Source organism: Manacus vitellinus, unplaced genomic scaffold (assembly GCF_001715985.3).
Source record: "Manacus vitellinus isolate BGI_N305 unplaced genomic scaffold, ASM171598v3 scaffold_16_pilon, whole genome shotgun sequence".
NCBI classification, from domain to species: domain Eukaryota; kingdom Metazoa; phylum Chordata; class Aves; order Passeriformes; family Pipridae; genus Manacus; species Manacus vitellinus.
The window spans coordinates 13,404,052-13,474,801 of record NW_021939189.1 but is presented as its reverse complement, the minus strand read 5'-3'; the positions used below and the strand labels follow the sequence as shown (position 1 = coordinate 13,474,801).

Below are 70,750 nucleotides of genomic sequence, written 5' to 3'. Positions count from 1 at the left end.
TCCTTTAAAAAAAATAATTTTTAACTTTGGAGATGATGCAGTCTGTTCATAACACAGAGAATTTTAATTTTGTTTTATTTATGTTCTCTAAGATAAATGCCAAACACATTCTGCATAAACGTGATGGATTTTGATGCTCAGATCGGTTTTTAAAGCTACGATTAATGCATTTTAAATACTGTTCTCTGCTGTTTTTCAGTTTTTCCATCTCAGGCCAGCAGTGAGGAATCCAGTAGTGACGAGACCAGCAGCCAGTCCAGCCCGGCCGTGCGGAAGCGCCGCCCTCGGAAGCGGTTGGTGTCCAGCGCCGAGGCCGAGGGCGCATCCCCGGCTGAGCCGGAGGCTGAGCCCCCCAGGGAGGAGCAGCCCCAGCGCCAGTTCAGCAGTGGCCTTAACAGGTGCATCGTCCTGGCCTTGGTGATTGCCATCAGCATGGGCTTTGGGCACTTCTATGGTGAGTTCGTAGCAAACAAAATACACAGAATCAACAGGTTGCATTTTATTGGGGCTCTGATAGCTTTTCTCGTTCTCTGCTAACAAGCTAAACCTAAAAATGAGAGAAAGCAGCTGTTAATGAACCGGTAATACAGGGAGGTCCTTCAGTGGTGCAGCTGTGTTTAATTCAAACTACTTCAAAATTAAAGTAACTAAATAGAAGTTACATCTTGCTTGCCCTTCCAGATAGAAATTTCTTGTTGTTCTCATAATGCAGTGTGTACCCTTCATTTTCCACGTATTTTCTTTTTGAATAAATTTGTGGTAGTGCTTACCATTCCTAACAGCATTCAGAGAGTCATTTCAGGCTTTTGTCCCATATGTGCTTGTCTGGTAAATGTAAGAGCAAGTCACATTTTTCACAGGAGTTCGTAGTATCGATATTTTTCTCTGAGAAAAATGTGCTGTGTTTGTCCTTGCAATTCCAGAGTCATTTAGGGAATCCAGCATAGCAGCAATTTTTCGTTGTTCAGTGGCTTGCCTAAAGTTAAACACTACATAAATTGTTACTCCATGTAACAAAGCAGCAGAACTCATTCCATATGCCAATCTACCTAGTGCATTCCTGATTTTCTGAGATGCATGTGTTATGATAAAAGTGAGAGAGGACATGGCATTCAGTTGGAGGCTGGGAATATGATTCTCATTGGATTTGGTTTTGACTGATTTTTAGGGATCTAAGTTTTGACAGTTATTTTGAGATTTTTACTAATTTTCACTTGACCAATTTTTTTATTCTTAGGTAAACCTGAAGGTAAGAGCCATGAATGACTATTTGGGATGCTGTGCTTGCATTCAGATTAACTATTAAATTGTATGTATGTGTACACACACACCCATATATGTATGCATATTTACATTAAAAAAAATAAAATGATAAATCAGGTCTCAAGAATTGCTAGTATATGTGAGATTATAGGAATGACTAGTCCAGTAATGTAAAACACTTTTTATGTAGCAGTTGCAGCAGGTAGTAGTAATTAGTGCAAAAACTGATTGATTGATGTGTGTTGGCATGTTGGAAGCATAGAGGATCACAATGACTAGACCAGTCTGTGGTAGTGCTTGGTGGTGGTAACTTGAGATTTCAGTTCTGTTAATCACTTCACACTGTATTTAAATTAGTGTTAATGATAAATACTATCCTGTTAAAGAACTTTGGATGGATGAGAAGTACATTTTGAACATGAACTTGGGGGTCATATCTTTATTAAGGAATTCACTTGTTCATTAATTGAATCTGTACTTCAGAACAAAAGTTGTCATCACTGATGACAGTGATTGCAGCATTTTCAGCAGAAAGAAAGTAACTGTGTGGCTTTAGTTTTTGCTTCAAGTTAAAGTTCTCCATGATTATGTGATAATTGATCTTTCTACCACTAGAAAGGAAATCACATCCTACTTTCCATCTTCCTGTGCTTCAGGTTTTTTCTAAACACAGACTTGCAAAGAGAAATCCATCTCCCTAGAGATGGATCCATCTCCCTACTTTGCATTTTCATGATTTGGCTTGGAATGAATGTTTTCCTCATCAGTCTCATAATGTTAGGGTGATTGTCATGGAAGAGGGTTGGAAAGGGTTACTTTTTATGAAATTGCTTCTCTTTTTTTGGATTGATATCAGGATAGTGTTTTCCCTTTAGCTCAAGATCTAGGACCCCTTTAAGACTTTGAGATGTAGAAAACAACTAGGATTAGATCTTAATCAGTAACTTTATCCTAATCAGTATTAAACTGAGTTAACTGGCTTTATCATGCTCTAGGAAAGAGGTCTGAAAGAGGGCAAGCTTTCCAGGTAAAGCTACAGTTAAGTAGGAAGTCCTTGCCAGAAAAATGTCTCCTTATGGACATTAAGATATTAAATATTTTTCTTTCACCAGAATCTGCAAAGGGGACTATGGCTCTAATGCAAGGGATTTGGATAGATTACTTAAAGAATCTGAAGGATACTGTGACTCAGAGTACCAGCTGGAAACACAAACCAATTACTGAGGAATGGCACCTCATTATGTTCATTTTCAGTGTTGCTAAATGTCATTTTTGCTTACTGTATCTAAATTATGATTTTTGATAAGGGAAGAAAAAGAGCTTTAAGTGTTTTTCTGTAATTCAGGTTCCTCTTAGCATGAACCCTTTACACTAAATGATGATTTTTCAGATGCAGTCTTCAGATTGTTAGGATCAATGGAATTCTTCAAAAGTATCTGTCAAACATAAAAATTAAAACCAAAGTTACTGTCAGTATTTTTAAATTAACCTGTGCAAGGATATATGCTTCCAAAAAGTATTTGCTAGGACTCTGCAAACTTAAAATCATTTCTGCAAAAACATTGCTTCCCCTTAGCTGAATTAAACTATTGAAGTTCAACTTGGTTTATATACCACTGTCTGTTCTTAAGGTCACACTTGACAGTAGGTTAAATTAAAATTAAGAGAGCACAACATGCTTCAGTGTAATAGTATTTATAGTATTTCTTCTGTTTAACAATACATCTCCCCCTGCCTTTAAATACAGAGATGGAACTCTGCACATGCTGCATTGGTTTTGAATGAAATACTTAAAATTGCTCTTGCCTTCTGCTCTAGACTCAATTCATGAGACTCTTAAAAGCAAATAAATAAAAACTGCATCAGTGTGAGGATTTAGGGAACACATGCATAGGTGGGGAAGTACCAGTCAAGAAGTTGTCCTTGACAGAAAAAAAAGTGGTGTCTAGTACAGCAAAGACATTTTTTTCTGAGAATCAGTGTCTCAGCCTTTGTCTGACAAGTGAAAACCAGGATATTTGCTTACTCTTGAGCCTTTGCTCATGGATAAGGATGACAGGGCAGGGCCTACAGTACTTGTTGCTTTGTGAGCAGTGTGCCATAGTTGTGTTTCTGCATGAAAGTTTAAATACTGTGCTAATACTGTCTTATTCATGTAAGTTTACTTAACAGTCAGTTGTTGTTCTGAAGTGAATAATGCATGGATCAGTGGTCTTCCTTTTATCCTGGTTGACTTGCATGTTACTAAAAAAATTACAAAGAAGTCACACATATTCTTTCCTGCACAACTTTTGTTGTTTTGGATCTAGCTTGTTTCTGTGTAATGTTCCAAAATTCCTTTATTTGTCATCAAATAAAAAACAGTGTAGTAATTAATTTTTGGATCTGAGAAATTGTTTATTATTGGAAGAAACAGTTGGTATGTAACAATGTGGTTTTATAATCTTTATTTTGTTACAGCTAAACAGTTACTAGTAAGTACTGGGCAGAAATTTGCAGAGAGAATGAAGAGGATGTTTAGGTTCCTCTGTTCCTCTGACTACTTACTCTGAGTCAGTCTATCAAAGGAAAGTTTTTTATCTTTGTAGGTACAGTTCAGATCCAGAAACGGCAGCAGCTGGTGACAAAGACACGTGAATTCAAAGATATGAAAGATGACCTTTACCAGTGCCAACAAGAGCAAGGAGATCAAGTGCACCACAAAGTGGGGGTAGGTTTGAGCTTAGCTTGAAGTCATTGCATTATTCTGTCATTATGTCTGTATTTTACACAGTGAAATTAATTCATCACACAAATCCATTAAATTTTTGTCTTTAGTAAATTCTTTCTGAGAACATAGTTTTTCTTTCTCTTGAATTCTTGAAAGAGATTTATGTTGATCAAATTTGTTTAAACATACTGTGTTTTATGTAGTCTAGGAGTTATCTGGACACAGGGACTGTCTCTTTTCCTGGGACAGAATACCAGATTGTCATTAATAAAGACAGCAGAAGTAGAACATGCTGCTAAAAACCTGTTATAGGCTGAACCTACAGGTTTTGTGAATTTGCTTTCTAAATTATCAATGATTATTAATTTTTTAAATACTTTACTTGTACTTTTGGTTTTTTTACTGTTACCTCAGTCACAGAGAAGATTAGAGAGTGCTTTGTGTATGTGTGTTATTTTTTTTTTTTTTTTTTTTTTTTAGTTTTCTTTTATGTGGCTGTAAACAGCATTTATACATAATTCAGTATGTTCTAGAGCTTGTCACTGGTGCCAACAGACTGGGGAGATCCTTTTGTGTTAAAATATAGTTACATGAACATGTATTTTCAGCCACTAATTTGGTTCAAAATCAGTGCATGAAGTTCTGCCCCAATTGTTGAATGCCCATACTTCTAATTTATTTGGATTTGTAATCTGTAAATGCAGTTTGCTGAACATAAATCAGCAGCAAACATGCACATCTTGAATTCCTTTTAGGATGTTACAGTTCATGTACCCAGCTGACTATCCTTCAGCCAGTTAAACCACTACAAGCAAGGGGTGATGACCTCTGGTTGGAAGAGGGAGTCTCTCACATGGTCTTTGTTGCCAAGAAAGTGTTTGTGTGATAAACAAACTGAGCTGAGGTAAACAAACCAGCTCTATTTTTGCATCCTGCTGTGATATGTTTGACTGCATCCAAAATGACAAGTAAACTCTGTTTGGGCTACCATGGTTTTTCATCTTTCTAGCTACAATTGTAACAATTCTCACTGTAGTATTTTTTCTTTTTTTTCTTTTTTGTTTCTTGTAGTCACTCAAGGGAGCTCTTGCCACATGTTTGACCTTTAATGAGGTGGAGAAGAAATCCTTTGATTCTCAAAAAAAAAGCCTTGCTGCAGAAAATCAGCACTTAAGAGAATCTCTAGAGAAGGAAGAAAAAGCTTTGGCCTCACTTCAGGAAGAATTAAGGAAGCTAAGACAACAAATTAGAAACTTAGAAGATAAAGGCACTAGCACTGAATCTATTGTAATGGAAAATCAGAAACTAAGGGAACATTTGGAAGAGGAAAAGCAAAGAAACAACAATTTTCTCAGGCAAAAGGAAACACTCTTTGCAGAGGCACAGATGTTAAGGCGAGAACTGGACAAAGAACGTCATGTTACAGAAGCTCTGAAAAAAGAACTGGAACAGTTAAGTTCTCGTCAAACACCTGACAGTGCTAGTGATGATGATGATGATGATGATACATTAAGAGAAAATCAGGAAATAGAAACTCTACGAGGAAGACTAATAGAACTAGAGAAAAAGCTGAACTTCGAGCAACAACGCTCTGATTTGTGGGAGAAGCTGTATGTTGAAGCAAAAGACCAAACTGAAAAACAAGAAATTTTTAATGAAAATGGACAAAAGAAAGGTGCTAAAGGGCAAAGTAAGAGTAGAAAGAAATCAAAGGAGACATTTTTTGGTTCGGTTAAAGAAACTTTTGATGCTATGAAAAATTCCACGAAAGAGTTTGTAAGACACCATAAAGAAAAGATTAAGCAGGCTAAAGAAGCAGTGAAAGAAAACTTGAAAAAATTCACTGATTCTGTAAAGTCTACATTCAGACACTTCAAAGACAGCACAAAAAACATCTTTGATGAAAAGAAGTCATCAAATGATAAAAGATACGAGGCACACAAGAAAGCTCGAACTTTTTACCGAGACCATAACTCCTACGAGAATCAGAAGCACACACATTACAGGGGACCCAACATGCCAAAAGATTTCAAAAGTGGAAGAAAACATCATTTTACAACATTTGAAAAAGATGCAGATTCCCAGAAATGTCTCAGTGATGACGTGTGTAATAGAAAACACCACTTTGTCCCCAAGGGCTGCTCTGGTATTTTTGAATGTGCTCATCAGGAATTCATCGGTCTCTTTAACAGAGTATCGGATCCTATCAGGGTGGATGAATTTAACCGGCTAATGAAGAAGTATTTGCAACAAGTTGTACATAACTTTCATCACTGGAGAGAACTAGAAAATTTCATCAATAAGTTTTTTCATAATGGGTTATTTATACATGACCAGATGCTGTTCACTGATTTTGTCAATGATGTCAAGGATTACCTGGAAGATATGAAGGAATACCAGAGTAATAATGAGAAGGTTTTTGAGGATTTGGACAAATACGTCTACAGATACTACTTTCATTATGATAATTCACCCCAGTATGGACCCAGGTGTGTTTCTGTGTTTCCTGAACTTGATAACACAATGAATTAGTTTTTGTAAAGACAAGCAGTCTCCTTGTTCTAATAGATGCTCTTCAGGAGGGTAGATAGATAGACATAGACACTACAAGACTTTCTGAAGGACTTGGTGGAAATACTTAATTGTGTTACATAAAGTGGATCTGTAGTACCTTACATATAAATTTTGTGTGTGTAAATAGCACAACTTAATATTTCTGCTGGGTTCTTTAGAAAACAGTGTAACTGTCAGTAGGATTTCCTTAGACTGAACAGCTCTCATTGCCTGCCTGATGGAATGAATAACTGTCTTGGAGGGAGCATTAACTAGGACTTTATTGTTGTCCTTCCCTGAATGAGGTTTTTGAATATATTTGAGCAGTCTGAGTCCTGTTCTGACAGGTATATTCCCTGTTGGCTTTTCAGGAATTTCACTACTCTTGTAGCTTAGTCTGTAGGCCCAGAGCAGAGTTCATCACATAGCAGGCTTTAGTCCAGGTCCTGACCCTGACTAACTTTTGTTCAGACTTGCTTACAAAGGTCCTTGGCATGAATGTTTCCTGTGTTAACTTTCCTGTATCTAAAGGTATTCTCAGGGCTTCTACAGGGCACTTGTGGTGTGCAGCTGATACATGTGGTGGACTGTTAGTCCTGCAGACACTTTGGTGAAAGCAGGTTTAGCAAGCAGCCTTAGTATACTGTGTGGAACTTGTCTTTTCTGGACTACTTATTAAAAGCCACATAAAATATATACTTACCATTTGTCTTACAAAATTGGCTATATAGACCCTTGTGCTAGTGTTTATTCTGATCAGGTAAGAACAAATGCAATGTATAAACTCATTTATAATACATGAGAAGTTGTCCTTGTAGCCATAACAGAACCTTTTGTTCTGTTGGTATTTAGTGCAGAGTGTATTTACTGTTTAGATCAAGGTGCAGTTCTTCAGTCAGGTTTCTCTTTTGTGCTTGTATTGCTTATTAATTCATGCATTTCATTGCAGTTGGAAGTCTGAATTATTAAATACTTTGGGGGTTCTAAATATTATGTGAGGTAGTACTTTCTCCTGTAGAAAGCTGAACCATGAGGATGATAATCCTATTATCAGCTACCAAGTAGCCTTTTTAATATGTAGTTTTGGCAAATGCATATTTGTTATGTTTTTATTTACAGTCCAAATACATATTCCTAATTTATTATTAAAAAGAACTTTAATTTTTAATTAAATACTTAGTTTTTGAGAATTTATTTTAGTTTGCAGAAAAACAATTGCAAATTCGTTTACTGATAGTATTATACAAAAGTTTGTGTGATGAAAATATTCTTAATTTAACTTTGCAGAAGGCTAGAAACAGTAGTCATATGGTAACAGCCTGTAGGGTAATGGGACTGTTTGCATAAAAAAACTGCAACAGAGGAGCAGCAGTGTTTTGCCAGTGCTCTCTCCCTCTGTATAAATGTACTTACTGTACATGAAAACCTCTGAAGTGTCCATCTTTACTCAAAGCATCCTTTCCTAAGTGCCTGTAAAGTTTTCATTATTTCTGTAGAGCAGAGTGTAAGAGAGTAACTGAAAAGTAGATTGAGACCTCACAAGCCATCACAGTAGGAATAATCAAATAGGTGTTTACCTGGCTTTATTCTAAAAAGGTCTTTGGGCAACCAACTGCAGAGCATTTTTATTTTTAGAAAGCATTTCTTTTATGTATACTGCTTTATTGGTGATTTAAACAAACAAATTCCTCACACATGCTGCTTACAGGAGAAAGGACTGCTTAGTACTGATTTTGTTTTCAGTCAACCTCTGCATGTTAAAAGCTGCTCTTGGCAATGTAATTGTGTTTCAAAATGCTTTTAGATAGATGCTTTCATAAGAGTAGTAATAAGCTTTTGTTTACTCCTTGCAGTCGACCTAAAAGACCTTCTTTTACACAAACTGAAAATTCCAGACATGAAAAACAAGCTCAGAAGTACCATCACCGTAATAAAAGAGAAGGTAAATGGCATAAACATGGTCGCACTAATGGAAGACACATGGCAAACCTTGAAATAGAATTGGGGCAACTACCCTTTGATCCAAAATATTGAGTAATTTATTGTAAAAATAAGATTAGAATTCACATCCTCTCTGGAAACTAATCGTTTTTCAACAAAGCAGCAAGATGCAAGTTTTTTTTTCTGAATAATTTGATTTTTACACATTTTTGTTAACAGGCAGAAGTCAAGCTTTCTAATTTGCATATTCTGTACCGTTGCTTTAACTGTTCTTTGGAAGTGATGATAGTTGGGGTGCCAGCAGTATTGTTGCAGAAGCTAGGCATGCAATGACTTGTGTATGAAAAATATGCTTAATTGCATTCCAGTAGCGTAGATGATGCTTGAACCATGCATAATGTACCAACTATTAACTCCAATGTTTGATATACTAACTTCATCTCATCCTTCAAAAAATAAGTCTACATTGTGGTAATGTATTTGTTAGTGTTTGTAACCTTATATTTGCTTCCTGTCTTCGGGGGGTGGTTCCAGAGCCTATTGAATTGTGAAGAATTTGCTGTGCTGCATTCTAATCAGCTTGCTGATTTAAACACTTGAAATGTCTTGCATATCTGCATATTGTAGAAGAAAAATAAAGAGACATTGTGGGTAAAAGTCTTTATTTATAAAACAAACTTAGCATAGCCGTACAGTTCTATAAAAATGGTCCAATCTTGTCTATTTTTTAATTGTGTAAGTATTTATATGGTAACTTTGGTCTTCCCAATGTTTTCTAGTGTTGTAAGGTAGGTCAGCAACCCCACCCTGCCCTGTTGCTGCTGAAGTTGCCTTTGGGAGGGGGTTTCTGTGTTTCCAGACAGCCAGTGGCTGCCTGATCAGAATTCCCATTCAACTTACCCAGTTTCAGACTCACTACTCTCTCCTTTCTGCAGTATGAGATCTTCTAAGCACAGTTACTGCTGTGCAAAACTGATCTCATTAGCTCTCAGTTCTAGAAACTCTTCAGGTATGATTCATTTTGGCTTTTCTCCTGTAAACAAAGATGTGGCTTCCAACTCGTCCTTGAGGCACATGAGTATGAAAGACAGTGGCTGCTTTCTCATAGCCCCTTACAGCTAGAAATGGTGATATTTCCTGTGAACAAACACACATCAGTTTACAGTCAGAAAGTGCAGTTGGGAGCATAAGAACCAAAGTCTTCTGGAAGGCATCAGTTCAACTGTCCCTGGGAAGCTTTATCCTTTATTTTAGGAAAGCCTGCTAGGAAAAGAAGTACCTATCCTGTTTGATCCTGTCCGGAGTGGATATTCACCAGACACCACTGTTTGAGTGCATGGACTTCATTAAAGACTTGAGAGGGTAAAAGGTACTGTGACTGCAGGCATTTTTGCTTTTCACTGTTGCTTAAAAGTGCAAGGTCTGGGAACAGATGGCACATTTATTTTAATATGGATTGAGGAGAATTCCATAAAACATTACTTTGTGGCATGAATTCTCACAGAGGAGAGGGCATATATGAACATGAAGTGTATATCACTGGAGTGGTATCAATACCCCATGTGCTAGAGGGTTCAATTTTAATTTAAGCTGTGTTTTATTAAAAAGTTGTGGACAATAATGTTCAAAAATCTTAACTACAACTCTTCTCTAATTTATTTTGTATCCTCAAAAGTAGCTTATTTCATCTTGCAGTTACCATACCTGTTCTAGCACATTGAAGAGGATCAAGTGACTGGGTAATAATGTGTCATTGTAAAACTCCTTATTGAGCCAGCCAAGTGGATTAGAATAAAACACATCTGCTTCATCAATATAGTTCTCATTGCCAGTTAGGTCTGGGGGACACTGAAGGAATCTCATTTTTAGAGGACAGTGAACGTGACTAGGGAAAAAAACAAAAACATGTTTCATGATAAACTGATCAGTATCTAAGATTTGAAATAACTCATCACTTTAAAAGACACCTCAGTCAAACCCAAAATTGATTAGGTTCTTTTCCTCTCAATCATATTTTCTTCCCTTCAGTACTTCATACGAAAGCAAAGTAGAACAAGCAGATTCAGCTCCAAATTGCTGTGACTTTGTTGTTTGCAGTTCAGAGAAATTTTATCGTAATAAAAATACCATCTGCACAACATCAGTTTCTTAAAAAGATACTTTTCCATATCAGCTTCACTTTAACGTTTTGTTTATTTGCCAGGATCTACTGCACAAGCTTTTGGAATAGTGATCTCAGTCACTGTAACTGTATTTCTTTACTGCCTAGCAGCAGAAGTAAATGTAAAATTAATACAGTTTGATTGTAACAATTAGTACCATAATGAAGCAGTGTGATGTACTTGGAGAAGTCATTAGATTAACTGCATATCCTCATACAAAGCTATTACAAAAATGAATAAAGCTCAGATGCTGGATTTTATTCTGTGGTATAAACATTTGGCTTATGTCCCCTATTTGTTCTGTATTAACTGCATGAAAAATCAAAACTCTTCCTGTAAACATTTATCTTTCTCAATTAAGCTTTAGAAAAAGAAATCTTAATTTCTGATAAAGTGTATGGATTTTAATATAGTGCACTGTTAACTCTTTCAATACCTGTAAAGTGGAGTAGAGTGGCACGGCATCATGATGAAGACAAAGGTTTGTGACTGGTCAGAGTTATGACAGAGTTGCTGTATGTGACTCATAACATCCAGAGTGCCTCGCTGGTGAATCAAGCCTGTGTACAGGGCTGGCAGCAGATTGGATAAGAGCAGGAAGCTTACTGCAGATTTCTTCCATGCTTTCAGGTGTTTCAAAGAATATCCTGTAGAAACATTTGAGTAAGTTTGGGAGATAAGGAAGTACTAAAGTTTCACACATTTTTGAAAGTACCATAATATACTGGCAAACCATTACTCAGTCAATAACAGTACTTTGCTTTCAGATACTTTACTACAGTGTTCTTTGAGTCTTTACTCTTTGAATGGAAATTCAAAGGTTAGACTTTGCCCTTTTCAACTCTTGGATTTAACAGGGTAAATCTTAAGCCCACACCTGTCTTCTGAAGTACAGAAATACTATTTTCAAACCAGTGCTTTGTCTCTTTAGACTTTAGAATTTAGTTTCTTATAGTGAAAAACAGTCCATTCAATATGGATGAATGGCATGTGGCAACTTACTGCTGTGTTCTGATTCACGCATGTCTGAGTAGAGCCAGAATAAATGGTGCCTACATGTACATGGCTGTGTATTCTTTTTCTCCAAAATGCTGAAAGCTACAGCATTCCCTTCCTGTTATTAAATTTTGAGCTACTGTCCTTGGAAGAGCACACTCCTCCATTTTTTCCCATCTCCCATTGCTGCCCCTTTCCCCCCACTTTTCTTGAAGGAGCTAATAATGGGAGAAGATGTTTCTCCTGGTGGGAGATCACTGCAGAAACGTGTTTCTCACAACCACAACTTAGATGAACATGGCACAGACAACAGCTTTGTGTTGGAAACTCTTATTAAGTCATGTGCTTGTCAGCATCAGGAGATAAAAATATTTTACATAGCTTTGTGACTACCTGTACTGAATCACAAGAAACAAGCTACAGTAGGCCTGCTCCAGAAGTCAGTAACAAGCAAATTAAATTAGTCTTCACTTGGTCTGTTTTAACAAATTGTTTTTATCTTGGTTGAAAACAAAGTCCACAAATAAGTTTGTGGTTTAAATGAAAGTGGAAACATTCTATTAGAGGCATTTTGAGGGTTTTTTATTGCTTTTGTCAAATGCTCTGAGCTTATATTTGTGTGCTCGGAAATTACTTTGAAATTCATGTTGGGTTTTTTTTCTGCTTTTATTTATAATGTTTTGAGCAATTAAGACCTTTTTGTAACCACTGAATTAACAGAAGTAACTTTTGTATTTTTTTCTTTACTAAAGTATCCAAACATGATAAGGAGTTCTAAATAAATTGTATCAAGACCCTTGCAGACATGAAGGTTAAGAGGGATATTAACAATAAATAGTGGTTTGATTGGAATTGTTCTGCATGTGAAGTAGAACAGGTTCATCTTGCTGCTCTTGAACTAAGACAAGACTTATTACATATTTGATCTCAGCAGAGAGCAAAATTATTGAAATAAGATTTACTTTTGTTTAGACTAGCAAAACAGGTTAAAGAAAATTACAGTCTTCAGCGATTCATCAGTTTTGAACTTGTATTTGAACCAAAGCTGTACATCTTCATGTTCCAGAAGTTTTAATCTTTCCTTTGTAACATCTGAATCTAGAAAAGGGTTATTTTACTTTTTTAGTATTTTAATTTTTTTGTTGCATAATTAAAGGCATTTCTCAGGCATATTGGAAAGAACTGTGTGGAAAAATACTACAAAGGAGCCCGGGAACAAGATTTCACTGTAAGGTAGTGCTGAAAAGTTAGGAGTCACTGACACAACTGTCATATTTTTGCAGGCAGTACTTTTATCCATGCTAAGGATTCTCCACCTGTGTTATTGCTCTTCCTCATCTTTCCCCCCCCTATTTTTGCTAGCTGTAAGAAAAGGTTAGGCTAGTTCTAAGAATCCTTTCTCAAATACCTACATTGACTATTAACGGTCTCTCTTTGGGTAAAAATTGTATACAGGTAAAGTTGCAAGACATTTAAAACCAATGCTTACCACAAAAAAACATGCAGAATGGCAGTACTGGATAGATGAATCTGAATTCCTTGTGGCTCAGTGTGCTGGAATAAAACATACAATACTACATCAAGAACCTTAAATGCATCAGTTCTCTAAGTGCACATTTGTATCTAGGAAGTAACAGTCACCTCTGCTAATACAACTTTACACTGTTTCCCATGTCAGCTTTTGGGGATTATTGCAAAACTTGTATCATGGGAAACAAACAGGTTCTTACAAGACTAAGGGAGGTTAAAAAGTCCTAAACCCAACAGAGCTACATCCAGTTTTGAGCTGGAGTGTAAGAAGAAATGGCATTTCTGGTCTTGCTACTATTTTGCTGCATCCTGTTACTACTGTAGTCTAATACCATTTATTGTTTAGTATTTATTTACTCTATTTTTTCTTGTCTGACAGTGTCTCTCTTGTTTAATCTACAGCTAATTCTGATGCTTTAGAAAAAGCTTACCTTGTACTTCTCAGCTTAAGATGAGAAATACATAAGACATGCCTTATGATAGTCAAGAGCTGTGTGTAGACTTGGGAATGGAGTAAGTTTTAGAGGCCTAAGAACCTCTTATCTTATTGGAGATGTACTAAACAACCAATGAAATGGTGTTTTCATTAACAGACATCTAGTAAACACAGTATCCTAATTAGTTCTGCTGTTGCTTAAACACCTGCTAGGTGATTGAGTATTGGTTTGGGTTTTTTTCTCTTTCGTTTTTCATTGCAGTTCATGCTGAATTATTTTATTCTTTAAGGGTCTAATCAATTCTAAAAATACATGTTTAGTAACTGTACAACAAGTAGTATTACATAAAATTCTAGGAATTGTTCTATAATTGACTGCATTTCTTGGAGTGTTTGAATAGTTTAGTTTCTGTCACTTAACCCAAATACTATGCTTATTTGTTCTGGAGAGGACTTGACCCTTCAAAAGAACACAACCAGTAAGAGGTAGTAGTTTCATTTAGGAGAAATTACCTGTACACCACCACTGTCCAGATCACAGCCGTTAGAAAGATGCGGTATCTTTTTGGTGCCAGCACACAGCCATGAATAAAGAAGGGCAGGTGGGCACCCAGGATGACTGGTAGTCCCTGAGTGAAGTACCAGTGCCAAGGATGAGATCCATAAAATGTTCCTAAATTCTGCAGCACGTTGAATTTCAAGAAGTTCAGCTGAACCAGTACCCACTGGGAGATGGGGGAGAGTTAAATACAAATCCAAAGTCAAAACCAACAGCTACATTGAATTACACTGGTCTTAAATGATACAGTGTTTTCATTCACACTTTGGGGTTTTTTTTTTTCCTCTTAAGACTCATTATGGACTTCCTATATTCAGCAATTAAACACAGAAGTGTGTAAGTTTGTTGGTAACTCTTGATAGCTGAACGTACTGATTTTATGTAACAGTCCATCATTTGAAATAACTGCAAAGTCCGTGTTTTTAAGGGTTTGTGGCTTAGGATATATGTAGAAATCAGAGGGCAGGCACTGTCACAGAAACAAGTCAGAGAGTCTGAAACATCCATTAATGTTAAAATGCTAAACCCCAGCCTTCTTCTTATAAGTCAAGTTTAAAACAGCTTACCTCACCAAAAAACACACGGTCAATTATTAAAGAGGTTCCTACTGTGACCAATCTGCAAAAATGGAAAGTTCGTTGCACTGATATTGCCTGAATTGCTTTTGTATCTTCTCCAGATAGTTGTCAAAACTCCCTTATTCCTAATATTTTTGAGATTGTCCATACTTGTGGCCATTTTACAGGGGCTACTTGTTATCACCCGGTATCCTTGGCACAATCCCAGATTAAGGTGGAGTGCTGTTCATTGTCTCACCCTCATGAAATCTTTCCTAGTGCTATTTTGCAGAATATAAATCAACTGAAAGGAAACATGCCCCTTCTTTTGCAAAAAGATGCTGTTTGTTCCCTTGTTTTTTTAGATGGAATCAGCTTTTTGGAGTTGTCTGCCTTTGCAGTGGTAAAACCAATCTTAAAATGTAGCTGTGCAGAGTCACAGTTTAAATTCAGAAAGAACTTACCCAACTGGAATGCAGTTTTTTAGGATAAGGTCTGCTTTCCTCTGTTCTTGCAAAAAATGACTGAAGACCAAAGGCATCCATGGGATAACAGCAGTGGGACGAATAACAATTGCAAGTGCTACCAAAGCTAAATATTTGCAACTAGAAGGAAGAACATAAAAAACCCAGAAGCTTGGCAAAAGGTTTGGTCAATTCTTTTACAGACAGTGACATTTCAACAACTGAAATTCTGTCATGTCTCTGGCCAAAAGGGTTTCATACTACAGTTAACTTTGATTCTCTCAGTGCAGATACTCAGTTTTACTTGGAAGGCTGGAACTATAGAATTGCTTTATTAGCAATGGAGCTGCTAATTAGAAGCACATACTTGCTTTAAAATAGATGGCTGGTAAAGAAAGTTGTGACCACACATTCACCTATATCTGAACCCCAACAAAGCTTTTGTTATCTTTTCCCAAGTTACCTCATATTCCAGTTGTTTAAAATAAAGCTTCCCCTAAAGTCATAGTTTGCATAAGGAAACTGGGGAATAGTTAATTTTACATACAAGCTATAACATGACCTCAAAAAAATCTTTAGAGGAAATACTGTAATGTTCCTTCCATGAGATAGGGCTCCTGCTACGTGAATGAGGTGGCTTTGGTTGCTTTAGATTTTAAGATAAAAGCTAGCATTTTAAACAATATCATCCCAAGCCAGAATTGATCAGTAATGTTAGGAGAAAGTTTCTCACCTGTTTCCCATCTTGGAACCTTTTATTGGATAGTATGAAAGAGCAAAAATGGTAAGAATAGTTTCCATGGTGTTTGTGAGAGTTCTGGTACAGGAATACCATGTAAACCAGGAACACAGTTGGCAGAAGAACTGGAAATAATTATGAACAACATGTTAAAACAGGTTCACCTAAATGAAGGTGGTAATTCTTCAAGGTATGACTTATCACTTTGCTGTTGTTTACATTGCAAAACCAGTGTTTATTAACACGCATATTTCGGTAAAGGCTGTGACTCACCACACACTTTGCTGTTTCTGCATTTTCAAGGTGTTGTACTAGTGAGTAAAGCTTCACATCAGCAAAAGCAGCCAGCACTGCCTGAGCAAGCCTAGGGACCCAGATCTGTGTAAGCAGAGAGAAAACTGTACTCGCAACAAACCAAGTTAAATTCCAAGTTCTAAGAGAGGACTACTGAATTAGTGAACGACTGTTCAGGTATGGAAATAGTGATTAGTGAATATTCTCTCTAGATTTTTACGATTTTAAAAAAGAAAGGGTCCTTGGGTAGGACTAGTATTTCTGCCAAAACAGAGAATGTCTTAAGTTCAACTGAAAACATTCAGAGATGGAAAGTAGAATTCTTTGCCATTCATCTCCAATAGAAACCAAAGGGGCTGGTATTGGTTAGTTGTTGTTAGTGAGTTTAGTACAAATATATATTGTTAAACGCTTAGGCAAACTGAACCACTGAGCAATTATGATGCAGTGGCAAACCCTATCAGTCTGAAACTCCAGGAGATTGATGGAGGCCAAGAATAATCCTCTGCAGTTGCAGGCATCAGTGCTGTGACTGGGGATCTATGAGTGAGTTCTGCCTCCACGGGAAACACGTGCTCACTCATCTCTAGTTGCCAGATTCAAGGCTCTGCATTTCACCTGGACAATGATAAAAATACTCTGTGTTTAAATGCAATGCTTTTACTCACCAGCAGCTGCACATCATCCTTGCCCAGCAGCTGTAACGCTTTGTAAATGCTTGCAAAGATCAGAGGGTACGTGTAACCCCTTAAGCTATTTGCCCATTCCCAAGTCAGGTAACCATAATTATGAATATTAAGGATCACGAACAATTGAAACGAAAAGCTTCACTCGAGCTGTCCCGGTCGAGACATTTCCTTTCGGGCCAGAAGCGGTGGGGTATTTACTGCTGGTCAAGCCAACACTTCACTGCCGCGGAAACCTGTCCCCGAGCCTGGAAACCTGTCCCCAAGCCTGGAAACCTGTCCCCGAGCTCTCCCCCGCTCCCAGCACCGCGGGGGCCGCGTCCCCTCCGTCCCGCGGGGAACGATGCCGGGAGCGCGGAGGCCACGGCCCGCGAAGGATATTTGAAGACCATGCGATGCGCCACCTCCAGCGACTGCCAGTACTCGTCCGGGACGAAGCTGGTCCGGACGAGGACGCAGTTGAGCGCCCGCAGCGCCACGGCGAGCGCCAGCAGCGGTGCGGGCGCGGCGACACCTGCGGGGAGAGGCTGATCCGTCAGCAGGGTGCCTCCCGGGGCCGCGCCCACGTCCCTCCCCTCCCGCGCCCGGCCGACACGCTTACGCGGCGCCTCGCTGGGCGCGGCGGCCCCGCGGGGTTGCCGTAGGCAACGGAGGCGAGCGGCGCTTGGCGGAGCGGCAGCCGCTCCGGGCAATCGGGGGCGGGAGAGCCTCGCTCTCGCCGGGATTGGCGCGACAGGGGGGCGGACAGCGCCACCACTATCCGTCCGGTCACGGCGCAGGGGGCGGGGGGGCGGCGCTCCGAGCGTCCCGCGTTCAGGTGAGGGCCGCGGGCGCGGCGCGTGTGTGCGTGCCGGGGTCGGAGCTGCCCCTGCCCGTCGCTGTCGCCCGCGCTCCCCGCTGTCCCCGGCTCCCGGGGCGCGGACGGAGCCGCCGCGGCGGCCCCTTGAGGGCAGCGTGTTCCCGTGAGCCATCCGCCGAGTCGCATGTGGGGGCGGCTGCCGCCGGCAGCACCAGTGGCCGTAGGCCGTGCGCGCTCCGGTCGTGGCCAGCGGGCTTAGCATCTAAACGGCCCGCTCTTCCAGCCGCTCCCCCGGGCCCGAACTAGCGCCCGAAGGGCAGCAGCGCGGGGCCGCCGCGGAGCCACGAGCTGGCAAGAGGCCCTGAGGGGGCCGTGAGAGCCGCAGCGCCCCCCTGGCGCCGTGTCCGGGTCCCGCCTCGCAGCCCGAGCGCCGCCCGCCGATGGAGATGGAGCCGGGAACGGAGTCACCACGACCGTCGCCTGCCGGGGACTGTCCCTGCCGAGCGCCGCTGCAGCCCGGCCCCGCATGGAGCCATCCGCCTGCTGAACCTGTACCCGCGTCCGTGTGTGCTTGGTACCAGCCTTAAGGACGTGTTGGCCCGTGAATGTTGACATGTGTATAAAGTTATGAATGTCTGAAAGTGTGTCCTCACGTCTAAGTTAATATAGTAACTCCAGGGAACTGGAAAAAGAAAGGCATTGTTCTACAGTTAACATTTCATAGGTTTTCTTGAATTGCCTCTGATTTGACTCTTCAAGTGATAAATACCATCTTTATCTGCTTCTCACGATTTCGGTTCTTAATATGTCAGCTGGGAATGCAGTTGTGGGGATGGCTGGGAAAGGAACTGCACCCAATGTTGTTGTCCTTAGCTTATAGTCATACCTGTCTGTATGTACGTACACACGTGTACCACACGTGCACATACACTTCTTTAATTCCTGACAACGAGGCTGCATTGGCTGTTTAACAGATGTCTGCCTGAAAAACAGGTTATACTTGGAGAAGAGCCTCAGCATGTAGCTCAGAAGGACGGTATGACTCTTGCAATAGGTGTGGAGTAGTCTGACAGAACAGAATCTGAGACTCAGGGAAAGTAGATCAGTAGATATGTCAAAACTTCAATAAATCTAAAAAGAAATCAAAACCAGCAGTTCTTGGGACAAACTTCTGTCAGGTTTTGGTTTTAACACAGAATCTTGTTTGGACAGCATGGGGGAAGAAATCCTTTCCTTGGATGTCTTTTAAGTCAAGAACAATGTGATAGCGAGATGCAGTGGATAGACTTTATGGAAGCTGAGATGAGAGGACAGCGGTAGAAGGTGGACTGGGAGGTGCAGCTGAGTGCAGTAATTTTAGATTGGACATGACATTACACAGGTAGTGGCTTTAAACTGGGAGAGGGCAGGTTTAGATTAGATATTTGGAAGAAATTTTTTACAGCGAGGGTGGTGAGGCCCTGGCACAGTTGCCCAGAGAAGCTGTGGATGCCCCATCCCTGAAGGTGTTCAAGGCCAGGTTGGGTGGGGCTTGGAGCAACCTGGTCTAGTAAAAGATGTCTGCCCATGGTGTTTGGAAAATTATGCTCTTTTAAGTCCTTTCCAACCCAAACCATTCCATGATTCTATGCAGAAATGCCACAAAAGTTCTGTGCAAATACTACTGCAGTGAGTCCAGCAGCTTCCTTTATTTACAATACTACTGTATATTGAAAAGGTTATTTTGAAGAGGTGTAACTCAAGTCTAGTCACTTTTTTTGTAAGTATAATTGCTGGAATTGTCCATAAAGGTGGCAATTGATTTTGAAAAGGCTTAGGAAAGAGGGTATCTGGTGCGGATGGAAAGGGTTATTGATGCAACTGAGCTTAAGACTGTGCTTGCTGGATTCTTGAGACTGCTGGATTTAAAGAGAGCGGAGAGGACTCTTGCCAGACAGGCAGCCAGCAGGCGGCAGGAAAAACTCACTAAACCCGCAGCGGTGGGCATTAACCAGGCACCGCGCATTTTCTCTCTAAAACCTGCTTTGCCTCTCATGAATTTTTATTAAAACGGCGCAAGATCTTCCAGAAAAGCGAGGCGGAGGAGAAGGGCTGAGCAGCCAGCCCGGTTAATGAAACAAGACCGAAAGCATCCCGGCTCGCCCGCGGGGGGGCGCCCGCCCAGGTGCCCGCCGGCGGGGGAGGGTCGGGGCCGGGACACGACAAAAGCGCCGGGGCGGTGCTGGCCCGGCCCGCGCCCGCCCTACTCGGGCCTTACGGGAAGTGATGTTGGCCGGTTGACGGAAAAGACACGGTTGGGGGCAGCCGGAGCGGCGAAAAGGGGCATGGGTGGCGGGCGGACGCGGGCGGCTGGGCGGGAGCCGCCGGCGGCCGGGGGGTGGAGGCGGGGCCGGAAGGCAGCGCAGGAGACTGGGGAGGGGGTGCGTGGGCTGCAGGGGGGCGGCTGCGCACTGAAAGGGGTTAAAAATATAGGGGGTCATCCTGGGGATGGGGGGCTGGGCGGGGAACTCGGAGTACCGGGGCTCCACATCCCGCTCCTCCAAAGCAGCGCCCCGGGGGGCTTTAACAAAGGGAGGTAAAATCGTGAGCTAAAAGCGAAACGGCTGAAGCCTCGGCCTTTCGACTGCCCCGCATGTGCTGAGCTTCACAGCTGCTGCCGTGAACGCGGTGACACTAATCCCTCTCAGGCCTTCGCGTGTAGCAGCTGTAGGACCTGCAAGTTTCCCACTGCTACCGACGTGCCTTTCTTTTTTTTCACAAAAGAGAACTGGATGGCATGTCTGATTTAAATTTGAAAAAAAAAAAAAAGGCTTTAAAAATGGTAAGTCGTTGAGGAAGCAGTGTGCTTTATCTGCTTAGCCCGAACTTAAATCTTATATTTGAGTATCAGCAGATCTGTTGCTTCTGTCTGAACATTGCATGTTTGTCTGACAGGCTACTTGCTGGGAAGGTCCAGAAGGTCTCCTCAGCCTGATTTGCAATGCTTGGGCTAAACTAAGGCTTTGATGATCTTGGATCTAAAGAAAACTAAGTCCATCAGAAAAGCATATTGTTTTTTCTAGCTCTGTAAGTAACTAGAGTACACTAATATATAAGAGGTATTTTTTTATGGTGGTAGCAAAATATAAAGGACATGCCTAGAACTGTCAAAACCACTCAATTTTTATCACTTCTTGGAAATGCATCAGGAATATTTTGAGCTTTCTGGTCCTCAAACACTTTCCCTAATGGTTAGTGCTTATGAGTTTTTCATCAGGAAAACATATGGGCATGTTTTGAGTTAGGAGTTCTGCTAGGTGTTACTGGCAAGGTGATGTTTTTCTATACTTAAAATTTTTATCAAAACTCTACAACATTTATTCTTGCTGCCTTTTCTTGGAAATTTAATCTTAGGTAGACATCTCCTCTCAGCCCTTCTTTCTCTTCATCGACTTTACTTCTGTGACTGTTCCAAGAATTTCCCAGCCAGGGAAAAGCATATAGTACAATATGCATTTCAAATGTTGATATGTAAATATAGGAGTAGTATTTGTGATGCTAAATGGATGTCTCAAAAGCATGGTTAAAATGATGCATAAAAGAACAGCATGTTCCTGTGTTTCTTGTTCAGGGTTCTAATTTTACATCTACTTAATCTGTTGCACAAAGGAGTTTGGGAGAGGGGGTGTGCTACAACTTACACTGTTTTATTTTTACAGTTAATTAAATTTCTCATCAGCACGCAGATATCTAAAACCAGACTGTAAGTTTGTTTTCCTACTATCATTAAACATGGGAACACATTATTTTATCACTTGGCTACACATTTCCTTTTCTTTCAAAAAGAAGATAAGTTGAGATAAAAGAATTTTTAAGTAGCTTTTGGCTTTTACAGAAACAAGTATTAAAAGCAGTAATCCTTGTGTGCCTTTGAATTCTTGGTTATTCTGTTATTGCCAGGTATCTGCTGTGCTGGTGCAGATCAACACCATTACTAAAAGCAGTTGGTCATAGTCAACAGAGAGGTAGTTAGAATTTAATTTAAAAACAGACAAAATTGGCAATAGATATGGACTATAAAGAATGACAACTCTTTTTCCCCTGCTGATGTCTCAGCCAATAATTAAGTTGCATTTAAAATGTATTAAATGCATGATTTAAATAGTTAATCATCAAATGTTCCCTTCTCTATTAAAACTGCATTATTGTACTCCTCTGCATGCATGATCTGGCCCTGCAGAGGGTTACTTAGATACTTATAGCAAACCATGTGCTGGGCTGGGCATGTGCAGTGCTCAGGAAGTTCCTTTCGCTCCTCTTGCCTTGCAGATACCACTGATGCTGCAGATACAATCATGTTTACAGCATTGGCACCAAACATGGCTAAAACGTTGTTTCAGTACAGCATGGTTTGAGAAATCCTTACCTAAAAGGCAGCTTTTTATAGCAGAAACACATTTTTTTTCTATTTATACAAATATATTCCCAACCAGTTTTCTCTGGGAATAGCATCTGGTTATGAGATTTCTTTTCCTCGTTTCTTTTGTTCCTCCTCTTAATCAGAACTGCATCCCTGTCAGAAGGCAGGACTAACTTGAATTACGTTAAATCAGCTGAGATCTTACCCTTTTATCTTCAGTGGAGGTAAAACCATAGTCCTAGACTTGACTTTCTTTCCTGGAACGTCCTTATATTGTTTAGTTATCATACATAATACAGCAGAATTTACTTTTGATTGTTGTAATAAGTAGTCTCAGTGCTTGTGATTTATTTTCCAATCTAATAAGCTTTGAAGATTAAGTTATGGCATATAGATTAAAATATGACATATAAGCTGCATAATTTTTTCCTGTGATGTTGATGTGGCTTCAAGGGGTTGAAAATGCTCTGGTAAATGTGACAGTTTTGCATAGTACCAGGTGGTGGAATCCTTTTCACAGACTGGCCAGCACTTTGGAGCTCACCTAACAAGTTCTTCAGTATTTTAAACTACTACAGGAAAAAAAGGCCTTGCTTTTATGACTCTGAAGATAATATCAAAGTGTAAACCAATGCATTGCTATTTCCCGGGTTTCCAAACCCATTTCCCATAGCTGTTCCCTTTCTTTCTGTCTGATACATTTACTGCTGTGAAATGGGTAAAAATAAAGCATGTTAGAAAAAGGCACTTCTGGAAGACAATGTGAAGACTGTTACTAAGGCAGCAAAGGGGCAGGAAGCAGCAATGAAGATGCAAACTTAGCAGGAGGAATACAGCTTTTTTAGAAAGCTGTGGTTTGCAGTGGACAAGAGAAGTTGGTATATATGTGATCAGTGTTTTTAAATTAAAAGCCAAATTTATGGGCACTTGCAAATAGTATTTTAAAAACAACGCTACACTTCTGCAGTAATTCTTTGTGTAAAGGCAATATGTGAACCTAAAGACTGTAAGGAGTATACATAGCTGAAATATTTTATATGCAAATAAACACTGGATGGGTTTAAGGACACTGCTATAAAGACCAAGTAGCTGATTCCAGACTAACGTTGGAGTTTGTCATTGCAGTTTTACAGCTGTGTACAGCTGTCAGTTTAAAAGGTGATGACAGGGTAAAGGAATAAATAGCAAAACAGATAAAACCTCTAAATCTTGAGTAATACTTAGTTTCAGGTAAAATGAGCTCCATGGGTGGAAGTAATGTCTTTTATTAGACCAGCTTATTTTGTTGGAAAGGGTAGGTAAGGCCCTTTCTGGTTTGAATTAGAAAGAGCAGAATGCAAGACAAAGCTGAAAACCATTGATACACTGTTTTTACAGTACTTTTATTAAGCATGTGTCGTTAGAAGGTGATGAAGGTTCTCTTGTGAGAAGTATTGTTGCTTTAAAGGCATCCTTCCATTTCTAATTAAACACTTCAAAGTGGCAGTGCTGTCCCAGGAGCTGCTGTACAGCCATGAAAGGGAACAGCATGTGCTCTCCAAAGTCAACCCAGTCTCACTCTGAAGGCCTAGCTCATTATTTTCATAACTGTGGGATAGTTCATTTGGTCTCTTATCATTCAAAGAGCTGTAAGGAAAACAGTTGCTCTGTGGACTGAAAGGAAGAAAACAATTCTTTCCAGTAACATCCTTGGAGAACGGGAATATTTGGACTAGACTGAAGGCTGCTCTTAGTGATAAAGACTAATAATGCATGTATGTTGGGGAGGAGGAAAAGAAAAGCTGATTCCTTTTTATGATTAAAAAATGCAAGGTTTCTGTTTTTCTAGTGTGTTTCTGCCAGTCTTGCTGGTATAATCCCTGCTGGTAATTGCATGACTGTCACAGAGTGTGGTGGATTTTGAAAATTTCAGGATATCACTCAAAGCTAGTAATTTTAGGATTTGCTCGTGCTGTGAAACTGTTTTGTGAGAGGTTTGCATGGGATGAATTGCTGTTAATTGCCAATGGTTGGTGCTTTCCAAGTCTGCTTTGAAGCCTAGCTAACATTTAGAATGTGGATTATAGCAAAAAGTAGGATAATTGGGGTCTTTTTGTGGTGGTTTGTTTTTTTTTTTTTGATTGCAAAGGTTAATCAGAATTCTTCTCCTCCCGGTTGTTTTGTTCCAAACCAAACTTTATGCATGGCTGAATATGACCCAACATACAGGTATGAGGTTATGTTCTAGCCCTGCTGGTATCATCCATTTCCAGCAAAGTGTTTCTCATCCAGCACTTTCAGATCCTGTGTACATGCTCCACTGACTTTCTCCTCTAACAGTGATTCAACTTGACAGGTCTTTTCTGTTGGGGCATGAACTATCTGACTATACTTAATTTTTCCATATTTTTTCTTGCACTGGAATGGTGTCAGGATAGACATCTCTGTACAGAGATGGTGTCAAACAAGTTTGAAGATAGTACTGTCTGATTTAATTGTATTTCTTCTGAATTTGATAGCAACATTCTCATAATTTTAGTTTGGATAAATTTAGCCCTAAATTGGAGCTGTTAAAGTAGTATTTTTTTATGTTCTTTATCTATGAACTAGAAGAGGTGACTATAAATCTTTATTTGATAGTTTTCTAGAACTGTCAGTTTGGATATAGCCCCCAATGCCCAGGACAGGGCCTGAGATCCTGCTGTGTGTCAGTAGGGGCTGCAGAGCAGGCTTTGGAAGGCTTGTGAAAAGAACTGGCTGTAAAAGTAGAATCATGCTTTTTAGTAGGTTTTAAAACACAAGATCAACCCCCCCAGATTTGAACTGGTAATACAGTAAAACTCAACTACTTTTTATTCTATTCACTCTTAGTAATAGATGTGCTTAAATTTCATTTGCTTTTAAATAGGAAATGTCTTTAAATCCAACTTGAAAGTAAATGTAAAATTGAATGGCTGTCCCAGTATGTGCTGCAGCACGTACAACTTGGCCAGCTGGTGGGTGCCCCTTCCAGAACTGGAAAGCTGTAGTGCCAGGTTTCAGGAGAGGCAGACATCTGACTCTTTCCTTTATTCAGCTGCCAATTTTTCACAACATGTGTAGGAAGTACATATCTTTGTGGCTTCTTCCCCTCTGTAAAGGAGCATTAAGTGATCAGCAGATTCAAATGTTGGGGAGAAGGCAGAAATAACAGAAATTCAATGTCTCTGCCCCTCTGTAATAAGCTTTGTTTCCTTCAGAAACCAGGCTAAGAGGCATGTCCTCATTTCAGCTTTGGTTTTTGCATTGCAAATTTGGAGCTTTGCTCCAAGAAGTCCTTATTGCATTCATAATCTCCAGTGTGGTGTGTTGAGCCTTAGGGAATTTTTCTCCAGACTAGCGTCCTGAGGGATCTTGAAGAATGGGAGCAGTAGCATTTTTAGTAATTGGGAATCACACAGGGACAGGAACAGGGCCAGTGGGACTCAAAGACCTACTTTGGTAGTGTACTCCAGAATCACCACATCTACAAGCCCACCCATTCCTCCTGCACACCCTGAAGGAAGGCAGATCAACCAGTCAGGTTAGTTCACCTAGGGAGGCACTATATAAATGGGAAAATGAAAGAGATCTAATGTTGATGATGCTCATGATTTAAGAAATGGTAGAGAAAAATATGTATCACAGGTGTTTAGTTAAGTTTCATGTGCTTCATTGCATGGAAGATCAAACAGTAATACAGAAAAGCAATACTTTGCTGTAGGTCAGAAGCAGCAGACTTCTCTGTCTGTCACACAGTGCACATAACAAGCCTTTCCATTTTTCCTCCTCCAAATTTGTAGTGGTAAAAAACCACTGTTGTCAACTTATGAGGAGAAGGAAGGACCACTTGCCTTAATAAGTAGATTTACAAAAGATGTGAACAGGGTCTTCTTGTACTGGAAAGAAAACCCAGCTCTGCTGAGATGAGTTTTAAAAAGCAGTCTTTCACTTGGCAGTGACATGTTGGATCAGATAATGCCAAGAAAAAACACATATCAGTTAGGCTTAAGCATGAATAAAAATATGAAAGAAACTTTCAAAACTATATTTATTACAGGAGTGTAAAGCAGTGAAAATCATTTCTAAGGAAGCTGTAGTGCACTCGTTCCTTTAAATTGGTAGACCAGCTTCCTGTAAAGCTTCTATGTTTTCTAATTAAAAAAATACACTTAGTCATCAACCCTTTTAAGTAGATAAAGATCACTGATCTAAAATGAGATCTGTAGCTCTTCAGAGTGAAGATAGAGACATCAGATTATTAGCATGTTTTTACAGTTTCTTACCCAAACAAGAGGCAGTGCTGTTCTAGGTGTTCTCTTCATGCAGTCAGGCACCCACTTCACAAATCTTACAAAATGTGAACTGACATGAATCTCACAGAGGAGCTGTAGCATGTCTAGTAATTCATCCATCTTTAGGTTAAATACTCCTCTTTTGAGTACAGATTATGTAATTTGAATAGTGTGAATGTTGCCAAGATATTATTTCCTACATGCAAAAGGATCAAATTTGTTCATTTCAGTCAGAATGAATAATCATGTTTGTTCATGCACATTTTAAATTTTCTTTCACCATTTATTGGTGTTTTAGCATCTTATGGACCAGTGCTTTATCTCTTGAAATGCTAAAAGAAAGCTCTGTCACCATTACTAGAAATTGCCTAGATTGGCTTATCACTGAAAGAACAAAATGTGGAAGCTTTACTTTAATTTATAGTATTTCTGAATATTTAGCAGATGTGCCTTTTGGGTAGCAGAAAGGCCTGTCTGACCTTTCATTTTAATCACTGAAGGGATATTTCATGATTTGGTTCTAGCAAAGATCAGCTATTACAATTCTGGTGTGAAAGTTGATCTTCTGAGTGTGGGTTGTCTTTTTGTTCTTTTTTTTTCCTGGAAGGATATTGGTGAGGGGAAAGAATGAGAAAAATTCCATATAAAGAATTTTGTCTCCTCCTTTAGGATCTTTTCAGTTCTTCAGGTCTTGAGGTATGGACTTGTTACTATATTTATAGACTCCTGTAGCACTATGTAGCAAACTTCAAGGAAACAACTATAATTCTGTTTTACAGTTGTAGGAGTCTGCCTGTACCAATTAATACATTCATATTTTTCCTATTTACTTTTTTCTCATTGCTTCTTTTTGTATTTTGTGGGGTATTTTTCTGTGCTCTGGCTGTTCTTGAAGTTTGCTGTCATATGTGTCCCAGTGGCTGTTTTTCCCCCCTCTTACATTTTTAAAGTTTCCTCTTTGATTGCCAATAGAGTTTTGTGGCACAGATCAGATTTGTGGAGGCCAACAAATAAAATTACCCTTTGCTGCCTTTTGATTGGTTTTCATTCCATAGACTTGCAGCTCATCTAAAGAATGCACATGTGAAAACTATGGATGTTGGTAAAAGCATGGTGAGTTTTTAGTGCGTGTTGGAAAAAACCATTACCTGGTCAGAGTGCTGAAGAGGAGACCTCCACCAGAGTTGGGTAACTGGGGAGTGGGGAGAGCAGAGGCACTTGGCATTGATGTTAGGCACAGCTTTTGGCTTTGAAAACAGAGATGTGTTCTGTAGTGTTATTTGAAATGGGCTATTAATAGATCCAATTCTGCCCCTATTTCTTTCTCCAGTGGCAGATCTCTTAATTTCTGCAGACAGGTAACAATCCAGCATTTTCTAGAGGAAACACCTGCTACAGGATAGTTTGGACACCTGCAGTTTTTCTCAAGAGCATGGAATGTATGAAGGCAAATATTCTGATGCTTGTAACAAAGAATACTCCACACTGTTCCTTGTGTTTAACTGCTCAGATTTCCTCCTAAATTCCTAGGCTTGTATAGCATAGAAAATTTTTACAAGTAGACCATAAATTCCATGCACTCAGATCACCTTGTTCATACAAGCTGTTCATAAAACTTGTTTGTTAAACCGTTGGGAAGATTTAATAACTAAATAGGTGGCTGTTCCTTTGTAGAGCTGTGGCTTCAAAATACATTTCACAGTTTCAGGACTTTACTGGTGTAATTTTGATCCCTAGCATAAATGAAGAGGATGTCCAAGGTCTTCTAACCCCCCTAAGGTTCGGGGAGCAGTGAGAGGAAGGCTCACCTTGGGCTGGCTGCAGTGGTTCCTGTTCCAGCTGCTGTAGGTTTGGGTGTGCTTCCTGCCACCACTGCAGGGTTGTCTCAGCTGCTCCTGCAGCATTTGCTGAGAAGCTGCAAAGGTGTTAGTTTGAAAACAGAGACTATATGTAACCCAGCACTGATGTCCTCCCAGGTTATAAACTGAGGCCCTGTGTTTTGGTAGTAACTCTGTAGTTTCAAATCAATGTAACTTCACCCTCAAAAGAGAAGATTTCTTTCAGCTGTACCTTTCTAACATAGTCTTACTGTTTTGGAAAAAACCCTTGCTTGGAAGGGGAAAGGGAAAATTAGTTGATATTCTTTACACCAAGTTGGTAAGAGGAAAGTTGAACAGCCTCATTTCATCCTTAAAAATCTGAAATCTGGGGATTATGAACTATATGAATTATGATTTATAAACTGCTTTCCCATTAAAGATGGCAAAAATCTTTCCATGGGGAAGAGTTTGAACTGCATTTACATTGCTGGTTGAGACTTCCAGACAGACAGTATATGTAGTCACCCCCCAGGGCTGTTTGCAACATGGCAGAAGAGTTATTGCTTTGTCTGTCAACACTTCTTATCCTGTTCCTCCTTCTGCACTCTGGAGCAGTTAGCAGAAATTCTAGGGTGCTTGTGGTCTGAATATTTCTTCACAGTTAAGCAAATGTGCTGGTATTGATCAGGGAAGCAGTTAAAGCTTAAAAATATGTACGTTGCTGAAAATTGAACACAATTTTTTTTTTTCTTACTGCATGTGGAAGCAAGAAAAGGCACTTCTATGTTCTTCTAAAACTGGTGAAATTTATAGGAGATTGAATTGAGCCGAGGATGGTTAGACTTTTTAAAATTACAACCTGTAACTAAATGTCAAAGAAATCGATTTTAGTGAATTCTGGAAAAATACTAAGGCAGGGCATGAAAAAGTGTCCCAGCTCTGTGTGACAGAACTGAGATGTTCACCAGGGAAAAGACAAGAAAAAATTGCTTTGATTCACATGAAAGGAGGCGAGATAGTTGAGCATTGAAACAAGTGAATGAAGGAGCTTGTGGAGTTGTCTTTGTTACTGGTAGATGAATGCATTAAGGATATGTTAAATGTAGCAGGCTGTCTGTGGCACTTCTTAAATTATAAGACTGGAGAGTAGTCTTAGAAACCTTCCTGATTTCCTTACTTTGCTGCTCTTGAAGCACCATGAGAAAAGAAACTGAGACGAGAAAGGGCTGTGCAAGGTGACTCATCTGTCTGCTAAATCTTACATGGTGAGTGCAAAACTCGCTTTATTTGCACTTTTCAGTCCTCTGCTGTGAGTGCCTGTAGTGTCCAGGGTGTCTGTGAGGGGGTTGAGGCCTTGTGGTGACTGCAGGTGGCTGTGCAGGTCCTCTCTCATCCCTTGGACCCAGCACAGGGCCCCCCATCCAGCGAGTGCTTTGGTGCAGACCCCAGTGTTGTAAAGGGGCCAGATGTGTGAGTCCTGCCTGTTGGGGGCCTGTGTTAACAGACTTGCTGTTGAGAAAGAATTGGTTTACATGTAAAACAGTAACTTTATTTTCTTAAAGTTATTTAAATGTTTAAAACTTCTGCATGTGTCTCTTAGGACTGTGCAGGGACAGGAGCTTGCCTGTTTAGCTGCAACGGTCCAGAAAGTTTCTGGCAACATCATCGCTCTGGTCTTCAGTTGGAACTTGTTGCCATCCAAAGTGGTTCAGCAGAAAGGACTGGACATGGAGGCCTACAAAGCCCTGTAGTCCTGCTGCCACTGCCCTCTCAAATCCTTCCAGCTCCCTCTCACATGGTCTCACTCTGGTGCCCATGCCAATTTTGTTATCGCTAGTTTTCCTGCTATCTGTAAAGGTGTAAAATAAAACCAGGCTGATAAAAAACCAGTTTGGGGAACTTTCAGTGTTCACTGTGTTTCATTATAGTAGACTACTGCGTTTGCTGTATTTTACTTTATTTTTTTTATAGAAAACTTAGAAAAAGTTGCAATTACACACTGCAACTTCCTCTCCTTACAACAAGAAAGAGGAAGGTCAGTAGTTTGTGCAGAAGTTCAATGTGTATTACCTGGTTTAGGGAGATCTAGTTAGCTACATTGCTTGGTTTTAAAAGGAGGAAAAGAGATCACTTGATCGGTCAGCAAGACCACATGACAAGCAGCTGAATGTAATTAGGTGGGGAGGGTGCTTGTGTGGGGCTGGCAGCTTCCTACATCCCTGCAAATGTTAGAGCTACTCATCTGAACTACGCTGTTTTGGTTTTGTTTTCTTTCTCTGCTGATACTACCTGTAGATGAGAAATGGCTCTTTTTGCATGACTATGGTATTCGAGACATCTGAGCTGTGTCAGGAAACTTGTCACTGAAACACCCTTGGAAAACTACAGATCTATTCACAGCTGTTAAGTGTAGGTATGTAAACACTTCCTCTTTTTTATTCGTTTTCATAAGACTTATTGCATTGTTTTCCTTGAGCTGACTGTTGTGTGCCAGCTATTCTTCCATTAAGATCTTTGAAACAATGTCACTGTACTTTAACAAACTGCCTGGACTACTTTGATTTTGAGAGACAGTTCAGCATTGCTGCATCATCATGTTCTAGGGGGAAAAGTAAACTTACGGCTGGGGAGGACACTGGCTTATGGAATACATAGGCTTTGGCTTTAAATGACAAAACTGCAGCTTTTTTTGGTATGGATTTAGTAATTGCTTTTCACAAAAAAATCAATCAAATTTAAAGACAAACCAGGGTAAGTTTATTAATGAAATTAAATGACTGCAGTGACCAGTATCTAGATTGAGTAGCCATAAGGTGCCCATTCTGGTCCCAAGTCATCAGCCTACATTTTGTTCTGTGTTAAGTCAAACTTGTTCTGCAGTTAGAAGGTGGAATTAGACCTCTGATAGTAAAGTGTGCTGTGCAAGTAACAATCATAATACTGAACAAAGTAATGCAATATTTTTCAATGTTGTAGTTCTTGAATTTTTTTCCCGCTCTATTTCTTGCTGTGTTCCCATCAGCATTTAAAGATAAATTATACTCAATAAAACAGTCCTTTACAATCGTGGTTTTTTTTTAACTGGGTTGTGCACCAACATGTTTGTTCTCATGTATACTAAATGGATGATAAAAGGAATAAAAGTGGTGTGTTGCACAGTCTGTTATTTTTAATTAGCAAAAGAAATTGAACAGCAAGGAACCATGAGAGCTCATCTAGTTCACATTCCATGTTCAATCATATAGTAATGAATTGAATCTTAAAATTAATTATGGTAAAAACAGTATGAGGGTGGGATGTTATTACTGTGTTTTGTATCTCCTCTGGAAGAAACTCAAAATGTACATACCCATCTGACTAAGTCATTCCTTGTCACCCCAAGCATGAATTTGTAATCAGGCATCCTTTCTGGCTCATGTGTTTGCCAGCATTTTTCTAATCATGGACCAAAAATTCCAGTCTTTGTAGACTGTAAATAACCAAGAAGGAGTTGTTCAGAGAACAGAAACTTCTGTGGGAAGGTCACAAGGCTTTGCCAGGGTTTTAATTGATGTCTACCATAGATTATCTTAAGATGAGTTTTCTAGTCCTGATCATCCCCGGTTGACTTTTGTCTATGGAAAAGAAGTGAGAAATTCATAAATGTAGTTAAATAGATATGTGTTGCTGCTGTTTCTTTATAGTCATCCCCAACATATGAAAAGATTATATAAAATAACTGGGAAAAGGGATTTTTGTGAACATTGATGCTTGGCTTAGTGTTTTTGCTTTTTCTGTGCTGTGCTGGGCGGATTGGTTGTCATAGCTGCTTCATTGTAATTTATTGTTATATAAAGCTTTCAATTATTGCATTACATGTGCATTTTGAATGTGTGTTACAGAAACTAATTTCTAGCACATTTAGGTAGTGATTTCTAATAACCTAAGTTGCTTGAGAATTAAATATTGATAATGTTGAGATACTGTTGTACAGAGCAAAACAATATTCTACCACCCTTTCCCTCACCATACTGCAATGGGATTTCAGTATATTTGCATATTTCCAGCATGTCTTTTATTTACAGCACTCTCTTAAAATATCCTTAGAAATTGAGCCTGGTAAAAACAAACTGGGAATCTACTTCAGCTAGAGTTCTTCCAACGTGTCACTAACAATGGCATTAAAGAGAAATTGTAATTTTTTTTGCCTTTAGAAAAAAGACAAACCCACAAAAATTCTGAAACTGTACAAAACTTAAAACAATGAACTCAAAAAATCTTGAAAGCAGTTAATAGAAAAAGATCTGTGATGTATCCTAGTACAATGAGAGAAATAAGCTTTAGACAATGGGAAGGAGAAAAAGGAGTAACTTTTATTTGGTCTAAAATGTTTTACTTCATAACTAGGAAATAGTATAGCTCCTGCTTCTGAATTTTGTTTAAAAACTATGTGATAGGGATAAAATGTCTTTAAAAAAAATCGGTTTTGATACACTGTGATACAACTGTTGATATAAACAGAAGCAAGCTGGGATCTTGGTGAGGAGGGAATCCTCTGTGAGTGAGTGGGTTGGGGTGTGTTATCATAGCTCCACTATAGGCACTGCAGCTGTACTGACTAGTGCAAACTGAGATTTTCTTTTTTCTCATACTTAATTTGCTTTTACTGGAATCTCATTACTGGATTCTTAGTTCCTTCTATAGTAAATCAGATGCATTGATTTAAAATCAAACCAAATGCTGCAAGCCAAACCTAGTCTATTAATAGAAGATGAAACAGCAGCACCTACTTTATTGAGTCTCTTCAAATAGAAACTCTTGTGGGACAATATCATTACATACTCCCTGTTTCTTGTGACTTGTACATAGATGAATAGGTTCTTTCATATCTGCTTACCCTTTATGTCCCATTCTTCATTTCAGAGGGTTGATGCCTTTCTCAGTCATAATGTAGAATGTAAAAAATTGCAAACTGTTATATGAAGTTGGTTTACCAGTTTGCATGAGATTTTTGGATTCTTCATAAGTATTCAGTGTTTATATTTGGAGTTAAGCCAAGACAGCAGAGTCTGTATCCACTGTGGTGTGATAACTACACACGCCTTTCCTTGACACAGTTTTCTACAGGGAATGTGCTCTGCTTGGATCAGTTAGAGCAGTCTGACTGGCAATTTATTTTCTTTGCGTAACTTTATATATTTTTTTCTGGAACTTGGGTCACAGAGGTGGTTGTTCTGTAATCCTGCTGCTGCTAAGCCATTTATTAGCTATAGCAGAACCATTCTGAATTTTAATTGAAGACTTCTGAGGGGAGAGGTAGGAAATTGCCTGTTACTTGCAGGTCAGTTAAAGTGAAACTATGCTATGTCTGCAGGAAATGTTATGAAAGAATTTAGGAAGGCATCTACAGCAGGAAAAGCTGGCAACAGCTGCCAGGTTACAGCAGGGCTGTTACTCTACAGCCATCTTGGGGCCCTCCCTGCACCTGGAAATAACTAAAAGGAATAGTATGGGCAAACTGTGGCATTACACTTTGTGCTGCTTTTTGCTTTCCTTGTAGGGCTCATACATGACAAGAATGAGTATAAGAAATTCTAGTTTGCTGTGCTGTTTATCTGAGCAGTCTTTGCTGTATATCAGGATTTAGCTATTATTCATGCTTTAATATGGGATTCTGATCAGAGCAGTGAGATAAATAGTGTTGGCAACTCAGGTTGAAAAACAGCAGCCTTTTTTGAATGGAAGCTTTGTGTTGTGCAGTTCAGCCTGCTTAATCGGTGCTTCTTTTGAATTATGCCCTCCCTGAGGCTCTAGAAAAGAAACTGTGCTAGGAAATGAATTGAAGCAAACCTTTTGCCAAAGCACTGTCTGGGTATTTTGGCAAACTGCAGGACCTCAGTAGAAAGCTTGGGCAGTGTTAATACCTACTGCAGTTCTGGAGCTGTTCAAGTGAAGATTTGGTGAAAGTAGAGGGTTGGTTTTCAATTCTTGAAAAAAACCCACCCAAAACCTGTAGTTTTGGCTTTGCTTCGTTGGAAGAGTTCAAGTGACACTTCTGAGCCACAGGCATACTCGAAATGGCTGTCTTGCTGTCACAGATGAAGATTTCTGTGAAGATTTCTGTTTTGCTGTCACACATCAGTAACTTCCTGAATAGAACAGGTTGTGGCCTATTAAATACCGCCTATTTCAGGCAGAAGTGGTGTTTTATTATGTAATGGACAAGTTCAGTTATGCCCAGAGTATTGTCAGCAAGTTATTTCTAACCTTTCCATAGCATTTATGAAACATGGAAGTGTCACATATGCTTATGATTTCCAGACATGTTTACTAAAAAATCCTGCCCAGTACTGGCTGAAAATCTCTCTCTCAGACTGTAGCTATTACAGACTCTGAAATCAAAGGCTCAGTTTCTTTTTGAGACCTCTTAGGGGCAGATTATTCACAACTGACACCCATCTCTCAAATTCTTTGAAGTGTCATGTTGCCAGCCTGCAGTGCTCTGACTGTCCCCACACGGCAGCATGATGTGGGGTAGGCCCAGTGAGCTTGGCACCTGCAAGGTGGTTTTTAAAAGTTTGGGAGAAGTGAATGCTAGCTGTGACCCTCAGTTTTATCCATCTGGATAGGATACATCCTTCCCTCTCTGTCCATGTGTACCACTTCCCTGCTTAGCATCTCTGACTCTCCTGTGACACTGGATTGGAAATTACAGAGTAGAAGGAATAACCTTTTCCAGTTGCTGGACAGGGTTTTTCTTAACTGACAGTATCCCTTTCTTTCCCAAAGATAACTACAAACTTATTTTGTCCTTTTGGCTAGATCCATTTAAGAAACCCCTCTGATTAAATATTTGCACAAATAACTTTTTATTATTCCTAAAGTCATGCCTGATATCTATAGACTATAGACTTTTTCCACTCATTAGAAATGGATATGGGTTAGTTGTTCAGTCAGTAACTTTTGATGATCAGTAAGTTTTCTGGGGAACAGGATGTTTTCACTGGTTGTTGGAAGTGTGATCTGACACATCAGTCCTTCTCTAAAAGGCCTTGTGGTCAGCTGTTTTCAGAATAACTTCTGAGGGACCTAAAAATCTTTGGTCATCTAAGTAATGAGAAAACACTTAACTTGCTGAGAAATAAATAGCAAAAACAAAATGTAAGAAATTATAGTTAGGAAAGACCACAATATTCCAGAAAAGCAATAATGCTAAAGAGTGATAGCAGCTGCCAAAAAAAAGAGTAAGTTTTGTTGCATCTTCCAATCAAAAACCAGGGTTAGCAAGGAACAGAGTTTACCTCCTATGAAAAACAAAAGAAGCCGATATTTCCCAATCCGAAGGATGAAAAGGTGGATTAAATTCTGCACTGAAATTCTTTCCTGACTCACCCCTTTGTCAGCTCACCCACGTCACATTAGATGAATGATGCAGTTTTATAGCCCCATTTGTATCGTCGTGTGGGCTTCACTTCCTAACAGTCACTAGGAGGTATCTTCAGGTTGTCTGTTGCCTGACCTCCTCCACTGACTTTTAATTGACCTAATCATGATAACTTATTTTTGCCAGATTATGTCCCTCTAATGTAGCTTGTGTCTTGTACCCTTCGTAAGCTTTGTCAGTGTGACCTCTTGAAGAATTATTTTTTGTGTTCCAGGTATCTGGTCTATGAGATGAGGTGGAAGGTAACTGAGAACTTCCCTGTTCTGAAGGAGAAATATATATGTTATTTTTCTTAAATATTTTCTTCTGGCTATTTACAGTGTGTGCTTTAATGGGCTTAAATGAAGAAGCTGGCCTGAGAAATAGATGTTGCAACCTACTGCAACAGGAGTATCTGCACGTTTACCTTGAGATGCTGCTTCATTCATATTCTACCTGCACATATGAAACTGCTTCCTTTTTCAGTTTTTAGATTTTTAACCTTTTTCTTTTTATTCCTCTTATTCTGCTTTTTCATGTGTTCATTTAGTCTAGCTGTCTGCTGGAGGTTTTTACCTCCTGGAAAACTAAATCATTCCTTAAAAGAAAGACTCAATACTATGTAATCCATATTATCTTCCCCTTTATTCTTCAGTGGCTATTTCTGAGGGCAGAAATAGAAGTTTACTCTTTTTTCTGACCCTTCTGGAGTTGAAAGTGTTGCTGAATGAGTAGGTGGTCAAACTCCTGGATATTTCTCTCCAGCTTTGTGGGTGAAATCCTCATGGCTCCTGTTTTGTCTCAAAGAGTTGGAAACTGTAAATCAGTGTAGGACTGTCATTCATAATTCCTTGCTACCTGTCAAGAGCAGGTGCAGGTGCAGTGATATGTTACAAATGTTAAGGTTAGGCTGTGAGTAAGCAGGGAGGTGGGTCCCAAAGTGGTCAGAATTGTCACATTAAGGAAGGATGCTGGGCATCACTCTGAATTTCCTGTTTTTAAGTCAGTGGAAAAGCATAGCATGTTAACTTGTAAGCCATTGTGGCTTAATGTATTCATTAGAGAAAGAATTGAATAGTTGAGATGGAGCAAGTAGTATGGAACTGTTTAAAACAAATTTAAAAATTCTTGCTTTATTTTGCCCAGTGTATTCTGGAATTTATTTGCATTATACAGATGTTTACTTCACTGCTCTGACTTGAAAGCAGCTTCTGATGAGAGTGCAAAGAGGTAACTCATGAGGCAAAAGCTCTTGTTCCCAGGAGGGGTACAGGTCCTCCGAGAGAGTTCAACTGCTTCCATCACGTACCATTGCAACTCTTTATTTATCTACAGTATTTTCTTACCATGAAGCATGAAAATGTCAGAAACTGATGAGGGAATAGAGAGGATGCTGTGCTTTTTACAGAGAAATTGAAACCACACAGAGATCTGTATGGGGAGTGTTGGACTATCATCTGCAACATTCCTGGGTTTATTTTTCATTTTTTTCCAGTTCCGTGCTGCTTTTCATTCCTTTATGTAACGGAGCCATTCTTTGAAATCCAGCCTTCTTTTTGTTGGTTTGGTGATGATGAAATGCAAATACAGTTGCAAAACTAAATGTTTTTTCATTTCCTTTCTTCTCCATTCCTCGTTTCCCCTGGTTTTCTGGAAACAAAATCCAGAACCTGCTGTTTCCTTACCCAGCCTGTTGTGCAAGGTTCTTACCTCATCTGCAAACCTGTTGCTTCCCTTTTGTGCCCCCTTTCTGGGTGGGATCATGATTTTATGCCTGGCATCTCCCATTATAACTCATTCTCACAGTGCTTTGTGTACCTGTCAGTTCTTCTTGCCTCTGAAAAATGCTGCAGTTGCAGTGATGCTGACAAATGGTCATAGAGCACCTTCTGCCGAGTTACAGTGACATCAGCATTTGGAGCCTAAAACCTCACAGCCTAATTTTTTTGTACCTATTTTTGCAGACTCCTGTATGTACCTTGAGCACCCTTAAAATTACTTAGATGTTTCTGAGAAAGAGACAATCTTTAGGCATTGATCCTGCAGTTCCTCTACAGGTGAAACTAAAATGATCTTTACAGTAAAATGTCAGGTAAAGCAATTGAGAGTAACCAAAAGATGAATGCTTAGAGCACCTGAAACTCTTCCTCTCGTTTGTGAGAGGAAGGGCTATGTTCCTTCTTGTTATTTATGTTACAGAAAAGCCCAAGAAGCCGCAGAAAGTGTCATTTTGGCCAAAACTAAAGCAAACCAGGTCATATATTTTCCTAAGAAAACAAAACCAGTGCAGCTCAGAACATTTCAGTGAAGTGCTTATTTATTAACTCTCTTCCAGCAGCAGAGAAGTTACTTGAGTTAATAAAAATTATTGTCATAATTTGCTTATATTACATTTGTACATATCTGGCAGCTTTTAACAAAAGGCACTTCTGATGAAGCATTGACTAAGCAGGAACATGATTTAACTCTGTCCCTTGTTTCGACAGAGCTGGCAAGTGTCTGGTGCTGACCAGTTCTTCAAGCATTAAGGTGCTGCTGGAGCCTTAGAGCAGGGTGAGGCCGTTCTCTGTGCTCACCCACGCTGGGCAAGAATGTGGTTACTGCTTTGCTGGAGTGTCAGGGGAGTGCTGGTGTGACAGGATTAGTGAATTTACAGGTCCAGATCACTTTCTCAGTTCTTCTGCTGTGACAGATGAAGTGACACATAAAACAGCTGTTGAAGTTGTTCTAAGGTTATGTAGTGCCTGGGTGAAAAATTTTTGTAGTATGAATTTATGTGCACTTGCAGAATGATCAAATCTGTCCGAATGCATTATTGCCATATGCTTGTATTTACACAATATCCACTGAGAGATGTGCAGTATCTTCCTTTTCTGTCTGTGTGGGATTTGCCCAATGCCCATGTCAACCCTCTAGTCACAAGCCTGCAAGCCTCTACAGCAAGGAAACAGCAGTTTACATTAAAGACTGCTGTATCCTCCTCCCACCTGAGATAAAGGATGTAGAGCTGTGAGTGGAACTGAACAGTGTGATCCATATAATCCAGCATTAATGCATTTTTGTATGAAGACCCTTGTTAGGAAGGAATGGTGTAATTGTATTAAGGTGTGTGGGTGGTTTCGCAGAAACTTTAGATCTGCTCCTGGGTAGGCCCTGCACAAATCCCTCTTGAAATGCTGTTTGCCCCTAGGAATAAATGGGACATGTGAACTGTGTAATTGCTTCCCAGCCCTGCTGTCAGGCAGCGCCCTCCTTAGACACAGAGACATGAGGCACACCTCCTTATCTCTGAGCACCCTCAGCTCCGTGCAAACAGGTGACACGTAAGCCTCCTGGCTGTGTGCTCAAGAGGTGGTGCTAGAAAAATACTCCTACTGAAAGTAATATCTCCAGTGTGCTAACTATTCCTATAGCAGAGTTTGGGGTAAGTGGTATACCTTACTTTAAATTAATGTGCTTGAGGACTGTCTGGTTAGGGACATACACTGTATCTGTGTACATGTTTCTATTTGCAGCTCAATGCCTTTTTTTTTTTTCTTTTGCTTATGTTTTAATTTACTCATCTCTTTTACCTTCTTCCTTTTTCCTTCTCTTCATCAGCTCAGTAGCAGCACAGGAGTTGCATGTTCTGTGTTAAGGCCAGTTCAGGAAGCATATATTCCCTGTTCCCATACTGCATGGGGGAAATCCTGCATGCCAAGCCAATTTCCTTAATTCATACAGGAGCAATACTGCCATAGTCTGGAATGTTTTATCACACAGTAGAGTTGTGATATTTGTGCCCTGGAGGAAAAAATATGAGCCTGTTAACGTTGATGCCTGTCAATGTGAGAGTATCTCGGACTAGGAAATCCAGGGAACAAGAGGAGCACTTGCTTTGCTCAGTGTCCCTTTTTAATAAGCCACAGCCTGGATGTGTGTGTATGTGGAGGCTCCAGAGCAGCAGCTGTACAGGCACAGCTGTGTGGGTCCTGTCAGCAATGGAAAAGGCCAGTGGAGTTTTTCCAGCACTTGCTCATAGTTCTTGTCCATCTGCATACCAAGCAAAGTGCAAAGCCAGAGCTGAATGGGATTTAAGGAGGGATTTACAGCAGGCAAAACTGTGGAGGGCTTGATGTGGAGCTTAAAACTGTGTGTCCATTTGTGATTTTTATTTTTTTTAACCAAGGGGTTCTTAGGCTTTTGAGGAAGATTTGGGCATGATTTTCTTTTGGTGACCTGATGAATTCTGATCGTATCATCAATTTTCTCTGAATCTTCTACATGCTCTCCTGATATGCAAGGTACAGGAATGTGGAAGGAAAAACTGGAAAGCATGGAACTATAAGGCTTAATTAAAAAAAAAAAACAAAATCAAAATTGGAAGAAAAAGGTGGGATGGGGTTTTAGTAACAGGGCCATGACTTTTAAAAACTTCACAGCAGTTTTTGCTATAAAGGTACTTTGCTGGGAATATATTCTTATTTCTGTTATGTGGAGCTGGATGTGTCTGGACATTAGGACTGCAGGTCTCGGAAGAAGAGGGTGGAGATCACTTTTTAAATATTTGTACAGGGAGGAGGACAAGGCTTGAAACTGCTATGAAAATAGCTCTTTGCATGTCTCCAAGGATAGGTTAACTGTGCAGGGTTTCACAAGAACCACTCCCTGGAGATATTTGAATAATAGATTGACATTATAGGGTGCAGTGAGAGGTGTGTGCATTTCAAAAGCCAAAGGAGAAAATTTCCTTTTCAAGCAAATCCTTTAGAAGGCATTTTTATGCCCTTCCTGTGAAGGGCTCCTGGTCTTCTGTCAGTCCTCTGGAAATTGTATTTGTAACCAGCCATAGGGAGTATTGAGGTTTAAGTGGGCTGAATGATGGGGCATGTTTGGACAAACAGACATTACAAATCAGATATGACACTAGGAATACCTTTAGGTTTTACTTCCCCAAGGTCTAACCTTGATCTTTCTGTTTTGGCCAGAGCTTTAACCCAGCCCGGTCCAGTGGAAGGGTGCAGCTGAAACACAACAGTTCCCTACAGCTCCATGTAAGAGCTGTAGTGCCTTTCCTTCCTCTGTAAGGTCTTGCACAGGGTGCATGATAAATTAGCTTTCTTATGACATTAAATTAGCAGGGATTAGGTGGCACTATCATTTGTACTTTTTATTAAAAATATGTTCTGTATACCTACAGTTAGCTAACACAATACCAACAAACCAAGGCAAATACCTCTGTACAGGTGGGATAGCACAGTAAAAGGCTGGAAGGTAGCTTGTCTTTGTATAATATACTGGCTCTGAGATTTAAGTCTTTTAAAGCAGCAATTAATTTAGGGATATCAAAGGTGAAAGAACACATGCTTAAGTAGAGGTTGAGCTTACACAGCTCTTTGCCCTTAGAGAAGATTCTGAGGGCAAAGGAAACACCATGTAAGAGATGGAAGTCTAAATCAAATGCAGTCTTTAGAAAAAACCTTTATTTGTTTATTTTTTAAACTATTTTTCCCTTTCTTCTAGTGCATTTCAATGAAAAGACTTTGTAGACCAAGGTTTGCAGTCTGGTTTTACCTCTTTTTCCTTCCCCAGCAGGGGACAGGATTTAAAAAATGAAACAAAACCCTCAAAATCACTTTTGCTGATACATGTGAGTCTGTCTAATGGATTGGGTTTTTTAATTTCTTCTAAAAGTACTCTTATGGCAGTGTGGCTACCTGTTTAACTTGCTTACTTGAACATACTGCTCCTTCAGCCCTGTGTGGTGGATGCAGGCCTGCATTGTGGTGAATTTGTGTGAAAAACTCACTGATAACTATTCCTGCAGCGTTTACTCTTTCAATCTTCTGCTCTATTGCAAAACTTTGGTTAAAACATGACAAGGGAAGTGAATTAGCTGGCTGTGGTGTAGTAGTGAGTGTGACCTCTGTCACCTAAAACTCCTTTCCTGCAAGGTTTTACTGGTATTGATGGTATACTTTAAAATATGCCTGGGCTGGGGGGAGAGAGACTTCAGCCCTGAAAAAGGAAAAAAAGTGTCAGATGCTTTCCACTGACTCTTTGGTTGGAGAGTATCTGGGGTAAATCTGACTGTGGTCTGCATTTGACTGTGGTATTCAAGAAATGAATTGGTGTTTTGCCATTGATGCAAACTACTGCAGTGTTTTACTTGAAATGAATAACTTTATCTAGTTCAAGCTACAAGTAGTTCCAAAAATACTTATTTACGGTTGAAACAGCAGATTTTACTCTTTTAAAATTTTATGTCATCATCTAATTTTTTCTATTTTGGTTTGTCACAATTTTCATCCTTCATAAAAGGCAATTTTATGCCAATTTTATGTTGCTTTATGAATGGTTATTTTAGGCTTATCTTTTTGTGTTCTTGTCTTTGAACATGAGAGAAGGCAGCTCTCTACTGTTTGTTTTGGGGGAGGAGAGGCTCAGTAGCTACTCAACAGGAAAGTGCCAATGCACTCATATCAGCCTTTGTAGTACACGTGAAATTTGCCAGGGACTTTTGTTACACGTTCCAGCTGTTCCTTCATGTAGATCAGACTACACATAATATGGTTATTTTTTCAAAGGTGCAAAAAGGAAAAAGAGAAATTTCTTAAATGTGTGTGAACCATGGAAAAAATGTATGTGTTGTTTGGTGGCAATTCAGGATCAAGATTTAGTTTGAATGATTAACTAGCATCATGATAAAAACTTTGAAAATTGTTCCTTGAAGCCAAACAACCCAAGAGCAAGAAAAAGCTTTTTCAAGACTGAAAAATAGCTATTAGTAGAAAATTATTGTAATTTTCATTTCAATATAGTGGGCAGTCTCAAAAAATGTAGGAGTTTTTTGTATATTAATAATGCCACAGTGAGAGTGAGGCCAGAATTGCATTGCTGGTATGTTTAAGTAGCTTTTACAAGCTTCCATGCAGATTAAAATCAGTTCTACAGTTCATGTTCCAGATATCTTGAATACTTTGACCTTGATTTTCAGTCTTTCCCGAAGAAGGTAGAATTTTGTTGTCTTCTCTTTCGAGTAAGAGGAATGTAATAAAATTAAAGATGCACTTTTTCAGTCACAGCTGAATTTGCTGTTGGATTGGTGTAATTGAGAGTTTAAGGTGAAGCCAGTGTAAAGGAGTACAGAACTTGTCTCACTGCTCGATGCTTTGTAGTTCAAATAGTGATTTGTATTTTAAACATTTGTCAAAAGAAGCCCTGGCAGAGCTGGTGACTAACTCATCCTTTTTGCTTTGCTTTTTAAGGTGCCTCCTGAATTCTCACTATGTCTGATGGGGACTATGATTACCTCATAAAATTTCTAGCACTGGGTGATTCTGGAGTAGGAAAGACCAGCCTTCTTTACCAGTATACAGATGGCAAGTTTAACTCCAAATTTATCACAACGGTGGGCATTGACTTCCGGGAAAAGAGAGTGGTGAGTTTTCACAAAGAAGGTGTTATTTGAAAATGGTCTCTATTTGTTAAAAATCAGACCTGCCCATCCCTATGTGTAGGCATGTAATCCATAGTTCCTGTGTACTTAATCTTGTGACAGGGTAAAGACCTCATGTTACCTGGTTATTTTTGAGTGCACAGACCCATTTCCCCAAAAGTTAAAGAAGAGCTGATTCTAAGAAACCACTTCATTCTGTTCAACAGGTGTTGATGGGAGTGTCTACTCCATGAATTGTGCACATAATACCTGGAGTAGCACTTCTATTGTTGAACTCCCTCCGCAAGGAAGAAATGAGCTGTAGTAAAAATGCTTTTTCCTGTGTGTGAACTGGAAATGGCCAGTGAACAAAGGCTGTAATGTTGATTTTAAAACCATTTTACAATGTGGATGGAACAGGATAGCATGATACATGCTGATGATTTGGCTTCCTAAATAGTCACCACTACCAGAGAAGAACTGTCAAAAATAAGGTTTTGGGTTTTTTTTTAACCTGAGTTGTTATTAAACTAAGAAAATGTACTTTTGATATAAAGCTGAGCAATGTGTTATGATAACCATCTGGATGCTGGTCCTTACTGCTCTGGAAAGTGGAGTTGGCACAAGTTGTTTTTTCATTCTTCTGTACAAGTATTAAATGCCTGATGATTTCCCAAGTGTCCAGAAATCTGGATGGTGCAGGAGGCATTGTGCAGACTGGCTTTTGATGCCTGACATACACAACAGTCATGCAAGGAGTAACTATCTTGATGAAAATGCCAAGCTGATCTCTTGAATAAGTCAGTGTTCCTTCTGTGGGATAGTAAACATGATGTGTTTGCTTGATCAGCATATTTGATAACTCAGGATAAGATTTAGGTTTCATAGCCTGAATTTTATAATCCACAAATTCAGCAAGATTATGTATCTTTAAAGATATGTTTGTAACTCTAGTAGTCTTAGATACAATGGCAGTTGAAGGTAAAGAATATGACCTATCATGAAGGTTCCTAAGCAAGAAATGAATCTATTTTTATCTGATCCTTCCAAGATTAAGAGATGCCCTTATTTATATTTTCATGCTGAGTAAACTCTTCAGCTTTTATTATTATCATGCAATTTCTGCTTTATAAGCTGTGATATGAAAACTCTACCCTCAGCAATTTCTCAGCAATCTTTTGGCAGCTAAGAAGAGATGTCATTATCTCCATGAGTCAGTTTGCTAATGAGGTTCTGCTGGTGGCAGAAATACATTGCCAGATTGCATTGTTGCTTTCTTATATTTTCATTTGAACATTATACAAGATAATAGTAAAAAACCCCATAAAATCCAAATATAAAATTAATCTTATCTCATGGCTGCTCTAAATATCTGTCTGGAGGCCATAGTCTATTGGAGACTGCTTTTCCAATTCACTTTTACCCTTATTTTTAAATATTAAATTGGATGCAGAATTAAAATGTAACATATTCCTTTTTTTCTTATAAAGCAAAGGGATTGAGTTGTAGTTGGGATCTTTGCATTTTGTTGCATTTAATGACTTCAAACATCAGTTATTTTGTGTTCTGTAGCAGCTGGACTGGTAACAAATTTACCTTTTATAGGTGTATAGACCCAATGGGCCGGATGGTGTTGGAGGCAGAGGACAGAGAATACATCTTCAGCTCTGGGACACTGCAGGGCAGGAAAGGTATGACTGGAGATGGGAACCTGTGCTTGCTGTAACAGTGGTGGAAAGTTTCCTATGAATACTTATTAAATTATGACTATAATTTACAACTGCAGAACATGAAAACTGTAATTCTTGCTTTTTTGTCTTTTGGAAACTTTCAGTTAACTTTTTTCATGGCCAGTATAGACGCTTTTAAAGCTTTTCTTTGTCAAGTTTTTCTTAAATTTCTGTAAATCTGTTGAGGGCTTGGGAAAGTTAGACAGGTAAAATCATCTCAAAGAATTCTTTTCTATTTGCCTATCAAAAGACTAGAATCCTCGTGGTTGTTAGTCTTAAAATGAAGGACTGATGTGTTTAGGGGATAAATTTCTGTTCAAAGTTAGAATTTCATTATTATTTTAATCTCTGACTCTTGATCAAGGCATGCTTTATAGTAGAAGACTTAGTCTAAAGCTCTCACTCTCTAGTCTCTTTGACTCCTTAGGCCTTGATTAGGCCACGGTAATGTTAGCAATTCCTGTTACACAGTCCCTGCATCAGCAAAACAGTTATGAATATTTCATTCTACTTAATTCAGTCTTGAGTTACCTCAGTTTTATGACTGTATGCAATTATGTTTTTAAAGTAACTTGTCAGATGAGCCAACTAATTTCACTTTGCTGGTCTAGGTTTCGTAGCTTGACAACGGCTTTCTTCAGAGATGCCATGGGGTTTCTGCTACTCTTTGATCTGACAAACGAGCAAAGCTTTCTGAATGTCAGGAACTGGATAAGTATGGCTTTTTTTTTTTTCTTTCTTTGCATGGGTGGGGAGTGGTTGTGTTTGTAAATGTGGAGTTTCACTGAGAAACAGAACATAAAACACTGGTTTTTGTCGCTTTCTCAGTAAAAGAATGTAAATGTTACATTCATAATTGTAATAGCTGCTAGTAATGGCTTCTAGGGTTTACCTGAAATTCAGCTTTGCCTACCAAACTTGAATCTTAACCTATATGAAAGCAGGTTGAGAGAACATCATAGCCCTGGCTCTGATGCTGTTCAGTAATTTAAGAGTGTGGAAAGCCTATGCAAAACTCTTATTTTGACTCACCTGAAGCTTTGTCAACAAAACTTAACGGAAGGCAAATGTTACTGGTCTCGTATATGTAGGCAAAGAGGTTCCTGTACTGCATCATCCATAAGGAGAGGGAACTATATCCTTTCCTGGCAGCTCACTGGAGATACTTAGTGAGCATAACTCCTTAATCTGCAAATACACAAGTTTCTGGGCTAAATTTGTCAGGCTTCTGTTTTTCTGGATTTTTCACTGGGTAGGTGGTAGTGGGTGCCCAGCTGTTCCCTGGCTCCTCAGAGCAGTAGCAGAAGTGCTGTGAGCTAACAGAGAACATACTTGGCTTGTGGTGGTGTTCTAAGTGAGCTCTGAGTTCTGTTGTGACCCCTGTTCATGTTGGTGCTCTTAGGTCAGCTACAAATGCACGCGTATTGTGAAAACCCTGACATTGTGTTATGTGGAAACAAGAGTGATCTGGAAGACCAGAGGATGGTGAAAGAAGAAGAGGCTAAAGAACTTGCAGAAAAATATGGGTAAGTAACTTCTTTCCAATTATTGCTGCCTTTAAAAGCAGAATGAAATGTTTTCTGTAATGCTTTTTTCTGCATACTGAAAGATTGCTGTGAGAATAAGCATTTTAGGATGTTTAACTGGCTGGTATATCTTTTTTTTTTCTGTCAGAGATTAATGTGTTCTGCATTGCTAAAAAATAAATACTTAGTATTGCAATAATATTGCACTGGAGATTGGTTAATCTTCTTTCCTTGGCAGTAAACAAAATAAATTTTCACAGACATTCTAGAAAAGAGATAGAATTTAGGTAGAGAGGCAGGTGAATAATGGGTTCTTAGCTCGTGCCTGTGCTGAGGCATCTGCACTCTCACAGGCTCCCAGGGAGTCTGAAAACTGAGTCAGAAAGCAGGAAGACAGGGTAGCCTTGCCCTTCCCCTTCCCTACAGGCACAGGTCATGTGTCCCTGAAGAAATATGTGAAATCTTTGTTCCTACGAAATATTAATAACCCCATAGTACTTTTATACCCCTTAACTCTTTCATGGGGCTCATCTCTGGATTACATTTGCATTTTGCTATGAATCAGAAATGCACTTTTGAAGGAAATCTTCTGATGCTTTTATTGTGGTTTGATTCACATGGTGGAGCAGCTTTCTGGCACATGAATTGGATTCCTTCTCAGCTGAAAAGTGAACTACATGATGTGGTCCAACCAGTAATCTGTGTTCAGTCTGGAGGAATAGATGAGAACTGCTCCACAGAAAAGCCCACAAAACATGCATGGTGTGAGCACTGGCTCCTCAGTGCAAACTGCCTTGTTCTGCAGCTCTTCTCCTGTTGTGTCATGCTGGTTCCATGCTTAATGTGACTGTTTCTTAATCTCTTTATATGTGACTTCTGGAAATAATTGATGGAATATTTGTCTTTGTGGCTGAAAATGCCAACTTAATTTAGGAATAGGGAGCTAAAAGTCAAGGTTGTGGATCACATCCAGTCCGTAGGCAGTTATGAAGTTCTCTGCCCTGTAGAGGTGAGCCAGGATAGCTGCTAGGAGTCATTCTCTCCTGAGGGGAACCAAGATAAATCCTGCTGCAGTGAACAGTTTTCTGGTAACAAAAGTGTGAGTATCCCTTTTCTGTGAAGGGCCTTGTACTCTTAAGTGATGTATTCAAAAATGATTGCAGCAGACCTACAGACTGAGACAGTAAGATATTTCTGACCACTCACTGAGTCTTGCAAGTTAAGGAAGAAATACTGAAAATTCTGAAGCGATGATCTCAGTTTCCTGGGCAGTAACACCAATGTAGCTGCTGTAGCCCCTCACTGTGGGGACCACTAAGTGCAGCTGGTCACAGCCTTTGAAACTGCCATCCTGATCCACAACAGTAATGAAAATGAGCAATGTATTTTCAATAACAAGGTGCCAGAAACTTTTGTTTACAAAGACATAGGTGGTCTGAGCACTGAGATTTTATGTAAGAAAGTTTAGAGTTAGGATGTTAGCAGAAGAAACAGTCACCTTTTGCAGTGATAAGGTACCACACTGTGAGTCTTTACTGCCTTGCCTGGAGAGGAACAGCCATACCAGCATTCCCCCTCTTGCAATGACTCCAGAGCTGATGTGTATAGAAATCAGAAAGGAGAACACTTAATGCACACGAGGACATAGAAAATAATTGCATCTCTTCCAGGGAACAGAGCTTAAAAAAACAGACCTCAGGAGCATAATTCACACTGACCAGTGCCTCTGTAAATTTTGGACTCCATTAAAACTTACCCTTCTGCCCTACTTACAAAGTCAACCACTTCATTAATTTCTTTTGCATTTCAGACCAGAGCACTTAAAATCACACAAAGGCTGTCACTGCTGCTCCACAGCAGAAAGACACTGAGTATGTGGCAGTAACCTGTATGGTTTTGTTCTCCTGTGAGTATAAACTGTGTGATGTAAGTTTGTGTTTTCTGTCTTCTGCAGAATACCATACTTTGAAACCAGTGCAGCTAATGGGAATAATGTAAGCAAAGCCATTGAAACTCTGCTTGACCTCATTATGAAGCGCATGGAACGGTGTGTGGATAAATCCTGGATCCCTGAAGGGGTGGTGCGTTCCAATGGGCACAGCTCTACAGAACAACTCAATGAGGAGCAAGAAAAAGGCAAATGTGGCTGTTAGCCCAGTTACAATTAAGTTTAATATGTATGATATAGTACAGTTGCAGCTTAACTGTTTAACTTATGGACAAATCACATTGTGTAGTTATTTAATGAGCTCTGTTAATTCTTGATACTAATTTTTGTTTTCTGCCTCTCAACCAACTTTGGCCTTTGCTTGCAAGGTATGCAGTTTATTAGTGGTGGGACAGAGGATTAGTTTGGTGTAGCACTGGATATTCCTCTACTTCTGTGCTTTGGAGAAAAGGGAAGGAAAGGAATTTTCATTACCAAATTCGGAAACATCTCTATGGGCAACGAGAAAGGGTAGGGTTATGAACTGAAGGGTTTTATTTGCCCTCTGAAAGCTCCAGTAACTACACAGACTAGGCCTTTAGATTAGATACTGTGACAGCCTTTGGTCTCTACTAACAGCAAGCTTACCAACATGGTTCTTGGTTTTGAACAGAAACATTTAATCATTTCACCAATCAGTAACAATCTTAAAGAGCAAATCCTGTGTTTTTCACAAAAGCTTGTGAGTAGTTTCTCCTTGCTGTCTCAAACCATCAGTTTTTAGTGATGAAAACCAAAAGAAAGCTATTCAATGCAGAGTAAAAAAATCCAGAGTAGCACAGGGGTGCTCATGGAGAGCACTTGGGGTATGTCATGTACTTGAACATGTAAACTACAACTGTACTATATAAAGTGTATCCAACGCAGCCTGTGAGACCTCCTGACAGCATTTGAATTTCTAGAACACGCAGCTACATATATTTATGTGTAAGTGGCATAACTGTGCATCTGTTATGTTTCTTTTATATTACCATTCATGTTTTAACAGGAATGTAGGCCAGCTTACATGTCAGCAAAATTTCATCAGAGCTGGTGCTTTGCACTGAATTTGTTTTACCAAATGCAGATTCAGAATGTTTCTTCAAATTTGGATTGAAAAATGAATGATGATTTGTCTTCTGGTGAGATGCAGCTAAGATACTAGTTCTGTAGATCAGTATTTCTATAAATTTATAATGCTCATTTTATTCTGCCAACCTTTGTGTCCTGTACATCTTGGTTATCATATATTCATTTGTGGCTCGTTCATTTCCTTTAGGTTGTATTTAAAAAAGAATAGAGTTGCTTTTCTTTCCCCCCCCCTACAGATCGTATAAATGTCAGTTTTGGTTTCAGTGGATCATGTTACTCTGACCATTTTTATTTATTCATACAACCTAAGAAAGAATCAGTGTTTTTTGGGTCTTTTTTCCAGTTTGATTTATGAGATGTGCCTACCATACTGATTTCTATCCTGGCAGAGGTTGTATAACTGTAAAGTATTGCCAATTAAAGTCATAACATGCCAAATTGAGTCTTGTTAAAGACTTTCCACAGCAGTTTGTTTACAAAACTCCAAAGGTATTGCTTCTTTAGAAATTATGTATTTATTTATTTAAATGTTCTAAGTACTGCAATTTCAGGCAAGTATTAATACCACTTATGAACATGAATTGCAACATAACAAATTTTATGAAGGAAGGACCAAAAATGTTTCTAGAATAGGAGTTAAGAAAAAAATATATATTTGATGTAGCCTCTGGTTATATTGATTAATACAAGAATAAGTGTTAAAACTTGGTTCTTAAAATATTTTACGCAGGAATGCGTTGTTCTTTAACAAACACAACATGTAAATATTAAATTTTTATCACAACCTACACAGAATATTTTAAAAGTGCAATATAATTTGACTGCTCTGGAGCTAGGACAGAGATAAAAGCAATTTATATATGATTATAGGGTTTGTTTTTTTTCTACTGCACAATACCAAGATTCTAAAACGCTTGTGGACCGGGGTTACTGTAGTTGAACTCAGAGTGCCTTTTGAAGTTACCATCATGTCTCTGACCAGTAGAGCAACAAACTCTACTGTAGGACACAATACATTTCAATGTACTTCAGTGTCTGAATTTCTTTTAATGTAACTCTTTGCTTTTCAGAGGGTTACAGTGGAACTTTGTCATGCATTAACTTTAATGGGAGTTTTTGTGCTTATGCTCCATCCAGTACCTGAAAACTTTAAGGATTATTGCAACCAACTACTGAGCTAAGTGGCTACTGAAATGGTGTAAAAATATTTCCTTTTGAATACTTATGTTTAAATTGGATATTAAATATTAAATACTGGAACTGTCATATTTTTGTCATGCCTGTTATTTGTAGCTATTTACAAAGAGAGTCTACATAAAATTGCTTTGATGTCAGCCTTTGAAATGTGTCATGAGATTTATCTGTTTGAATTATTGTGTGGCAGAACTTTTTTCCCTTTTAAACTCTCATGAGAAATCATGGTAATGTTTCCTGACAGTAAATTACACTATTCTTATTAGTCTAGTACTGGTTTTAAAAAACAAAGAAACAAGAATTCTTATGTGATGAGAAACTGTTATTTCAAGAAAAGTTGCTTCCATCCAGCGTCCAATGAAAACATTGATGTGTAATGGAACAAAGTTTTGGAAAGGATTTCCCTTATGTTTCATTGCCTCAAGATTTCTTATTAATATCAAATAGTTAAACGTTCCTGATCTGAACTTTGCCAGCATTGTTGAAGAGAGCTGTGACATTTCCTGTTGTCTCGGTTCAGTGTCAGTCTGTCCCTCTGCACTGTCCCTGTGTGTTGTGGGGTTTTTTAGTTCAAATGCATCCACATTCTGTGCTGTGGCCGAGGTGCTTCCTGATATTCTGCTCTTGCACTGACCAAACCAGTCAGATGTGGGCCTGATGGGTCCTGGGAGATGCCAGAAGGAGCTCAAACCCACAGAAGGCAATAGAGGTGTCAGTTCTGTACTCATAAGACATTTAGAATGCTGCCAGTCTGTGCATGCTGCATGTTCAGAGCAAAGGGAATCAACCAATACATTTTGTAAAATCTATTGCTTCTACAAAGGTAAGCGCCTGATTTTTCAGAATTACTGCTTCCATCAAGAGCAGTGTGTATTTCCAGGTAGGTTATGATGTCCTGGAGGACACTGCTGCTATTCAAATGTTCCTTGACAGGCAAGAGAATGAGCTGAACTAAACAATTTTAAGTTTAAAAGAGGCAAGTTTGACCTGGTATTCTGTCTGGGCTGGAATAACCCCATGCAGTAGCACTAGCTGAAAAAACATTTTTCAGGAAAGGAGTGGGCATCCTGTTCCAAAGCAGGCTGACCAAAAGCCAGAAGTGTGCCACTGTGGCAGAGAGGACCAACTGCATCTGGGGCTGCACTAGTAAAATGAAGGCACCAGGTTGGTGCAGATCAGAGCTTTGCTATGAGTTTAAGGTATTGGGTTGAGATGTTTGGTGAAACAATTCTTGCTGTAGTACTCTTGTGTCAAAAATCAAACAAATAAGCTGCTGTTTTTCAGCTGGATACCCAGTTTTGTCTGTGAGTAACTAGTAATGGAGTAAAGTACATATTCTTTTTTTATAACTAATCTGAACTCTGGCTTCAGCAACCTTCCATCTATATTGCCTTTTAGATCGGAAGAAGCACTTCAAATTGACAACAGAATGGCTTGTACTTGAAGAGGAGATTAGTGCCTTGATGTGAAAAAAGGAGCTGAGGTGGAAAAGTAATATCACTGTGCTCTCACATCCCATCTGTCTGCTGAAGGTGTTGGTGACAGTCTGTAATCCACATTGTTTAATTTGTAGAAGCCACCAAAGACTTCACAATACAGTACTCTGCCAGGAAAAAGCTGTCTTTGGTGAAATAAATACAGCCCATGGGGAAAAAAAGTCACAGAGGCAGGAAACTCAAAGTAATCAAACTGGAAAAGGAGGATTTCTATTGCATATGCCAAAGCACAGCAGCCCTGGACATAAGCAAACTTTTTTACTCTTTGGATTTGCCTCTAGCTGTAAACTTGGTGTCTTCATAGCTTCCCTCATAAAATTGCGTTTTGTGTGTGCCTTTAGTCTTTCCTCTTATCATCTGGGTTGCCATCCTCTGTCGCAGCCCCAGAGTCCCTGCTCCAGGGTGCAGCATGACAGTAACATCCTGTACAGTCCCATCTCCTCACTGTCTCTGGGTCAGTTTGGAGCTGTTGTCCCTTAGGGCTGGGCTGAGTGCTGGTCACCAGTCATGTGCTTGAGCCCGTGTCTCCTGCAGTAGGATGTGGCTGACGTCTGGTTTGCAAAAAGATTGGAGACAAGTTCTGTGCTGATAAGGTAAGTGATTTCTGTGCTAAAGCAATTTTTCTTTCTTCCTTCAATCTTTCTTAATACAGCACTGTTGTTTTTTTTTTTGCTGTTCTAGAAACCAGAAAGCAAAAACTGCTCTAAAGGCACATGCAATTCAACACATGGATTTTTCACCAAATACTCAAGTAGTTAATTTCTTTTAAATGGAGAAGCAGGAATTGTGGTGGTAAGGCCTTATGTGGTGAGGAAGATTTCAGACTCTGAGCTGGGACAGTGTCCTAGATTGAAGAACAGAGAGATCTGCTCCAATTCCAAACCATTTAGGAAGGTACAGAGCCTAGCATTTAGGTCTTCTCACAGGTAACTCTAGGAGAGGGAACAGAAGGAATAATAGGTTCCTGTATGTTGTGCAGAGCCATTGATTTTTGACAGTACTTGAAATTTTGCTTTAAAAATTAATTCCCCTGTAGAAGACTTGGATCTTACAGGCATGAAAACAGAGCCAAAGGTGTTTTGCCTGAATTTTAGAGGAAATAAGCAATAGATTTAAAAATCTATGTCTGACTCCCTTTCATTTCCTTGGGTTCCTGTGTTTATTCTTGTGTTAATACTGAGCCATTTCAGCTTCATTCATTTCTCACACTTAGAACAAAATGTTTCATTTATAAAGAAAAGCTGGAGGAGCTTGAACACAAGCTGATCATTAAGATATGAATGTATGTTTCAGGGAAGTAGAGAGTCATTTGGGAAAGAGGAAAGTCAGCTTACTTCTGAAGATGCAGCATTGTCTAATAGTTCATTCCAACTTCCTTTCTGTGTATGGGTGTTTTTGTTTTTTATTTTACTACTTTCATGAGCATGAGTATCTCTGAGTGTCTCACAGTATTCCCTCTGGTCAAACCAAAGGATGGACCACACTCTTGACGTAATGGATTGCAGCGAGCATCCATGTGGCTGATGTCTGCATCTGGTGAGTGAATATAGTGTGTGTGTGTGTGTGTGTGTTTTGGCATATTACTCCTTTTGTAGATACTCTTTTCATCATTTCCCCCCAGTAACCTGTTTGCGTAATGGTTTAGAAGTTGTGGCTCCAGCCACTGGAGCTTTCTTACAGTGTTTGGGGCCTGGTCAATGGCAAGTTAGGTGTAAGTCAGCAGTGCCCTGGCAGCCAGGAGGGCCAGCCGTGTCCTGGAGGGGCATCAGGCACAGCATCGCCAGCCAGGTGAGTGAGAGGATTGTCCTGCTCTGCCCTGACCTGGGGCGGCCTCACCTGGAATATCAGGGCAGTTTTGGGCTCCACAATATAAGAAAGATATAAAGCTATTAGAGAGTGTCCAGAGGAGGGCAGTGAGGATGGTGAGGGGAGGTCATACGAGGAGTGTCTGAGGTCATGGGTCTGTTCAGCCTGGAGAAGAGGGGACTGAGGTACATTGCAGATAGAACTTCCTCACGAGGGGAAGAGAAGGGGCAGACACTGATCTCTTCGTTGTGGTGACCAGTGACAGGACCCGAGGGAATGGCCTGAATTGTGTCAGGGGAGGTTTAGGTTGTATATTAGAAAAAGGCTCTTCATCCAGAGGGTGGTTGGGCACTGGAACAGGTTCCCCAGGGCAGTGGTCACAGCACCAAGTGTGGAAGAGTTCAAGGAGTGTTTGGACAACGCTCTCAGGCACACGGTGTGACTCTTGGGGTTGTCCCGTGCAGGGCTAAGAGTTGAACTCAGTGATCCTTGTGGGTCCCTTCCAGCTCAGAATATCCAGTGATTCTGTGACTGACCAAGGGCCCAGCAGCGATCACTTCCCCTCAGGCCCTGGGCTCCCCCCGCTCCCGCGGGGCCCGTTCACTCCTGTGGGAGCGCAGCGGCCGCGCTGCCCGGCGGGGCCGGCAGGGGGCGGTGGCGCTGCGGGCCCGGCCCGCCGCCTCCGGTCACGTGAGCGGCCCTTCCGCGGCGGCGGGCGCCGGGCCGAGCCGCGGCCATGCGGATCGAGAAGTGCTACTTCTGCTCGGGCCCGATCTACCCGGGCCACGGCGTCATGTTCGCTGCGCAACGACTGCAAGGTACGGCGGGGCGGGCCCGCTGCCCCGGCAGCCGGGGGCGCTCGCGGGTTCGCCGTCCCCCCGCGCGGGCGGTCACGGCCGGGTCCCGGGGCCCTCTCCCTGGGCCGCAGCCCCCGCACGGGCCGGGCCGCGTTCGTGAGGCGCTGCCGGGCCCGCACACACCGCCCGGGAGTGTCGGCGGGGCGGCAGCCTCCACCCGGAGCGATGCAGCGCTTTGGCCGTCGGGAAGAGTGGGGGATGAATTATATTTGTTGTCGGTTCTTAGTAAGAAATTAAACGGCTCGCAGAGCCATATACAATCCTCATCCTTTAATATTCTGGTTTTAGGGAAGTGTAGGTTCAGATAGGAACAGGTTGCACAGCTCTGAGCAGCCGAAGTTGGAGAGGGAGGCCGATGGTCTGTGTTCCTCGCGGTGCTCTGCTAAAAGTGCTGAAAGTCGTAACTCGGGGATCTGATGTGACTCCCCCAGTTGAGGCTGTCACAGCAGGCCGTGCACAGCGCTCTGGGCTTTGCACTGCGGTGACAATTCCGCACATAAAACGTTGTGTACAGTTTTCCAGCCTTTGCCGAAACTCGCCGTCGTTCCTGCGGGGCGTTGGAGACCCCGGTGTGAAGTGAAGCTTGCGCAAATAGCTTCCTTCCTGTGCTCGGGCGTCAGAACACATCCCGGCCGGGCTGCACTGCTCGCATGAGTCACGGCTCTGGGGAGCTCGGTGTGCACTGACATGGTTCCGTTTGCTGAAAAGGGCCACTAGGTGTGTGCTTAAAAAAGATACCACAGTGGCAGGTTAGCTGTGAACAGATAATCTGTGAAAGAGACAAACCTGCCATTCTGTTTTCGCTGAGTTGAGGTGAAAAAACTTGGTAGAAGAGTGTAAAAAAAAAAAAAAAGTTCTTTGAAGGTGATCACCTTAACTAGAGGTTTCTTATTTTCTGTTAATTTTCTTTAGAAGTGACTATTCGGTGGGAAGGAGAATATGGTTTAGAAAAATAGGGTTTTCAAAAATTCGCAAGTAACAAATGTAGTTTTAAGTATTCTTAAATAAAGAATCTGGCATTCTGTAGAATGTGTGGAAAAATAGGGAAAGAAGAAAAAGTCCAGTTAAAACATTTTAACATATTCTTTAACAGCTTTCAATGAATTCACTCCAGGACTTAACTAATGTGCTTAGAACTCCTTTGAGGCTTAAAGCTGCATTCCAGAAAATAGACTTTTTTTGTGTGTGTGTGTGTGTGTGTTGCATTCAGTATGAGAGGTGTGAGGATTTTTATTGTCAGAATGGTGCTGTATCTAAAAAGTGCTGGCAGCTACATAAAATTGTTTATTCATGCGACAGGTTTGGTTTTATGGTTATTTTTGCAGATGATAATTCTCACAGCTCAGGCATATTTTATTTATAATCAGTTTAATTGTAAGTATTTGTACATATCCCTGGCAGCTGTGAAAATGACTTCATGATGAAAAAACAATAATAGTGCTTGAAATTATTTTTGTTAATAGCAATACTTGCTATAAGAATACTGATATTTGAAAGAGGAATATAATTTCCCATGAGTAGTATTGTTAGAGCAAGCTCAGTGTTTGTTACTATGCTTGCAATGGGGCACTAATAACATGGTTTAACTAAGATTTTTTTTTTCCCACCTCCCTTCTCTAAGATATTTAGATTCTGCAAATCAAAATGCCACAGAAACTTTAAGAGGAAGCGAAATCCCAGAAAGATGAGATGGACCAAAGCATTCCGAAAAGCAGCTGGCAAAGAATTGACAGTGGTAAGAATTGGTTCACACTTTACATTGACACTATGAAATGGCAGAAATGTAGCCTCTTCCCATTGCAAATAGGCTAGGTTAGGTGGCTTAATACATTACCATTTAGTTAGATGAGCTGGAGGGATGGAAGAAGGGGAGAAAAGAGGGATTGTGGATGAGAATGTGAGAGTTTTTTGAGACTGAGCTATTCATTTAGCTTGACTGTAGCTTGGATCTTCCCATTTCAGCTTCATGGTGGAGGCCAGTGTATCAGGTGTCCGTGTTGGTGGTCCTGGTAACTCCTAGTCCAAGGCATTTCTTTCCATCTACAAATCTTCTACTCTCTGTACCTATCCATTTGATAGTTTTATTTCTGCACAGTCAGATAATCTGGGTCAACAGGTACCCCAGGAAGTCTCTCAGTGTAGGCCCCTAAAATAGTTACCTTTTGAAGTGTCTTTAAAAGCATACAGTGTATAGGAAAATTTGATAGGTAGGACTGTTTCAAAAACAGCATGAGATCTTAAAAGCAGTTCCAAACAGAGTTGCTTTGGTGGTAAAAATATTAAACAGTCACATTTGGTGGGACAGTCCTTAAATAATTTAAGAATTACTGTGATTTAATTATCTGGGTTTTGACACAATATTAACAATTTAGTAAGCATTTTGGCACAGTGATTTACTGCCTTCTGTGGATCTTCCAAGGGGAAGAATGTGATTTTATTTTTTAATGTGACTCTGAAAAGCCAAGATTAATTAGCAACTTTGGTAACTGTGTTTCTTGCTTTCAAGTTGTTTTTGGCTAACTTGAATTACCTTTCTGACAAGAACTTGATTTAAAATTTCTTTATATATGTCTAAATAAGTGACAATATGCTCCAATTTTGACATGCATAATGAGCCAGCTTTGCGTAGTGTCTAAATAGGCTTGTGATGATGGGAAATAATGTAGTTTCTAAGAAGGTGACAGGTAACTCTGCTTTACCTCAACAAAAAACAACCTTTGGGCAGGGAAAAGTCCTCAGATAAAACTGGTCTAAAGCTAAGTATGCCTAACAAAATAATTAGGAAACTGTTTTTCCGTCTTCAACTCATGGTGGGGGCATTAGGGGATGGCAGCTGCTCCAAACACCACAATGTCACCAATTGACATATTTCAAATTAATTTATATTGTTTCAATATTAAGATGAAATAGTGGTTGTTTTTTTTTTTAACTTTTTTGAAATTGCAAGCTGTTGAGTAGAACTTATTTGACCTGCATTAAAATATTTCAACTCTGCAGGTTTTCAATTTTGCCTTCCACCTGTCTAATCTATTCTGTATTTCCTGCTCCACATAGGTTTTCTCTGTCTCCCTATCTTGCTAAATAGAAAATAGCTGAGGGAGACGTTTCAGTAAATAGTTCTCTTCAGACAAATCACTGTGGCTCCTGACTGACACTTTGAGGTCAAACTCTTCACTTGATTTCCTTCTAGTGTAGTTATCTCTAAAGGTTGTTAAAGTCTGGGAACTGAGGTTCTGAAAGGAGGGACAAAAGTCACATAAAATATGAAGTTATGTGAGTAATGAGTGCTATAGTAAGAATGTGTTGATCTAAATATGCTTCTATATATGATCTATATTTACTTTTTCTTAATACAGGATAATTCATTTGAGTTTGAAAAACGTAGAAATGAACCAGTGAAATACCAGAGAGAGTTGTGGAACAAGACTGGTGAGTCATTCTAGAAAAAAACAAAAGAATAATTTTTTACTCTACATGAATGTATTTTCAGGAGACTACTTAGAGTATTCATGCTTTGTTGTCATTGTGTTTGAAATTACTGGAATCATGACCAAATTCTTATGTGTGGAGGAGGTTTGAGTTGTGCACAGGTGTGGAGTTTCACTGGACGTTTATTCTTTTCAGAAAATGGTTAGAAAATGAGGACCAGCATTCCTTTATTTTGAATTATTATCTTCAAAACCCCTTAGCGGTTCTCCAGCTTTTAAGAGGCTCCCAGTGTAAGCCTTTTACACTGCTACAGTTGTTTCTTTGTTCCTGCTCATTCCACTTCAGTTTCTTTCATGGAATCAATTGCTATGAAAGGGAAGAACTGCTTGTATCATGAGTGAATGCCACAAAGGAGAAAGTAGTAACTTGCATCTGATTTCAAGCAGTGAAGAAGCTCAGTTGCAACTGAATCTTCCCTAGTGATGGTTAACTGTGAGAATTATGTGTAGGCAGAAAAGTGGAAGCATAAATAAGTTGTAAAATACAGTTCATCATAGTTGTTACACAGAATATTCCCTTATCCTGCTCTTCGAAGAAGGAATAACTTTCTCTATATAGTGTAAGACTTGCCTCTGGTACATAGATGTTATGGAGTGCTGCTAGAGTTGCTCTGTAAAAATAGCATGTATTTTCATCTGCAGGTATGTAAGCAGATTTAAAACAATTTCTGATTTATTTCAGTTGATGCAATGAAGAGAGTGGAGGAAATAAAGCAAAAACGCCAAGCCAGGTTTATTATGAACAGGTGAGAAGTATTTGTATGGTGGGAGCTCTCACATGTCTGTATTAGGCATCCTTTCCACAAACAGGATGATCAAATGTTTTAAGTGGTTATTTGCTTTTTATATACACAGTCATCCAAGTGATGGGGTAAAATAGTTTGAGTGGGCTCTACTCTGCATTATTGGCTGTCAAAGCAAATGCAACTTTTGGACACTCAATGATAATAGTTAAATTTCCTTGTATATAATTCAGAGTCTTACATTTAAACAAATTTCTGATTAGAGTTGATACAGTGCTGGTTTTTTCCTAGTTTTGTATCCAGGATTTACTTGAATAGGGTTTCAAATACTTTTAACCTGTATTTCCTCATAATAATAGTTTTCCACAACCTATACCTTCCTTTAGCAAAAGATGTCATGCATTAAAATGAAAGTGTACATCTCATCTCCTCTTTTAAGTTAATTGAATCTAATCTTCCTCTTCCCCAGATTAAAGAAGAGCAAAGAGTTGCAGAAGGCAGAAGACATCAAAGAAGTCAAACAGAATATTCACCTTCTTCGTGCTCCCCATGCAGGTAAGAACTTGCTTTACCTGGTTTCCATGCACAGTTTTAGGATAAATGCCCAATTGTACAGATGAGTAATCCTGTGCATTTGTCTTACCATTGATTTGTTTACTGGTTATGGAGAATAGCTCTTGCCACTAACTGAAAGCAGTAGCTTTGTTCTGAGTCAAACATTTTTATTTATCAGTATTCTGCAATTCTAACTAGGAGGGAGAGAATCAAATGTAAATCTTGAATTTTTATTTTCCTTTCTTTTCCTTGTGTTAGTATTATTGAGAGTTAACACTCTTGCCATCCAACACAGCATTCAGAAGGACTTAAATCTTTATGTAAAAACTAATGTGAGAAGGCCATTGATCTGTTAGAAGTAATGCATTTTTATAGTGCTTTGCCAGGTTCTGCCAGGCATTGTCAACTGTATCAGTTTGTCATGCTAGATGAAAATATGTTTGACTGCATTTTAGATTTTGCTTATAAACAGCATCAGTTTCTCTGCTAAAACAATTCAGTAGTTTTAACTGGTGATAGAGGATAGCAATACATACCTTTGAGCATGATGGTTTTACTCCTAAATAACTCTTTAAGCAATGTATTTAGACTGTTTCGCCAAAAATAAACACATATATTGTTCAGATAAAATCAGTTCTTTGGGTTTAGAGAAACGTCTTTAATTTAATTTTTTTTTCTTTGAAGGCAAACCAAAACAACTGGAGGACAAAATGGTGCAGAAACTACAAGAGGAGGTGCCTATGGAAGAAGACTCTTAAAGTGCTTTCATTTTCTATTTATATCTGTTCAGCAGTTAACAGTTCCCTACTGCCTCACCTGACATCATTCAGAACTGTGCTTACAGTTGAAGAAAAAGACATTTTAATGAATAGTGGTCATTTACCATTTGGATTATTTTTTGGTTTATAAAAAACAGTAAGTTGGATACTGGTTTGGGCAGTTCTTAAATTTGTGCAATTTGAGAAAACCTTGTCAAACCTCCTGCTCAATGGAGCGTGAGGTGTTATTGTTTGAGATACTGTGTGCTCCTTGGAAAGTTACACTTTTTCCAGGTAAATTTTCCCTCACAATTCAAGGAATAAAATATGCTGACCCTGAACTTTTTTTGCTTTGTCTGTTGTTCTTTCATAGTGATAAAGTCAGATAAAGTCAGATAATGGTTACAAGGTGGTGCAGAATGTAGTATTTTTCATCAGTCAGTGCAGTCCAGACTTACTTTCACTCTCACCCTTGAAAAGGTTTTTCTGTTTGTTAAGAATGCATATAGTGTTTGTTTTTTCTCCTTTTTAAGTCCTTCCCCAGGATTCCATTGCAGTTGACACCTGGCAAAGCTAACATTGATACAGGACCTAGGTTTGGAAAATGCTAATGGTGATATCTGGAGTTGGACCTGCCATCATCCTAAGGAAATTCAAATCTAATGTGTAATCAGGCTGACTGAGATGCTCAGTAAATCACACTTTAGACTGTTTTTACCTGACACTCAGGATCATTTTGATAGAAAAAATGCTGGTAAATCATAAATATTTTGCATATTGTGGTGGTATTTATTCAATGTGTCAACAGCACTGAGATGAATAGTTGCTGTTTTAAACTGTCAGCAGTTTATCTGCAACAGTGTGATCAAAGAAAACTGTCAAAGGCATTTACAGCATTTGCTTTCTTGTCAGTGCTGGTTATCCTGAAAAACAGTAATTTGTAGTTCCACTGCAAACTTGGCTGTGTGCTACAGTAAGCACTGGAAAACCTCCTCGTACCTACCACCCACATGTGTTGTGTAGTTCAGAGGAGAGTCATATTTGAACACATGTAAGGGGGCTGTGGGGAGTGTGTGAAAAATAAACAGGCATTGTATTCAGTTTTTCTCCTTGGTTTATGTATTATGTTTAGAAAATGATGTATTTTAGTGAGAATTCTAGTAATAAAAATTAACTCCTTATTTTCATGAAATTCAAATTCTGTCATTTGCTGTTAAGGTGATGGCTGATAACCATTTTAGATGTACAATATTAGTACTTCCCCTGTAAACTGTAATATAAATAACATCTGAGAAGCATCTGGTAAGTTGCCCAGAAAACATCTGTCAGTGGGGTGAAATCATTAAGATGATATAAATACAGTGTGTATGTGCTGTATGTATATCACGATGCTTGGGCAGAGTGAAGGGAGATCTTCACAGAATGTTAATTAGTATGTTTATGTGGGATTACACAAATTAACATTTCAGATCAAGAAATGAGGTTTTTTGCATGGCCTGTTTTACTATAGTATAGATTGTCCATAACCCTTGAGGTGATACTTCATCTGAAAATCTTATTACATATTATTTTTCTTATTTACTGAGTTTTAAATATAGGATGTTCAGTGAGTGCCAAGTTTTAATTTTCTCCAAAAAGAGTAACATAAATCTGTGCAAAGCAGAGAAAGGTGATGAACCCCACTGGATGTTATGTATTTGTGTACAATCTTTTACTTCATATGAGTTAAACATTAAATAATTTATATTACATAATATCTGTAGTTGTTCTGTCCGCCTATCTTTAAATGGACTGCAATAATTAACTGGTTTGTTGTGCTCTGTAGGAGTGTCTCTGTGGGGTTGTTAACCCTTTCCTGTGAAGGTTTGTAACTGAAGTAGTTACTGTTACTGTGCAGGAGCTGAGAAGAGCCATTTGGGGAGTACACTACAGCTGTAAATCCTAAACATCCTGCCAGTTGTCTGAGTTGCTTAATCCCTGTGCCTCATTACTGCCAGTGTAACAGTACAACTGCAAGCAGGGGCTTTGGAAGTTAATTCTGAGTTGTCCCTCTGCAGATGTGCTGTTTCTCCAAGAAGCAGAGACTTGTAGCCTGCTGTGTGTACCTTGTGAGGATGTCGGAGGTAGTTGAGTTCAAAAATCTGTCACGAGTAACACGTTTACAGCACCTGTTCAGAAGGTGCCCTTGTGATTTTTTTTAAATTTAATTTCATTGCTCTGGTGTCCTGTTCTCTCGCAGTGATTTCTGCGTCAGCTGGAGCAGGAGGCTGCTGAGACATCACATGGTGAGGGGGGAAGAGCTGCTGCTGAGGAACAACATGGGGCTGGTGATCCTCCCTCCTGCACATCTCTGCATAACCCACTGCATGCAGAGACCTTCATGAGGGCCAGTTGAGCTACAGAGGAGTGATTTTTCTTTCTTTTAGGAGACTGGCTGCCCATCCACATTTCTAATAGAAACTCTTGTTATTCGAAGACATTTTGGTGAAGATCTATTTTCTTTGCTTGCTTAAGATGAAAATTTTCAACTAAGCCAAAGCTGACAGAAAATTCCTTTAAATTTTGGATTTTGTTTACAAGACTTCGAGAGAAAATGTCCAACTGGGCAGTATTCTGGTGGTCATGGAGAAATACTTCCAAATGTCAGGAAGGGAACACACTCCCCTTTCCCCTTGAACAACTCTTGGTCAGACAGTGGCTTGCTCGAGGAGTTTGGTGATGGGCAAAGGGGGAGCCCTCATCTGCCTCCTGTGTGTGGGGCTGAGTTGTGCCCAGTCCTTTGGAGAGGCGGGACCTGACATCTGTTCCCCCAACAGCAATTTGGAGAGATGGTATTTTATGAGCAGCTTATTCATAAGAGATCCTGGGTTAGTGTCATGCATCCAAATCACTGATCCTGTCTGTGTTGAGATCTAGTAGGAGCAGAGCAGAAGGTACCTGTGAGTACAGGCTTAAGAGAAAAATCATGATGATGATGTGGGAATATTTAATCAGAAAAATTATTTATTAATAACTGGTAGTGCTAAATTCCATTATACAGTCCATCTTCCTTGGCATTTACCAGATCTAACAAACTTGCCATTTTGTGTTTGTACTCTGTGCCATCAGGAGCCTTTCTTCAAAACAAACTATGATGGACTTGATCAGAACAAATGTGATATTCAAAACCAATTTTTAAGAAATGCTTTTTAGTTTCAGCTGCTGTCATCTTTTCTTACAAAACAAAACCAGATGTATGGATTTTTTTCAGTTGGTTTGGTTTTTTCTTTACAGACTGTGCAAAAGATGGAAATGTGGATTTTAATAGTGATTTAAAAAGTGATGTTTTTTCTCGTATTTCCTCTTTTCCTTTTTTAATCCATCCCTTAGTGATTTCAAGTTAAATGCAGGCTTTGCTTTGAGGAAGAGGTGAACCTCGTGTTAACACGTTTTGGCTACTCCCTCCGTTCCAGCCTCACTTCCTTGTGCCACAGGGCCCTGGGCAGGGCTTCCAGCTCTGCCCCGAGTCCCCCGGGGTGCCGTTTTGATCTGCCATCGAGTTTCATTCTCTTTTTGGTGTGTGATTGTCACTGTGGCTGTTCCAAACCCGGCTGCTCAGGGGAGGTGTGTGGGGAGCCACTCCCGCCCCTCTTGGGAAGTCTGTGGCCCACTCTGGGTGACTCCATCTTAGGGATAACATTTGCTGCAGGTTTTGTGGGATGCTGAGTTAGTGAGGAAGGGGAAGCACTGTCTGTCTCTGTGCTTTGACCTGTGATTCAGACGTGGGTCTGTCCACAGAGGTGAAGGAACAGGTCCCAGCAAGCCCCTGACAGGCAGGCTGTGTTCCTGAGGTAAAAGCCTCAAAGCTGCCCCTAAACAGCCTCTGCGCCTCATGGAGAGCTCAGGCCTCCTCTGCAGGCCTCCCCTTTTCCATGTTTTCATACAGAGCAATGCCTGGAGATACTTTTTTTTGCCTCTTTGCCTTTGGACCTGGGTTGATTTTGCCATCCATTGCTTCTTTGATTTTCTGTGGAGTCTCATCTTTTCTTCTCAAAGTTTGATTCTGAGGGAATGAGCAAAAAATGAAGAGGTAGGTGATGGCGGGGTTTTGCTTTTGCTTGTTTTGTTTTTAAGAAAAAAAAGCAAATTCCTTCTCTCAGTCTTCCCTTTCAGACTTTCCTTTATGAGTACTGACACAGTGTGGAAAAAGTGAAAAACACAGCTTTCTGTATAATTAAACCGTGCTGGACTGGTGCAGATTTTCTTCACGGGAAATTGGGCCTTCATATAGTTTTGAGAGAAGCTGCTTTTTAGTCAGATATATCCCTGAGATATCCTTTCTCTGTAGAGTCCCAGCATGGTGGAGCCCAGCACACGTAGGAGATCTGTCTGTGTGCCACACAAAGGAGTGTAAATCAGTTCTATGTGTTGACGTGGTCATAGGTGTCCATGGCTGGAAAAGCAATAGACAGCTGCTAATAGGTCCAAAGGCTTCTGTCTCAGGAGAAGATATTTCAACCTCCAGGCTGTTCAATTCCTCAATTACTGTTCTGGCCTCAAAAATTCAATCTCCTTCACCAGCCTAACTTATTTATGGGTTGCACTGAATTGTGACCAGGGAGAGCAGAAGGCCGAAATAAATCAACCACTGATAAAATTGTTTAAGCCTGCTTGTTGTCTGTCTGTCTATTTTTAGATCTCAGTTTAAAAAGACCATATGCAGAGAAATGCCCGAGATTTGTTTTGTTTTAGTTGTGGTGTTTTAGTGTTTTAGTCTTTGGTGATGTTTGCTTATTGTAATTGACTTGACCTGATTATAGCCACAGTGTTTTGAACAAGCAGAATTACTTGAGACTGGGTAAGAACAGAGGGAGAAATAAGGATTTGTGGAGGTAGCTGAGTTGGAAGACATTCTTTGCTGGTTTTGGGTTTGTTTGTGTGTCTCCCCCCTGACACCCCTCCCCCCAAATAAGATTTTTCATATTATAAATAGTTTGGTGAAGTCATTCTTGTTTCTTAAACAGCTGTTGCTTCACCTTTAAGAAGTACTTGGACTACATTTTTTCTTACACACATACACATGGCAATAAAGGTATATACTGAGTAAAGGGGGATATCATCTCTAGCTCTACAAGCAGTGCAAATTTATTAGTGACGTTGTTTCAGGAAACAGACTCCCGAGTGGAAATAGATATGTTATTTATAAGGTGACAATATTGTGCATCCACAAACTATCACTTGGAATCAAAGCAGAGGTCTCTGCATAATTGGAAAAAAAAGATTTTGTTTACAGGCATTTGAGCCGTGTTCTGTAAGGCTTCACTCTGCACTAAACTTGCTGATTAAGAGAATTGCTTTGGTAATCAACTTTGACTGAAGAGATTCCTGAGTGGAGAATTTGAGAGATTTCTTAGTACTTGACAATTAAAATGCTGCCAGAAATTCTCCCCCGTGTTGAAGTGAGCATTGGTTACAGCCTCTCTGTTTATGCAGGCTCTTGCCAAAGGAGATGTTTTAATTCAACCTCACTGCAGAAAGTGACTCTGCAGAAATGCTTGGGGTGAGGACTGGAAGGACCAAATGGTTTTCTCTCATATGACCATTGCCTGCCATTCCCAGCACCGGGCAAGTTCAGATTGCATTTCAAATCCCTGTGTATTCAGGTTTCCTGTACTCCCTGACATAACTCAGGGACAGACCATACAGGTTTAGCCTGATCCATAAAGTTGACCAGACCTGAACCCAGCAGTGTTCAGACTGGGCTGTGCAGACAGCTTTTTCTGCACCTAACAAACTAACAAATGTTGGTGGGTTTGGGAGACAGAAAGAACCAGCCAGGCTGGTCCCCTGGGCTGCTCCTGCCTTCTCTGTTTGGTTAATTGGGCTGGGTACAGATGGAGAGTCATTCAAGGTTAATTTGATTAGCTGTACCCAGTTTATGGGAATCTCTGGGGACAGTCTTTCTTTTGATATAGAAAATACAGATATAATGTGATCCTAATTCATGTGTGATATTTAGAAAGAAACAGTATTTATCCTTGAGCTAGGAATAAATTTAGAATGTTCTATGCACAAAGCAGGCTCTAATTCAGGTTTCCTTAGGGCATGGCCTTGCTACTGCTTGGGATGCCTCATATAGCTTATTCCCAGGATATCTGGGGTACACTGTGCTGCTGCTTTAAAGAACTTGTTCTTTTTCTCCATGGGTGTCTACTTCCATGTCTGGTGTTGACTTGGGATGAGATTGTGTGCCAGATTTTGTCATTGGTGCTGTCAGAAAGCTGTGACACAAAGGTGACAGGAAGCATTCTTCACTTTGCACAGCTACTGTAGATTCATCTGTTTTGAAAAGGAGGGAGATGGTTCTCTGAAAATTGCTTTCACTATCGTCTTGAAGGATTTCTACAGCAGACATTCAGAATTCAGATTCTACTTAAAAACATCTAAGGAAGCATTCTTAGGTTTAGCAGGGTAAAGGCCTGTAGGCTTCTAATAAGAAATTTATCCTCTTCCTCTTTTGATAGAAAACCAATGCCATCAGGTAACAATATTGCAAGCTTTTCTGGTGATCATCATGGCCTGCATGCAGCTCAATTTACTTTCTTATTGTATCATATGTAATGATCTACATGAACCTGGTCAGATTAGAAACATCTAAATGGTACTCTCCCTATTTTCTAAGGATATACCCACTTTTGTTGAACTACTTCTAGACTGTGTATCTTTTTTGGCAGTCATTTAAATCTACTTCATTCTGTTTACAGTTTTTCAGTTCCCATGACAATCATGTTGAGTCCAATTCTAGAAGCTTTTTAAGCCTCTAGGCTGAAAATAGAGGAATTTTTGTGCTGGTTCATATCTAAAGTCCATCTGACTTGGTACTACTATGGATGGCCAGTATAGCAGATCCTTTCAGAGAAGCATAACAAAACATTCCCTTTTCAATGGTTTATCTTCCTAAACTCAAAGAGTCAGTAATTTAGAGATTTCTTTGGAAACTGCTGCTGAACCAGTCCTTATGACTGTATCTAATCTATTTTTGAACCCCTCTATACTTTCATTTCCCTGATGTAACATGGTGAAGAATACTGTTTAATTGGTTGTTGTGAGGAAGAACTTATTTGTGATTTAGGTTTGATGCTGTTGGGGTTTGTGAAGTTCTGGTATTACAAGAAGCTGAATTAATAATTCTCAGCACCTTCTTTGCAGTGTTTACAGTGTTATGGATCTTCAGTTACCTCTTTTCTAAACCAAGGAGTCCTAATCTGTTATCCTGTTCTGTAGGAAGGCCTCTGAGCATCTTTGTTGCTCTTTCTTTCATCTATTCTACTTATCTGGTTTGTGAGATGAAATGATGACAAATTCCTGCAGTATTCAGATATGGATGATGTACCCTGTATGTCTACACCATTTCCCCTTTGTTCTTTGTTTCTTTTGTAACTAACTGTCTTTTCAACCCATACCCCTAGCTCTTTCCTGCACGCTTTGCAGAAAGAAAATAACTTTCACTCTGCACATTTATTTTGATTTAAAATTTGCCAGGTCATTCACTGTGTTTTCTCTTTCTAAATCTTTAGTGAAGAGACAAGTCCATGACTACCTGAATGCATCATGGTTAGGATTGTGCTTTTAAGAGAAGTGAGACACACAGCATTATAAAAAAGATAAACACATAAAAAAGACACAAAGGAAATAAATTCTGTCAAAACAGATCTCAACAGATGGGCATCTGCTGCTCTTAACAAGCCAAGAAAATCACTTTGAATGTTCCTCATTCATGAGAGCTGTAACTTGGAAGTGAGTGGTGTTGTTGTCTTAAATGTTTAAACATAGTTGATCATAGATGCAGGGAAGTGTTCACTGGTATGGAGTTTTATGAATCATTTACCTTTGTAGAAGTACATTCTGACATCCTAAATGCAGTGTGCCATTTCCCTTCCCACACATTACATGCAGTAGCTAAGTGGTGAGTAGACAGCTACAAGTCAGCAGACCTGAATTTTGTTCCTGGCTCTGCTTCCCTTGGTAATTTTATTCAAGTTGCTCAGCTTTTTCTGAGTCCTCTCTAAAATGGTCTACCTGATCACAAGGAGTACACTCCCTCTCTTCCAACTTTTCCACGCATAGTAAGGCACTGAAATGAGTGCAGCAATTTTAATTTTATGCTGGAATTCTACAGGACGTTTTTTATGTCATTTCAATCTTACTTTTCCAGCCCTGAAACAAAGTGTTCCTTTCATTCATCCTTTCCACCTCCTGTTTTTTGATAAGTCTGTGTCACTGACTAAGGCCTCTTGGGCCAGGTTCAGCCACAAGACAGTTTTCTGGTAGCTCTGGAGTCAGATGGGGCTGCCAATGTGTGTGTGTGTGCCTGATAGAAACCAGGGTAGCACAAGTCAGCCTCTGTGCTGAATGGCTCTGTAGGTCTGGCCCCAGACACCTGACTGGGAATAAAGCAGCCTCCATGCAAACAAGAAGCTGACTGTTGTTTTAGGTGGATGCCCAGGGTGTTGGACATCTTACTTATTTCTGCTTCTTCCACTGAAGTTAAATAATTGGTAATAGTAGTAGTTCTTAAATCTAGAAACACTATGTAGCTGTATGATTCTTCCCTTAAGCCATGTTTCAGAGACTCTCTCTGCTTATGTAATTTGGAAATCTGAACAGAGCAGTATAAGTCTAGTAAGCAACCAAATTTAGCACTGAAATCTCTGTATTTATTATCACTAGAGACACAGGACAAAGGAGATGAAATATTCCTAAGCTATTCACTGAGGATATAGCACACATATTTTGTGATTCCAAGGTTGCAGATTTTATTATTTATAGCATGAAATGTAATCTGGTATTTTAAAATGTAATTTAAAACTTTCTTCCTTAGCCCTCAAGCATATGAAGAATGTATCTGAGCCAAGTATGAATCCCTGAAAGAAGTGATGTCTTATTCTGACTGCAGACAAGCAAAATGTGAGAGTCCCAGTTAAAAGGAGAGTCCATTGTAAGTCCATTTTTAATTCTGAAATTTGAGTTAATCAAAATCAAAACTGGCAACTCTTCACCTGGTTTTCATCTTGCTGTCCAAAAATCACTTTTACTGCCTGCAACCCTGAAGGTTGTTAAGCTGAATTTATTGTTGATGATCAAAAATGCTTTTGGCATATTGAAAATTCAGAGAAAGGCAACATCACTATTCAAATAAAGAATATAGGGGTTGCTATACTATTTCATGTATATCATAGATAATTCTTAAAATTCCTCATTTAGTCTTTAAAACAAAAGAAAGATGATCTAGTTAATTGGTACCAGAAAACACTGGAAAATTATGAGGGATGTTATAGCCCTTGGCTGAAATCAGATTTATAAGGCCTCTTTTTTAGAAACTGTATTTACTTGAGCTGTTGCAGCCTGAAAGAAGCAGGTATCTTTCTTGGAAACTTGCTGATGGCATCCCAGATAATCAGTAACTTAGGGCACACTCCCACAGATGGAGAAAATCCAGTTAGAAAAGCTTTCCTTTCTTGGATGGTAAAAACTTGAAATGAGTCTCAACTTCCAGTCTTTTGCATTCAAAGCGCTATCCAGTCACAGAAATGGCTTTTTGCTCCTCTTCCCTCAGTGTTGTATTTATTAGAAGGTAAGAGTTTGATGCAGGAGCCAGAACCTGAAGGTGTTCAGTGTGTTGTGATTCAGCTGCCTGGCAGAAGATCTTGCTTTGGCAGTCCCCAGGCTGATCTTGTGAACTATTCCTCAGGGAAGGAGATTTCTATCCAGAACTGTCCTCCTTTGGTGTGACCATCTGTCTCTATATAGTCATTTGGGCAAAAATATAAATCACACACAGAAAACTGCCCCGTTGCCAGGTCAGCTGCAGAATAAGCACTGACACTTTACTCACTCAGAAGGATTTAGTGCCAGGGCTCTTTGCTGGGGATAAAACACTCTATCATATTTTCCCTTCCTCTTGGTGTTGGATTAAAAACTAAATCGGGCTCATTTCACTTTCAGAAGTAGTCCCAAAGGATACTTGTAGGAGTAATTGCATATGAAAAGCAAGTAGGATTTGGCATTCTGTGTACTTTGAAAATTAAATAGAGGTAAACATTATCAAAAGTTTGAATTACTGATGCCATTTCAGCTTGTTTTGTAATCTGAATCTCTTCTGCTGAATACTTATTGAAAGATGCTTATGCAACTTCAGAAAAATCATGTTTCTGAAAGGAAAAGGGAAGAAATATGTGTGTGTAGGATCTCAATTCATCAAAGACTTGAAATAACTGGTTAGGCGCATATGTAGATGCACTGTTGAATTTGAGACTTAACAAAGAACTCTGTTACCTTTTTTCGTCACATGCACGTGTATTTTTTCTCTGGTTTTTCCTCTGTAATATTCTAAAGCTTCTGCTGGGGAGAGGATGTGAAACACCTTTGATACATTGGGAATAATGCCAATAGTGGCAAACTTTTGTTCCAGGGATTTAGAGTTTGCAGAACAAATGCTAGTTCTGTGGATAGTGTGGGTGGATGTAGGGATGATGAGCTCT

The 70,750-nt window shown here is 39.7% G+C and overlaps 4 protein-coding genes across 11 annotated transcripts in view; 3 read left to right on the top strand and 1 right to left on the bottom strand.

Annotated features, from left to right (window-relative positions):
• Nucleotides 1-9,165, top strand: part of CCPG1 (cell cycle progression 1) — a 23,563-nt gene extending 14,398 nt beyond the window's left edge. For 5 of the 7 annotated variants that reach the window (XM_018069773.2, XM_029958676.1, XM_029958674.1 and 2 more), the window contains 5 exons: nt 200-454; nt 1,238-1,249; nt 3,852-3,973; nt 5,045-6,462; nt 8,380-9,165. In XM_018069773.2, the coding sequence (XP_017925262.2) occupies nt 200-454; nt 1,238-1,249; nt 3,852-3,973; nt 5,045-6,462; nt 8,380-8,560 (1,988 nt within the window). In that variant the 3' untranslated portion in view covers nt 8,561-9,165. The remainder of the gene's footprint in view (nt 1-199; nt 455-1,237; nt 1,250-3,851; nt 3,974-5,044; nt 6,463-8,379) is intronic. The other 2 variants (XM_029958677.1, XM_029958675.1) reach the window with 1 other exon arrangement.
• PIGB (phosphatidylinositol glycan anchor biosynthesis class B) lies at nt 9,113-17,861 on the bottom strand. Its single transcript, XM_029958796.1, has 11 exons — nt 17,272-17,861; nt 16,873-16,990; nt 16,184-16,288; nt 15,905-16,035; nt 15,172-15,312; nt 14,717-14,768; nt 14,105-14,316; nt 13,115-13,179; nt 11,066-11,276; nt 10,172-10,352; nt 9,113-9,604 (listed from the first exon to the last, which is right to left on the bottom strand). Exons 1-11 carry the CDS (start codon nt 17,859-17,861, stop codon nt 9,473-9,475), a joined length of 1,938 nt encoding a protein of 645 aa, XP_029814656.1. The 3' UTR covers nt 9,113-9,472.
• Nucleotides 17,862-20,639: 2,778 nt separating this feature from the next.
• Nucleotides 20,640-50,599, top strand: RAB27A (RAB27A, member RAS oncogene family). 2 transcript variants are annotated; one of them, XM_018069768.2, is made up of 6 exons: nt 20,640-20,755; nt 42,850-43,022; nt 44,625-44,710; nt 45,361-45,464; nt 46,152-46,275; nt 48,230-50,599. In XM_018069768.2, exons 2-6 carry the CDS (start codon nt 42,870-42,872, stop codon nt 48,426-48,428), a joined length of 666 nt encoding a protein of 221 aa, XP_017925257.1. In that variant the 5' UTR covers nt 20,640-20,755; nt 42,850-42,869; the 3' UTR covers nt 48,429-50,599. The 2 variants fall into 2 exon arrangements, with proteins under 2 accessions (XP_017925257.1, XP_008925383.1); XM_008927135.3 differs by lacking the exon at nt 20,640-20,755 and adding an exon at nt 30,324-30,613.
• Nucleotides 50,600-54,565: 3,966 nt separating this feature from the next.
• Nucleotides 54,566-60,575, top strand: RSL24D1 (ribosomal L24 domain containing 1). Its single transcript, XM_018069767.2, is given in 7 exon segments — nt 54,566-54,628; nt 54,630-54,647; nt 56,308-56,421; nt 58,043-58,115; nt 58,857-58,920; nt 59,387-59,472; nt 60,157-60,575. Coding segments are annotated over 7 exon segments (492 nt in total). The 3' UTR covers nt 60,231-60,575.
• Nucleotides 60,576-70,750: the final 10,175 nt, after the last annotated feature.

Bases quoted from the DNA above. Each gene is read 5' to 3' on its own strand.
- RAB27A (XM_018069768.2), top strand. From the start codon at position 42,870: ATGTCTGATGGGGACTATGATTACCTCATAAAATTTCTAGCACTGGGT. The intron at 43,023-44,624 runs GTGAGTTTTCAC...TACCTTTTATAG, and splicing joins ACTTCCGGGAAAAGAGAGTG to GTGTATAGACCCAATGGGCC. The intron at 45,465-46,151 runs GTATGGCTTTTT...TGGTGCTCTTAG, and splicing joins GAATGTCAGGAACTGGATAA to GTCAGCTACAAATGCACGCG.
- PIGB (XM_029958796.1), bottom strand. From the start codon at position 17,861: ATGGCTCACGGGAACACGCTGCCCTCAAGGGGCCGCCGCGGCGGCTCC. The intron at 13,180-14,104 runs GTAATTTCTCCT...GTTTTATTCCAG, and splicing joins TGGACAGTGGTGGTGTACAG to CACACTGAGCCACAAGGAAT. The intron at 10,353-11,065 runs GTATTGAAAGAG...TTTTTTCCCTAG, and splicing joins CACTCTACTCCACTTTACAG to TCACGTTCACTGTCCTCTAA.